This window comes from Triticum urartu, chromosome 4A (genome assembly GCF_056163025.1).
Source record: "Triticum urartu cultivar PI428250 chromosome 4A, HENAU_Tu73, whole genome shotgun sequence".
NCBI classification, from domain to species: domain Eukaryota; kingdom Viridiplantae; phylum Streptophyta; class Magnoliopsida; order Poales; family Poaceae; genus Triticum; species Triticum urartu.
The window spans coordinates 40646329-40715736 of NC_141876.1; the positions used below are offsets into that span (position 1 = coordinate 40646329).

At 44.4% G+C, this 69408-nt stretch overlaps 7 protein-coding genes and 1 pseudogene across 16 annotated transcripts; 4 read left to right on the top strand and 4 right to left on the bottom strand.

Annotated features, from left to right (window-relative positions):
* The first annotated feature begins 1503 nt into the window (after positions 1-1503).
* On the top strand, positions 1504-3218 carry LOC147974659 (uncharacterized). Its single transcript, XM_087517664.1, has one exon. The coding sequence runs from the start codon at positions 1771-1773 to the stop codon at positions 3031-3033; it is 1263 nt and encodes a 420-aa protein (XP_087373790.1). The 5' UTR covers positions 1504-1770; the 3' UTR covers positions 3034-3218.
* Positions 3219-5575: 2357 nt separating this feature from the next.
* On the bottom strand, positions 5576-13802 carry LOC125528024 (GTP-binding protein, HflX). Of its 5 annotated transcripts, XR_015600216.1 has the most exons (15): positions 13180-13802; positions 12060-12124; positions 11737-11799; positions 11546-11635; positions 11277-11389; positions 10190-10258; positions 9965-10109; positions 9682-9737; positions 9552-9602; positions 9397-9451; positions 8768-8824; positions 8442-8561; positions 7833-8336; positions 6027-6139; positions 5576-5934 (listed from the first exon to the last, which is right to left on the bottom strand). XR_015600216.1 is itself a non-coding variant. In XM_087517661.1 (14 exons), the coding sequence occupies exons 1-13, from the start codon at positions 13559-13561 to the stop codon at positions 7833-7835; spliced, it is 1770 nt and encodes a 589-aa protein (XP_087373787.1). In that variant the 5' UTR covers positions 13562-13802; the 3' UTR covers positions 5576-5890. The 5 variants fall into 5 exon arrangements, 4 of the variants coding, with proteins under 4 accessions (XP_087373787.1, XP_087373786.1, XP_087373789.1 ...); XM_087517661.1 differs by lacking the exon at positions 6027-6139 and having other exon boundaries at positions 5576-5890; XM_087517660.1 differs by lacking the exon at positions 6027-6139 and having other exon boundaries at positions 5576-6026.
* Positions 13803-18431: 4629 nt separating this feature from the next.
* On the top strand, positions 18432-23883 carry LOC125528023 (Chaperone DnaJ-domain superfamily protein). The gene is made up of 7 exons (XM_087517668.1): positions 18432-18835; positions 19452-19493; positions 20058-20192; positions 20462-20697; positions 22211-22247; positions 23091-23148; positions 23408-23883. The coding sequence occupies exons 1-7, from the start codon at positions 18710-18712 to the stop codon at positions 23485-23487; spliced, it is 714 nt and encodes a 237-aa protein (XP_087373794.1). The 5' UTR covers positions 18432-18709; the 3' UTR covers positions 23488-23883.
* Positions 23884-24523: 640 nt separating this feature from the next.
* LOC147974660 (putative pentatricopeptide repeat-containing protein At5g65820) lies at positions 24524-30879 on the top strand. 3 transcript variants are annotated; one of them, XR_015600217.1, is made up of 3 exons: positions 24524-26866; positions 27301-28392; positions 30739-30879. XR_015600217.1 is itself a non-coding variant. In XM_087517667.1 (1 exon), the coding sequence occupies exon 1, from the start codon at positions 24563-24565 to the stop codon at positions 26426-26428; it is 1866 nt and encodes a 621-aa protein (XP_087373793.1). In that variant the 5' UTR covers positions 24524-24562; the 3' UTR covers positions 26429-27085. The 3 variants fall into 3 exon arrangements, 1 of the variants encoding a protein (XP_087373793.1); XR_015600218.1 differs by having other exon boundaries at positions 28193-28392; XM_087517667.1 differs by lacking the exons at positions 27301-28392; positions 30739-30879 and having other exon boundaries at positions 24524-27085.
* LOC147974661 (uncharacterized) lies at positions 28468-30235 on the bottom strand (annotated as a pseudogene).
* Positions 30623-35213, bottom strand: LOC147974662 (DNA binding protein). The gene is made up of 5 exons (XM_087517669.1): positions 34900-35213; positions 33891-34086; positions 33705-33791; positions 31942-32820; positions 30623-31057 (listed from the first exon to the last, which is right to left on the bottom strand). Exons 1-4 carry the CDS (start codon positions 35211-35213, stop codon positions 32704-32706), a joined length of 714 nt encoding a protein of 237 aa, XP_087373795.1. The 3' UTR covers positions 30623-31057; positions 31942-32703.
* A 224-nt stretch (positions 35214-35437) lies between these two features.
* LOC125528022 (P-loop containing nucleoside triphosphate hydrolases superfamily protein) lies at positions 35438-43722 on the top strand. The gene is made up of 15 exons (XM_087517665.1): positions 35438-35782; positions 36133-36297; positions 36614-36703; positions 36819-36947; positions 37493-37593; positions 39234-39348; positions 39623-39754; positions 40247-40312; positions 41099-41278; positions 41865-41960; positions 42086-42223; positions 42383-42465; positions 42933-42970; positions 43070-43290; positions 43540-43722. Exons 1-15 carry the CDS (start codon positions 35438-35440, stop codon positions 43615-43617), a joined length of 1977 nt encoding a protein of 658 aa, XP_087373791.1. The 3' UTR covers positions 43618-43722.
* Positions 43723-56768: 13046 nt separating this feature from the next.
* LOC125528020 (transcription factor bHLH49) lies at positions 56769-60487 on the bottom strand. 4 transcript variants are annotated; one of them, XM_048692535.2, is made up of 11 exons: positions 59795-60046; positions 59640-59711; positions 58768-58989; positions 58570-58679; positions 58298-58489; positions 58142-58207; positions 57995-58063; positions 57816-57887; positions 57567-57737; positions 57399-57486; positions 56769-57308 (listed from the first exon to the last, which is right to left on the bottom strand). In XM_048692535.2, the coding sequence occupies exons 3-11, from the start codon at positions 58946-58948 to the stop codon at positions 57286-57288; spliced, it is 972 nt and encodes a 323-aa protein (XP_048548492.1). In that variant the 5' UTR covers positions 58949-58989; positions 59640-59711; positions 59795-60046; the 3' UTR covers positions 56769-57285. The 4 variants fall into 4 exon arrangements, with proteins under 4 accessions (XP_048548492.1, XP_048548490.1, XP_048548495.1 ...); XM_048692533.2 differs by lacking the exons at positions 59640-59711; positions 59795-60046 and adding an exon at positions 60125-60487; XM_048692538.2 differs by lacking the exons at positions 59640-59711; positions 59795-60046 and adding an exon at positions 60125-60484 and having other exon boundaries at positions 58789-58989.
* Positions 60488-69408: the final 8921 nt, after the last annotated feature.

A 69408-nucleotide genomic window follows, 5' to 3' on the forward strand; every position in this document is an offset into this window, starting at 1 on the left:
GCTGCTTCCCAGGTGCACGGCCTCACGCCCACGCCGTCGCCGTCGCCATCTCCATCGCCACCACCACCTCCTTGCATGACAGTGGAGGAGGAGGCCCGTCTCATGGCGCGTGTCATGGAGGACTCCATGCGCATGCACGACGAGCGCCAATGGGAGGGCCTCGAGGAGATGACGACCCTCTCCACGGCCGGCGACGTCGCCATCCCCGAGCTGGAGATGGTGGCGAAGGAGGAGGTGGTGGAGGACCCGCCGGTGGCCGCGTTCCACCCGGGCGTGGTGAGCCAGGGGTGGAGCTGGTCGCGCACGGCGAAGCAGATGGCGGCCGCCGTGGGGGTCGTGAACTGGTGCCTCACGCCGCCGTGGTCACCGAAGCGGGAAGCCTCGCCGCGGGAGGAGGTGGTGCAGGCACCTGCCACCTTCCACCACGCCGCCCCCGTGCACCAAGGACCGCTGGCCCACCTGTGGACACCGCCAGACTACGTCACCGGCGGCCACGACATGGACGGGCGCGGCAGGAGCGCACTGGCAGCTTTTTTTATTTTGTTTTTATGTTAATTATGGAACTGGGCCGTTTAAGTGGACCGTGAAACTGGACCGTTTTGTGACCGTGACCCCTAAATATGTTTTAAGTTTTTTTAACTGCGTTTATTGCATTTTATTTAAGTTTTTTTTATCGCGACCATCCCAGACATGATTTGGGGTGCGGCCGCGCGTTGGGCGCACCCACAACCCAACAAACGAAGACAGACATGGGCGAACCCATTGCCGCCCTAAAGTGACAAAATCTGGCCAAACCGGATGTTCGTTTGGGGTCATGCCGTAGAGTTGGCCTTACAGTCGACAAAAGCGTGGAGGCAAATGCGGACTAGGATCAGGTGACATGCGCTACGGTGACATGCACGGTGACATGTGGCCCAAATGCAAATTTAAACATTGCAAAAAAATCTGAAAAAATCATGCATGTTCACAGCACATATTAAGATAACCCCTAAAAATTTCAGATCAAAATTCGAATGTGTTGTGAACATATGTTTCGAATTTTGATCTGAAATTTTTAGGGGTTATCTTAATATGTGCTGTGAACATGCATGATTTTTTCAGATTTTTTCGCAATGTTTAAATTTACATTTGGGCCACGTGTCACCGTGCATGTCACCATAGCGCATGTCACCTGATCCCAGTCCGACAAATGCGTGCTGGCCTCGAGCCCAAAACTCCCTTCTTCAATACAGCATTTTTACTTTTACAATAATCAAAAGAACCCCACAAAACCACAGTCCCATACCCTGCGCCGCCGACGTATGGGGCCCACCACGTGCTATGCCATCCCGCTCACACAGCAAAACCCCAACATTTGAAAAAACAAAATACTCCCGCGTGCGCGACGCGAAAACGGGAAAGAAATCCCGCTGATTTCCCCCCAAAAAATTGCCTCCCCGCCTCCTCTTCCCCAGCGGGAGTGCGGAACCGCCGTCACCACGTCCCCAGCGGGCAGGCAGTTGCCAAAATTTGGGCGAGGGACGCGACCGCGCGCAGCGCAGGCGAGGGAAAGGAAAGGAAGCCCGGCCGAAAAGGCTCCGCGGCCGCCAGAAACTCAAACGACGCCCCTCCCCGCCCCCCAAAATTTCGCTGCCGCCTTCTCCCCTCCCTTAAATCCATCCCCCGATTTGTTCATCCCGCCGCCCCCATTGCCATTGCCAATCCGCCCACCACCACAACATCGCCCCGCAAATCGCCCGGGGAGCCCGAGACATCGGTTGCGCTCCGGCCATGTCGTCCGCGGTCGTCCGCCGCGCGCGCTCGCGGTCCTCGCCGGGGCGCTTCGACTCGACGCGGCGCACGCGGCCGCGGGTGGAGGAGGAGGAGGAGCGGCCGGCGGTCCGCGAGGAGGAGAAGGCCGACGTGGTGTCCGCGCTGCCCGACGACATGCTGCTCGAGGTCTTCAGGCGGCTGCCGCCGCCGACGGGCGCCGTCCGCTGCGGGGCGGTGTGCCGGCGCTGGCGCCGCGTCGTGTCCCGCGCGCCCGGCCTCCCCGCCCCGCCCCGCCACTTCGGCTTCTTCCGCAACCACGGCCCGTCCGCGCTGCCGCCGTTCGTCCCCACCGCGGGTGTCCCGCTCGGCCTCGGCTTCCTCCCCGTGTCGCCCGCCTGCGGCGTCATCCTCGTCGACTGCCGCGGCCACCGCCTCCTCCTGCGCGAGCTCGGCGGCCATCTCGCGACGGAACTCAACCTCCTCGTCTGCAACCCGCTGGAGAAGGCGTTCGTTCGGCTGCCGCCCCTCCCCACCGCCGGTCACACGGTGTTCTGCCACACCATCGTCCCGGGGGAAGGAGCCGAGTTCCGCGTCCTCGTCGTGCTCTTCGGTGCGACCTCCCCCAACTTCTATGTTCTCATCTACTCTTCTGCCACCTCTGCCTGGGAGGTCGCCGCCGGCGCGCTGAAGCGGCCCCTGAAGCCCCACCGAGGCCCTACCGCCGTCGTCGGGGACATGGTGTACATGCTACCGGCCGATGACAACCCCAAATACATTCTGGCTGTCAACACGGCCAAGATGACCATGTCTGGGGTGCCGCTCCCCAACGCCGAGATGCCCCTGTACACCGGCAACAACTGGATCGGCAAGGCGGAGGACGGCCGCCTCTGCTTCTTCGTGATCCGGGAGCACCTGCTTCTGGCGAAATGGGTGCTTGACGCGCCCAGGACGTGGACGCCGCAGGAGCCGGTGGCATTGCGGCCGCTGATGACCCCAGCCACGGCCGGGGACCTCCACGGCATGAAGCTCTCGGCCAGGATCGGCGACCAGATAAGCAACGGGTGCAAGCTTGTGAGCTTCGGTGGGTTCTGCGAGGGCACCGGGACATTGTTCTTCATCATGGCTGACTGGGTTGTTTCGCTTGACATCAAGACGTTGAAGATGGAGAGGCTATGGCACAACGACGACGAGCGGAGACCCCTCGGCGACCTCTACCCCTACGAGATGGTGGCGTGGCCACCGGCGCTCAAGGACCTGGTGAAGCCTCCGGTGAATGCATAGCGTGGCACTGCGTGCTGATTACTGTAGCGTGTGTTTTGGTGGTGTCAGTGAGAAGGGAATTGTTATGTTCAGTATTACTGTCGAGTTTGTACTTTTGGACTGAATTGTTGTAAAGATAATGATATTTGTGGTTGCAGTTAGAACTGCTATAATATCGATGATCCAATGAAATTGCTTTTAGATTCGTTTTGGTTCAGTTACCACTGCAGTAATGTTTCATTACCAAACGAATTGCGCAATTAGCGCTGCGGTAATTGATCATCAAATGAATTGCTTGTAAATTTCTCAGTAGCGTTATTATTGCAGTTACATAACCGAAAAAATATGCTTGTACTGTTGCACATTCAAATTTCTACACCGAACATTTATCATTTTGACCACTTACGCAGGAGCAAATTGCGCAAACCATCAAACATTGGTGTTGATCTTGAAAAGAAGAAGTATTCTACTGGCACACTTTTCAATCTGTTTTGTCTTTTTGAACAGCGATAATGAGGTGTTACTAGTATTGTCAAGCAGCAGGCAGTAACTTCTCCATCTTCGAGGTTCCTGACCTTTCTACTCTGCTGTGTAAAAAGTAGACTGGAGAAGGCAAGATCGATACTAGTGCTCCTTCCGATTCATATTAAATAATATATTGCTGTAGCATGTCTTGTTCTATATGGATTGAAGCGAGTAATATCTCTATGATTTATTGGTCTTTTTCGTATCTTGTGCCAAATATTTTATTATGAATTTAACTAACATAACATCAATGCATGTTACTAAAAATTATATCGTAGATTCGTATTTAAACCTAGTTTCTAATTTTTTATGACATGTATTAACATTTTTTATTTAAATATAAGATTAAAAGTTAGGACAAAATATAAAAGAGACCAATAAACCAAGACGGTGTTGCTTGTTGGGTCATAAACGATAAGACATCAGCCTTCTGTCAAAATTACACTGTACTTGTGTAGTCATATTGACTTCTTTCCAGTGATACAGACTAGCACAAGGAACTGCTTTAGGCTCCAGCTATCTATAAGATTTAAATAAAACTGACATGACTAAACACCTTCAGCAATGAACAACATAGCATGGGTAGGAGCAAGTGTCGCACCACTGCTGGCGAAATTGCTGTGCACACGATCTTTCATGCACGATTTGTGCACAACACTCTTTACAAGCCACACAGATTTAAAAAGAAGAAATTCAATGGTGTACATGATCAGTCGTCTGTGGATCGTGTGTTGTTTTATTGTCTGCGTGGCAATGCTCTAAGGTATTGTAAAAATCAGGAACCAACTATCACGTGTAAAGTAGTTTCGAATGTAAATTCATGACCCTATTTTTTTCCTAGTACCGCATATGAATTTAAGGCATCTTCAACGCTGACCCTAAGCAACGGGTGCAAGCTTGTTAGTATCGGTGGCTTCTGCGAGGCCACCTAGATATTGTTCTTCTTCATGGCTGACTGGGTGGTTTCGCTTGATTTCAAGACGTTCAAAGATGAGAGGCTATGGCACAACGACAATGAGAAGCGGCCCATCGGCGACCTGCACCTCTACGAGATGGTGGTGTGGCCGCCGACGCTCAAGAATCTGGTGAAGCCTCCGAGGAATGCATGGTGTGGTACAACATGGTGATTACTGTAAGGTGTGATTTGGTTGTGTCAGTGAGAAGGGAATTGCTATGTTAACTATTAGTCGAGTTTGTACTTTTGGATATGCTTGAAATGTGATAAAGTTAATGGTATTTGTGGTTGTAGTTAGGACAGCAATAATATCGATGATCCAATGAAATTGCTTTTAGATTCGTTTTGGTTTAGTTAGCACTGCAGTAATATTTCATCATTGAATGAATTGCACAATTAGCACTGCAGTAATTGACCATCAAATAAATTGCTTGTAAATTTCCAAGTAACGCCCCCGCATTCAAATTTCTAAACAGAACATTTATATTTGACCTCTTCTGCAAGCAAACTACTACCTCCGTCACGGTTTAGAAGGCGCACTTAAAAATTCTCTGAGACCTAGGTGGTTATCTATTGGTTGTGAAATGGGCTAAAAATAGCATTCACACTACGCATGCATATAGAAATAGTATATCGGAGTACTAATTAGCTACTAAAAATAAATGCAATGCGCCCTAAACCTTGTCTATTATGAAAATGCACATAAATTTAACTGTGCCTTCTAAACTGTGACGGAGGGAGTACATGAAACCTTTTTTGTGTGTTATTAATGCCGATGGTAAAGCAGCATCTCAAACCTTTTTTTGTGTTAATGCCGATGGTAAAGCAGCATCTCAAAACCCCAACGCGTGACACAGTTTAACTCTCTAAGGGCCTCTCTGATTCATAGGATTCTAAAATTGCAAGAACAGGAAAAACATAGGATTGGACTGTTATGCTCATCTCAATCCTACAATTTTTTTGTTTGATTGGTTGTATCTCCGGAAAAGCAAAGGATTCTTTCAAAGCGGATTGAGTCGATGCTAAAGTTTTTATGAAATGTACTAAGTACAAAAGAATCCTAAGGAAAAATTCTCAGTCCCATGAATCAAACAACAAAGATAATAGGAAAAATTCCTATAAACATCATTTGAATGAAAGGAACCCTAAATGTCTTTTTGAACAGTGAATATGATGTGCTACTAGTATTGTCAAGCAGCAGGCAGTGATGTTACAGGACCATAACTTCTCCATCTTCAACGTTCCTGACCTTCCTACTCTGCTGTGTAACAGACAGTAGACTGGATTCATAGGCAAAATCTTACAGTATATATGTTGCTTGTTGGACCATGAACGATAAGACAGCGGTCTTCTGTCGAAAGTACACTGTGGTACCTGTGTAGCTATATTGACTTCTTCCTGCGATACGGACAGCCAAGTGTACTACTTCAATCTCGTCAGTCCTACAGTAAGAAAGCATGAGGATGTTCACTGCTCCAGCCTCTAGCACAGGTTACAAGAGTTAAATAAAACTGACATGACTACACAGCCTTACCTGCAAAAAAAGGCTACACAGCCTCAGCAATGAACAACAAAATGTAGAGCCTATGTATGCCCTAGTACACAACGCGCACGATTTATACTCCCTGCGCTCGCGCTTTCCGAGATCTAAATTTGACCATAAATTTAACCAATGAGACCGATTGTAGTGCGCCTGCGTTTTTCAAGATCTAAATTTGCCGGTAAATTTAGCCAACAAGACCAACTACGGCGGGGGCAAAAATTTAGACACGTACGAACTCACGCTTGTGGATGTCTCTACGGATTGTGCAGTCAAATTTCTAAACAAAACATTTGGACATGGCAGTAGATGAAAACGTTTATTTCCTTTTAAAAAATGTGGATGTATCTATGTATTGTTGCAATAACATTAAAATCAAACTTGAAACTCAGAAGTTTGTTACAAGAAACATGCTAAACGTAAATGAGACCCCCCCCCCCCCCCCCCACCACCACCAAAAAAAGAGAGTAATTGGGGAAGTACATTCTTTGTGTTAACTTGGTGCGTCAACTGACTTAGGTTGCATAGGTACTTGTAATGGTGGGAGGGTTGTGCTGGAAAATGAAATGTGTACAACCACGTGGAAAAAGACACGTCTCTTGGAAGATGCATGGGTACTTTTGCACGCTTTAAGATTTCGAGGAGCAAAATTTTAAAATTAGTGGAGCACATGCTCACATGAGGCAAGACACCGCTCTCATAGATTGGCTTTATATTATGTTCAGAACACATAAATCTCATAAGAATCCAAGTTTTCAGCATGAATAGAATGATTCCTTGGATCCTGCACAGCTCTACGTTTGAAACAAACATTCTAGTAAGTTGTTTAACAATATACTATAGTTCTTAGGTTAGCCATATGAGAGTGGTATCATTAATTCATCTTTTAAAGTGTTCCCACACAATCACAATTTGAAGTTATTAGTAGCAGCACATCTTAATGTCAAATTGTTGAGACGAAGGCAAGTCAAAGTTATACTATGCGTTAGGAGAAATACAAAATATTCCTTCATTTATTTCTCTGAGCTGTATTGTGGATTCGCACAGGAACAATGAGACTAAAACCAAAAGAACAACTGAGAAAATAACCATGGTACTTGCGCTCTCAATGTCTTACAAATAAGACGGGCAAGATAAATCAGGGCAAAAGAGGGAACGATCCTTCAATTTTTATACGAAAATTGAAAAAAAGTACTGCACTGTACAGACAAAAATCTAGATGCCACTTGTCAAATTTATCCAAAACAGATTCTGCTGCATAAATGATATATCGTGTATATTTTCAGATTTCTAAATGATGTGCATATCTATGCAAACTTGGAAATTATTAACATCAACAGTACTTCAAACAAAAGGGGGGAAGACTTGTATAGGATCAGCAGTTAGGTGAGATCAATGAGATCAAATTTTTTGAAGATAGAAAACATGTTTAAAAATTCTGAAAAAGTTTGGAGACACACATTCATGTGTGATGTACAAGCTCAAAAAGTTTCAGCTCCTAATTCGAACTACACTTAGGACCAAATGAGACAAAATCAGATGTGAATAGTGTCATGTACTATTCACCACAAAGCTGGCACTATAGATACTCGAATTTGTCTTTTTAGAATCTCTAACTGTAGATCAAGTTTTGAGCTGATCTTTTTTGAACTTGTAGACATACCTCGCAGGTATGTCGTACATTTTTTTCAGAATTTTTTGGATTGTCTAAATATGAAATGTTTGGGCTGATCCCACGATCTCACCTAAAGGGCTGATCCTATACTAGTCTCCCCCAACAAAAGGCACAACACAACATACCTACTGTTCTGCAGCCTTCTCGTCATCCATAGAACTAGGTCTCCATTTTCTATCAAAAGGTCCATAGCTTCTCTGCACAACCGTTTGCTGTCCATTCAGTTTCGTATCAATTAACTGCAGCAACTCTTGCAATCCTGTCCCAGCCACAGCTGAAGTTTTCACATGACAAGTGGATACTGGCTCTGTCAAAGTGCAAGCACTTGTACTTATAGCTTCCGGGCCATTAGACTCTCTAAAATGATCTTCGGGTAACAGTTCAGAGTTCATTGCTTTCATCTCGACAGGCTCAGCAATCGATTCTTCAGATGCCATTTTATCATCATCATTTTCACAACTTTTTTCTGACAGAGACTCTGAATCCACTGTATCATCCAAGGAATCAAAAGACGACTGCTCTGATGACACATCATCTTCAGAGAACAAGTCTTCCTCCTCTTCACCTTCAGTAAGAAAGATCTCGTCTTCAATCCCATCAGTCAGAGCAATATTATCCACAAGATCAATCTGAAAATTTCCCATTAAACAATATATCACAATGCATATAAACCGAAAGTTACCAGGGATATGTAATTATCAAGAGTTAGAACCAACTCAAATCTCGATAGGCACCTTATTCCAAACTTCAATCATATTGTTGATCTTATCCTGTGAAACACCAATTTGCTGCAGTACTTGTAGAACAGTAGAACGATGCTCCTCAAGATCAGGTGCGCTGGAATCCAACACATGCTGCACCAATGCATACAAAGAAAAAAAAAAGTAATTTCGACCCTGTTCTGTTATACTCTGAAATAATTTGTATCATACAACTAAAGCAGAACTGACAGTAAACATGCACAGGGCTAAAGTAACACCTATTGATAACATGCAAATAAAATACTTCATCAGATATGTTCAATCGAGAATGGACCTGAAAACAAGCTAACTCCACCTACCACTAACATGTCTGCCTCAGCAACTTCTTCCAGGGTGGCATGAAATGCTTCCACTAGCTGCAAACAGTTAAGTAAAGAGGTTAATAACAAGCTACAAATGGTACAATCTACAGCCCTACAGGCGAGGAGAAAATAGGATCATATAATTTTCCTTTTTAGTTGGGAAGAAGACACTGATGTAGAAAGTGTCAAACAACACGGGAAGATTAAAACCAATTGTTGTTGAAAGCTGGGCCTTATAAATTAAAACCAGTTTCATGGAACTCATGGAAGGTGTAGTGATAATGTCATGTGGAGCCAGTATTATAGACACCCCGGTCAAGCCCAGAAGAAGCCAGGTGCCGAGGCTCCCCCCACCCAACCCCACCGCGCGCGAGCGCTCAGGCGGCAACCACCCACCATAGGTATGCACTTGGGAGCCTAGGCCGTGACAGAGTTATGTAGGATTAAGCGAAGGCCAAAAATAACAACTAGATGGATTTATTGCTGCTCCCTGAATCATGCTACCTGCTTAGCTACTTGGTTACTTGGTTATTCCACCACAATCTGTCGCACATAACAAATATACATTCTATATGATGTAGTCAGAACTGATTCTCCAATCAAAATCCAATCACTAACAAGATTACCTGTACAGGCAAATCTGATATGAAGCCAACGGTATCACTGAGAAGTATTTTTCTCCTGAATGGAGTTTTGACAAAAAAGAGGTTATGCGCTGAGCATGCTCAAACTGCACAATTGCATCAACATATTATAGCAGACAGAAAAATTGCTATGTTACCCTGATGGAAGAATCACACTGCGTAATCGAGGATCTACTGTTGCAAATAATCTGCATTGAATAGGGACATAATTTACCTCTGCATAAATGCTGTATAGTGAATACAGAGTAAAGTTAATTTTCAGCATACCTATCATCACTGTATAGACCAGCTCCAGAAAGTGCACTCACTAGAGTAGATTTTCCCTAACGAAATAGCATCAGCGAACTCACATCAGGGATAAGCTTAGGTTGTAGAGAACTCAAATATATTTCACATATTAAATAGGTTACGTGGTACTCCCTCCGTCCCAATAAAGTTGTACCAAATCAAAGACACTTATTTTGGGACGGAGGGAGTATTAATCTAGAGTATCAGATGATATAAATATCTAAGATGAAATAAATGAACAAACTGTCATAGATCCACATACAGCATTTGTATATCCGACGACTGCCACAGTTACAAGGTCTTGACCAAATGAGCCACCATGCCTCTTTCGACTCGAACGTTGTATCGCCCTAGTTCGGCGTACATCTTCAATTTGAGCTAACAAGCTTAGACGACGTTCTTGGATTCTGGATGAGATACCGGCAAAAATATGAGAAATTGTTGCGTGAACTGATGTGCAGATACTTGTCTATCTACTGTTAGGCACCTCCTGCGTTGTAGTTGAAGTTCCGTTTCACCAGCACCACTCATGAAACCCCGTCCGCCACTTCCTCTCCTAAGAACAGAACAGTGACATGAGCGTTAAATGCCAAGCAAAAGAAATTTTTACTGGAATAATTTCGATAAGTTTGCTAGGGAGAATTTTTCATTCTTAATCTTTTGTGGAACATATTCAGAAGTTTCGTAGAACATTTGTAGAATTTATGAATTTAGTTGAAAAGTGATCTTCATGCGCTTCTTCAAAAGCAAAACCCTTTTTTCCCAATGGCCAAACACAGAGAAGAGCAAAAGAACAATTCATGGCAGAAGGGAGTTTGCAAGAGTTTAAAGTGGCACAAGGAAAAAAAATATTACACGATGAAGGATGGACTTAACCTCTAATCAGAGCATACAACTGATTAGACCACCATTGTAATTTGAATGGAACATGAATTTGCTCACTTTATTAATACAATGATTCATACTGCCATGTCAGTTCGGAAAGATAAAAGACTTGACCTATGAAAATCTAGAGCTTCGCAAGCTTGGCCTATTTATGTCATCAAACAAGACTCACATGACCATCTTTTTGCTCTGAAAGACACATGACACAGAACAAGGGTTTCGACTATTGAGGAGTACATTCGCTAGTTGATAAGGAGGCAAAGCATCTTTTGTACTAGTGCCACAAGCAAAAAAAAAAAGCGACGAGAATTCTATCCCTTTCTATACATCATAAGGTGCTGGCATGATGCTCAATCTACTATGGTTTCAACTGTATTGCAAAAAAGTACTACTCAATAGTCAACAGTTTCTGAAAGCAAGAGCTGATCTTCAAACTGATAAAAATAAAAACTTAAAAAGGCACCAGTCTCCTGCAAGGTATTTCATGGTTTGTCCCTTCTCACAGGCAGATCACTATGAAGTGCTCAAGTACAATATAATCGACCAAAATTTGACAAGTCTCAGGCTCAAAATCAACTGGTGAACGTGCATATACAGTAGCACCACGCAGGAGAAAACTTTCACAAGATTAATTCATAAGATAAAATTAATTATTGACCACAGTAGGATGTAATTAAAAGGAAGCATACCCTCGAGCACTGACAACTTCAGCTTCCCCACTTGCACCAAAAGCTAGTTTTCCACCTGGGCCGCGGACACGGACAAGCCTAGTCTTCATGTACATGAGAGCTGCTAACTCTGACTGTACCAAGCAAGAGACAAAGTGAAATAAGTAAATAAACATCAATATTCGGTTCTTCCCATTAATATTTAATATAATACAAATAACGAGACCCTGTATAGACCCACAAATGATGTGACAGAGTAGCATGCAGTCCAATAGATAGATAAGATGCACCTGTAGCTTTGCTTCCTTTGTTTCAGCATGAGCATTGAATATCTCAATTATAAGGCCCACACGATCTAAAACTGGCTTTCCCCAGGCAACCTACCAACCAAAATATAAGACAAAAAACAAATAAAGCATCAGAAAGTCGGAAATACACATTTCTTGGTAATTTCAAATAAAATTCAACTCAGGAAACTTGCCTCCAAGTTCCTCTGTTGGACCCCAGAGAGGAGCGTATTAACAAAAACTGCATCTAATTCTTCCTGATAGGATCAATGCAAATACCAGGTATTAAGATTTGAAAAACAAAATGAAGAGTACTCCCTCTGTAAAGAAATATAAGATCGTTTAGATCACAAAAGTAGTCCAAACAATATGTTTTACCAAGATTTTTTGCATGCATTATAGAATATGCGACATTTTTGCATGCAGTATAGAAACAAGCAGAAGCATCCAAATACAAAAGCATAGAAAGGAAAAAAAATATGGGACACTATGTACAAGAGGCAAGAGAAATGTGCACCTTTTCGTCCAATGCCCTCAGGTAACACTTGATATTATCCACAGTTCCAGGTCCAAAATACGTATCTGGCATGATGAGTTGTGAGTTTAGATAAACATTTGTAGTCCTAAACAAGCCACATCAATAAGAATACCTAAGTGGGAAGACGAATTTCAAATGCTAACAAAAATGGTTCGACATGAGTTCTAAAATAACTACAAACGGGCAATGGTACAAAATTCAAGTCCATATATCGACCTTTATAACTCTTATAAGTGTATGACCCTCTTGCTTACCAATCCAACTCCAGGATATACGTAACTCTTTTTGGCTGTGTATATTAATCTAGAAGGCAAAGCTCTTAAGTTTTGTGGAGTAACCCTGCACTTTTCGAAAGGGTTGGCAAAAGCAGATCTCTGCTTAAACCCCAAAAAATAATGATAACTTGCAATTGTATCCTTGCTCTTATGATGAGAACGAGTCTATGAACCCACAGCCTCAACCATCAAAACTGTATGCTCTGCCACTGGAGTTGCCGTGTCACACTGATGTAACTTTAATACACAAATAATACACCAAAATCATAAATATGTAAGAAAGGATATATCACTATGACAAGACTTCAAAATAACAGAACCATTGCATCACAGTGAAATATGTATAGTAACTAAATTCTTGGTGCCAGATTGCAGCTCGCACGACTTCCACTTCATACCATGTCAAACAGAGATCTAGCAGCTCTGTAGAATGTGTTCCATCACAAAATACGAGCCATTGAAAGCAGCAGCATCCCAATTAGATCAAGACTGGAATGACTAGGCGAAAGCAATGCAGGCATGAGCCATGACCAGCGCCCTGCGTGTACTACCACGGTATAGCTTAAACAATCGTGGAAGAACAAGCTAAATGTGCCCCCTCCTACCAACACACAATCCCCTATCAGACAACGAGGTAAATTTAAGTAAGCCTAACTGAGCAGTCTAATTCATGCATACTCTGCAGATCTTAAGAATATGGCCACAATAGTCCCCATAAACATGGAACTGGAACGCGATTCCTATTCGCAGTTGTCAATGCAACCCCAAAGCAAAAGCACTCCCACTTGAGCCAAGCAGTAAGCACGGAGAGGTTAGTTGCGTACCAGCATGGTTGCGGCCGCGGGAGGCTGGGTTCTGGACGACGAGGTGCGGCGGCGCGCCCTTGGCGGCGGACTCGGCGTGCTCGAAGCCGTCGCGGGACTCCTCGAGGGAACTGGCGAGGTTGAGCGCCTCGGAGAGCTTGGAGTCGAGGAGGGCGCCACGGCGGAGGCGCGGCTGCACCACCAGCAGGCGCGGCGGGTGCGCGGGGTCGCGGGAGAGCACGAAGAGGCCGCGCATGAGGCCCTCGTCCTCGGGCTCGGGGGGCGGCGCGGTGGGGGACGAGCGCTTGCCGCGGCCGGTGGAGAGGGCGCGGAGGGGAGGCGTCGCCGGGGAGGGCTGGCGGTGCAGGTGGGCGCCGAGGCGCGAGATGGCGGCGCGGAGCATCGCGGGCGGCGCCGGCGGGGGTCCGGGGATGTGGGGGCGGGTCCACCGGTCGGGCGCGGGGTGACGAGAGAGTGCGCGGCTTTTGCTTGTTTTAGCAAAGTTCGGTTTGGCTGGATCGGATCCGATGGCACGTGGCGGTCGGCGAGAGGCCGAGGGAGTCGCCACGACGGTGCGCCGTCGGGTCGGCACTCGGCACGGCAAGAGCGGCAGGCGATCGTGCCCTGCTGTGAGCTGTGAAACGCGGAAGGTGTCCGTAGATCGTCGTTGTGCTGGCCTTCAACATAGTTTGCGGCTTGCCCAGCTATGGTCACCTGCTTTCCAGTTCCTTCGTCTTAAATCTCCGTCGGCCAAAGTATTCAAACCCAGTTACTATAATTAAACGACGGCTAACTATGTTGTGAAGCTTCAATTGTGCAGCCTTGACCATCGTTGGATGGTTCGTCGGATGAAGAGTATGGAAGCACGGATCTTGATGAGTTAATGCAAAAGGAGCCATTCGATTCGTCTGAGTCGAACGAAGATGTGGAGATGTTGATGATCATGAGCATCCAAGAGGAAATTGGCAGGGAGGTGGAGCACATTCTGAACTTCGAAGGTATGATCAAAGGGAGAAGAGTTTTGAATCGAGATGGGGTTGTTGGAGCACGACTAATCTTTAAGGACTACTTCCACCCGGACCAACTTTCCCCGATACATGGTTTTGTTGACACTTCCATATGTGCAAACCGTTGTCTTACGCGTGATAGAGGGAGTGGAGGCACATGTCCTACTTCAAGCTCACCGAGGTAAACAAATCTTCAAGCATGTCATTGTCCAATCAGATTCTATAAATGCCCTGGCCGCTCTTGGAGGATAAACTTTGGTCAGATCGGCCTACGGTCATTTAGACGTTGAGATTAAAACTCTTATGATCGATCGAGAGTTTGTACCACTTAAAATTACTAGAGATCAAAACATGGTAGCATATCAACTGGCTTTTTATAGTCGTACCGAGACTTGTACTGCGGTATGGTTGAATTCAAGTTCTCCGTGTTGTGAGGACTTGATGGCTCGAGATTGTATCCCTATCATTACGAAAATGAAACTCTCTTTTACCCCGCAAAAAAAACTCTTCTTTGCTAAGTAGAAATGCGCAGTTGCTATGAGGATGTTTGATTTAGGTACCGCCATCGACGAACATGCCTGAAGACCACCGTGAGATTTGCTCGCGTCATGGTGTAGGTGTTTGGAGTAGAGTATCTGAGAGAACCAAATGCGCAAGATACAAAAAAGTTGATGGCTATTGGAGCAGCAAGAGGCTTTACAGATATGCTCGGTTCAATTGATTACATGCATTGGCAACGAAAAGAACTGCCCAAAGATTTACGCGGCATGTACTAATGTCACACTAAAGAGGCCACCGTCATACCCGAAGTAGTGGCATCAAACGACTTGTGGAATTGACATGCTTTTTTTGACATGTCTGGTTCTCACAACAATATCAATGCGCTCCAGCGACCGGAAAACTTTTGCAATGGGGACGCGCCGTCGTGCAACTACACCGTCAACGAGCACAACTACGACATGTGGTGCTACCTTGCAGATGAAATCTATCCTCAATGGGCGGCGTTAACAGATCTCATGGCAACAAACAAAGCCACTTTGCATCAATATAAGAAGCAGTTAGGAAGGATGTGGATAGGGCATTCGGAGTCCTCCGAGCTCGTTGATGGAGCTGCAATTATGTGGGAATCGAAGACTTTGTGGCGGCTGGTGACATGTTGCGTCATTTTGCATAATATAATTGTCGAGGACGAGAATGAAAAGGTAGCCAAAACCCATGATTTCGAGAACCCAGAGAACAAGTCCACATCCCATATCAAGATGCAGATCAAATTATGAATTTTCTATAGATGCATTAGAATATTCGAGATGATTTCGTGGAGCATATTTGGATCCACAGTAGAACCCAAGGAGCTTAATGTTTGAATTGTGCACTTTAAAAAAAATTATGCTTGAACTACGTATTTCATGTATGAACTATGTTTGAATTGTGAAACTACTCAATGATCTAGTGATATTCACTGGTATGCCGGATGTGCATGAATTTGAGGGTTTTAGATATGAGGAGTGTGGCTGTTTGCCATGACTTTTGAGGGGCCGTTCCGCGTGGATGCGTCCGGCCATGTTTGTGGACGTTTAGGAGGTTGGATTTGCTAAGTTCGCCTATAAATGTTCTCACGCTAAGATACACAAGGCAAATGTTATCACGGTAAGACAACAAGGCAAGAGCACCACCAAATTTTCATCTCTTCGATTCAAAGTATGCTTTTCATCTTCTTTGGTTAAAAATATGCTTCCGCCTAACGCTTTCAAGGCTTGAACAAGGTTTAACATTGTGCGAGATATATTTCCCCCAAAATGAATGATTATGATATAATTAAGACTTTCATGAATTATCTTGATAAATTAGTTGTGCTATCTTCTTTTATGGAAATTCTAGTTTTAACTGTAAATTTAGTAAGTTGACAAGACCTTATTAAATTTATATATTAGTATGTTGGCATGTTGCATTTTTGGCCAAAAAAAATATCGTTTGGACCACCCTTGCCCAAAATTCTGACTATGCCAACCATTGAGAACAAAATAATATTTCATATCTCTTAAAAAAAGCAGCATACGTAAATGAGATATGATAGGGGCTCGCAGACACACCTTGAGGGATGTCAATTTTTTTTCTTGTCGTTCACAGCGAGACCACTAGCAATAAAAATGAACAAAAACAGGGAAAGGTGATCACTTTGGTTTTTAGAATGAAAACACTAGAGTAGACCGACTTTAAATTATTAAAGTCCACACAATAACAACGTAACACAAGATTCAGAGTACAAATATTGAACGTTCAACGATCAAGAGTAGCTTACATGACAAAACCCCAACAGAGCGTGCAAGCTCAAGATGAACAAAAGTCACCACTACCCTAATCAGCAACAAGAGGTTCAAGACGAACAAAAATCAGCACTACCCTAAGCAGCAACCGAAGGCACTTTGGGGATCAACTTGTTGAAGCCTCGCTTATCGATTGCATCTATTTTTTTTGCTCCATGGCTGCAACAGGGTATTACAATGTCAAATGTCACAAATCAAGATCATACTTTGTGGATAATTGACAAAACATTATGGACACCGAAGCTTGTTCAAGATGTAACCACTTGGTTGAAGAGTGTGAGCATCTTTTTTCTTTTGCCCAACAACTCGATGGATTTGGGGGGCAACAAGCACCCGCCCTATGGCCACGCCTATTGGATATCTCTTCAGCACAACTCTGCCTGCACTCCTGCCCACTTTGGTTCGCCCTTCCATGCTACTTCTCATCCTTTGAAATATTTGAGACGCAAGAAACAAGAAAGTTTTCCAAGGGCTTGACATTGATGTTTTTGTTTCTATTAGAGCTATCATCGACGGTTTGATTATTTGGTCTCATCGGCTTAAGTATGGAAATCTAAAGAGCCACGCCGGTATGTCCTGACTTTTCAAATATATTTAGGTGCCCCCCCCCCCCCCCCCCCAATTTAAAAAAAAACATGTTCTCCATAGCTCGCTTTACTTCTCAGTTCCAATTGATCTTTGTGCCAGGGCAGTAGATCATCTAGTTCGTGAAGATCGGGCCACCCTAGGGTATTCCCTATATCAAATATGATACATACTCCCTTCATTTCTAGAGCATACTACAAATATGAGAAATCTAAAACATCTTTTTTTTGCGGGAAAAACTTTCAATCTATTCATCTTCAATCATGGTAGTACAACGAACACTAAAAATAATAAAAATTACATCCAGATCCGTAGACCACCTAGCGACGACTACAAGCACTGAAGCGAGCCGAAGGCGCGCCGCTGTCATCGCCCCTCCATCGCCGGAGCCGGGCAAACCTTATTGTAGTAGATAGTCGGGAAGTCGTCGTGCTAAGGCCCCGTAGAACCAACGCACCAGAATAGCAACCACCGCGGATGAAGTGTGTAGATCAAAAGGATCCAATCTGAAAACACACGAACGAAGACGAACGACGAACAGATCCGAGCAAATCCACCAAAGGCAGATCCGCCGGAGACACAACTCCACACGCCCACCAACGATGCAAGACGCATCACCGGAACGGGGGCTAGGCGGGGAGACCTTTATTCCATCTTCAGGGAGCCGCCACCGTCTCGTCTTCCTGAGCAGGACACAAACCCTAACAAAGCTCGAAAAAAGATCTAAAAACGGAGCCCTCCCACCGGCAAGGGCCGAGATCCACTCCGCCTCCATGGCCATAGGGCCACCGTAGACGGGATGGACCGGCGCTGGCGCCGGCGCCGGTGGGAGGCAGAAAGTTAGGGTTTTTGGAGGCGGCGGCCTTAGCCACGGGTTGAGGCCGTCTTCTGATCTGATAAGTTGTAAGATGGTTTATAAATCAGACGCACAATCTAAAACATCTTTATATGTAGGAACAGAGGGAGTACCTTTTTCTACATAAAAAAACCCATATATAAAATTTCATAAAAAATACAACCGTGCATTGTGAACGAGTGTCCGTCTGAATCTGGATAAAGTTGATTGGATAAGTGGGTCAAATTGGATCAACGTGGTTATGAACCTATAACCATTTACTCGACGATCGGGGTCAGATATCCAGGTCGAAATCCATGTTAATCCACGCATAGTTTCAGGAACCAAGCCCCAGTCTATCTATCAATCCAAAGCCGCGCGCGTCCAACGGACGGACGAGAAATGCTCCACCAAAAATCCAACGGACGGAGAAATCCCGCTTTCCGTGCGGAACACAGCATCGACCGACCGACCGAACCCGTGTGCCGAAAGCCGGAAGCAACGAGATTCCACTCATCCAGCGCGTCGCCACGCCATCACTCGGCTGCGGCCCCGCGACCCGTCTCCTCCTCCCCCCCTCACCGGCCGTCTCCCCGCACCGCCCACCAATCCAACTCCGAATCGTCCTCCCCCCACCCCGCCCCGAGGTCGCCGGTCGCCGGTCGCCGCAGCACGGCAGAACCCGGCGGAGAGGCTAACCGAAGCGGCAGAGGGGTTTGATCCGGGAAAGCATGAGCCTGGCCTCCCGCGCCCCCCGGCGTCGAGCTCGAATCGGGAGATAGGAATCCGCGGAGGAGGAGATGTCCTCCTCGCAGTCGCAGGAGGGGAAATCCGAGGGCGCTGGGACGGGTCAGGAGGAGCGGCCCTCCAAGGCCTGGGGGCTGCTCGTCTTTGGCCTCGTCGGCGCCGCCACCGCAACCCTCGCGGTGAGCAACCCCGCCTTTCTCTCCGTCCTGAGTGCTTTCCCTGTTACGTTGTTCTAGCTTGGTACGTTTAGTTCTGGCTTGTAATAATCGCGGTGTGCGTGATCATCAGCCTCGCTTGCTCGTTTAGTATTACGGCTTCCACGACGATTTGCTCCATTTAGTTCTGGCTTAACTGCAATCTGCTGTACCATTCACAATTCCGCATCAACTCTGTTGCGGAAAGCACCGCTGCTATTCTGAAGGATCGAGCGTTTCTTATGCTATTTACAACCTCCTGTGGTTTGAAATACATGGCACTTGACTTGAATCCTGTTAGTAATGCTCTTGAACCACCCCACACTGCTCGCTCTGTTGATCCAAAGCGAGGCCCTCCTCTTGAGATTACACGAGCACTGCAAAAGGGTAGATGCTATGCTTAGGACTGCACTGCCACACTCCCTGTCTTGCGTGCGAGGTGTGTTGCTACGACCTGTCAGTAATACGAGGTTACTGGCAATTGCTTGGCCTCTTTGTTATCTTTGTGATATTCAACTTGCTCGAAGATAAAAGGTATTTTAGTATCTTCTGCTACATTTCATTTGATCGACATTTTTATTTGTATTTTCCTCTGTGACAGGTTGGTCATGTTCGTAAAAGTGTTGATTGGTTCTACACTCAGGTACCTTTCTAAGTCAGTGTTAATTTCTTCTTCGATTTGCCCCTTCTAAACTGTCGGAAACGGCATTTTAGATCATCATGATTGGCGGTTGTTAGCTTGTTTACCCCAAATTTATGTTTTATGTCTAGAGGCTTCAGCAATACTATGTTTTGTAGTTCGTTGTTTTTTATGGGAAATAGCAGAAGGATCATTAGGTCGATGTAATGGTCTGATGAGAATCATTATCTTGCTCTCTAAAATTTAGTACTGTTTGGTGTTTAAGATTTTGCCAAGGCTAGCCTCTCGTCATTGTCTTTGGCTTATGCTAGTACTAAGATAGACCATCTAGCGGTTTCCACAGGAAGAAAACTGCCATGCTCTCTCTAAACTCACTTTTGTATTGCCAGAATTACATTGGTTCAGTTATTAGTCCAATGTGAACTATACTTTGAAGACATAGGGAGAACCAATAGGGGATGACGAATTTATCATCCTGTACTCAGTTATACGCTCAGTTTTCGTTGCCTTTTGACTTCTAAGTGTTTATTTATATGCTCCTTTTTCCTGCTGCTCTTCCATCAAAAGCTGAATAAGGTGCAGACAACATCATCCTGGAGGAAGACAAGTAAAAGATCCACCGGTGGAACTTTTAGTGACGATGCTAGGAGACGATATTATCAACGTATGCAGCAGGAATTTGAGGATGAACAGGAAAGAGTTGTGAGTTCATTGAACTGTTTACACTATTTACCTTTTTAGAACTTAGAATTTTTGAAATTATGCTCGATATATATATATATATATATATATATATATGTTGCCTCAGAACATTGCCTGCGGTAAATGTAATGTGAATCCATGAGAAATTGCGTTGTGCTAAATTAGTAACTTCTTTCCTAACCCCAAATTTTAGTTTCTCGAACATTGCCCTAAGAGTTACTTTCTCCGTTTACTCCTTCAGTATGCTGATTTTTTGTTATTTTGGCCAGCAAAGAATAAGGCACATGCAAAGTGTTTTCAACCGAGAGAGGAACAAATTCAGGAATAGTTATGAAAGTTGGAAGGAGAATGGCCCCCCAGGTGGATATAATTACATCCCGCGGGATGACTGGTATTGGCAGACAGATACGCCTAACTCGGAAAAGAAAAATAAACGGACATATACTCCGGCAGGGCCTAGGGGTTATCCTATGTCGCATCATTACACCGTTCTTGGTCTTGATAGGTATTTCCATGCCTATTTAAACCTCTGACTGTATATTTCTGTTCATCTTTCAATCTGCTTATGGCATGGTTGCCGGTTCTTCATGGTCATACCTTTGCGAGAGACTTATTTTGTAGCCTTACACAGGATTAAAAGTGGAATGCGTGTTTATTAGTGATCAGTTGACTCGTTGTGCACTTGAATGAGAGCCTCAGACTGTAAAGGGAGATGATGCATTTGGTAGATTTGCAAGTTCTATAGAGCATTTCATATGAACATCCATTGACTTGACTTCCTTAGTTATGTGTGCTATGTTCTGGCTTATACGTCAGTTAGATGATCAATTATTTTGTTTGAGAGAAGTACATATTTCAACCCTGAACTCTTGCCCTAGTCTAATTTACAACCCCGAACTTCAATACCGTCTAAATTACAACCCCCAACTCTCAAAACCGGTCAGGATTCAACCCTTCACTACCTCTTGACCGGTTTTGACCAAGTTGACCGGTTTTGACCCGTTGACTAGGTGAATAGTAAATTAAAAAAAAATCTATTTCTTATTTTTTTTCACATGGTGAATAGTATTTTTTTTAAGTTACAATTTTTTAGCTTGTTTGGACATTTGAGTAGCTCTCAAAAAAAAGACAAATGTGGAGTCTGTGAAACAGTTAACTGTCGTGACTGTTCGGGCTGATTTTGTTTTTTTGGCTGAGAGCTACTTAGATGTCCGAACACGATGAAAATTGGCACGGACCTCACACATTGATACATCTTCCATGGAAAAAATATTCTTTTTTTTAATTTTTTTGTTTTTTGAATTTACTGTTCAGAAGGAGAAAAAATCAAAATTATTTTTTGAATTTCTAAAATTTACTGTTCACCTTGTGAAAAAAATAAATTATTTGTGATTTATATATTTTTTATTTTTTAAAATTTACTGTTGACTAGTCAACGGGTCAAAATCCGGTCAACTAGGTCAAAAACGGTCAACAGGGAGAGAAGGGTTGAATTATGACCGGTTTTAAGAGTTGGGGGTTGTAATTTAGATGGTATTTGAGTTCAGGGTTGTAAATTAGACTAGGGCAAAAGTTCGGGGTTGAAATATGCACTTCTCTCATTTTGTTTCATCAATATGATCTTTTTGGAATTGACTCCTATGATCACTTGTTTTAAGAAAATAAGCTCTCATAATTTGCTTCAGTAATGCCAATTTTTACGAGTCACGGACCGCATACCTTAATGAACCTTTGGTAGTAGCAAGTTGACAGGGTACATCACGAAGCAACTTGCAGCCGTCCGACATCAGGTGTCAGGATCATTATTGCATTGCTGTGCTGTGCTGTGTAAAATATTTATCTTGTTGCTCAAACAAAGAGGTTCCCAGTTTGTTACAATCTTAAGAAAATATTAACTGAAGTACTTTGAAAAGCATCTATAACACCAAACTTGTTATTTATTAATTATAATTATGAACATGATGATGTTATCCAGAGTTATACTTCTTTTTGTGACAAGCCATGTTATTTCTTTATAGATCACGAGGGACTCCATACACAGATGCAGAAGTAAAGGTATTGCAATCCTGTCATCCTATTGTCCCTCCAGCCCTCTGTTCAGTTTACTTTGAACTTGTCCCACCTAACATGATCGTCTTCTATATTAAGTCGGGGTTGATCTTTTTATGTTGATCATGCATCGCTGATTAAATATCTAAGCTAACCTTAAGACCCTTAAGGAAACTGTCATGCCAAATTAATTTTCATTAGACAACAAGGGGTTTCCATGGGATTCACTTTAAGAACTTTGATGTTTGTTCAAACACTTGTTTTCAAGTGTTTTATCAAGAACTCAAGATAAGCAACCTTCGATGAAAACCCAAATTATCTCTCCAATTTTTCGATTGCTATTCCTTTGGGTGAAGCAAGCAATCAGTTAATGTTTTAAGTGCTTTGCAGTCACATATTAATGTATTCAGGTGGTTTCTGAGGAGAGCTGATAGTAGGATGACTTAAAAACCATGTGGATAAGTATTTTTCACCATTTTTCTGAATGAGGATAAGCATTTGTGTGCCAATTCTGTTTTCTCCTCGCATTTCTTTGTATCCTACTAGAAATTCTTAAGAAGTGGTATATCCTTAAGTATTTTGTTGGGTTGAGAAGTATTTGGAAATATTGGTGGTTACATTGGCGAATGTTTTGATAAAAAATGGTTCTTTCACAAAATCAAGAATTGAAAGCATCTTGTATTACTAGTTAGTAGGCTGGAAAAATCGGAAGGACACATTCGTTGCTCTAGACCTCCACACATCAAAATGTTAGGATTGTTGTCAGTGTGAAATGTTAGTATTTTTTGGTATGTGTGTCAGGCCTGACCAAGGTTGTTTTGTTTTCTGACTTTGGGGCATCATATGCAGAGTGCTTTTAGAACAAAAGCAATGGAGGTCCACCCTGATCAAAATCAAGATAATAGAGGTTTGTGGTCTTCACGGACAGCATGTTTCTTCATACGCAATTGTTTGTGGTTTTAGTAGTTACTAATACCATTTACATTTTCAGTTTGACTAATTCACATCTAAGCTCCCACAAATACATAATGCAGCAACAAGAAACAAAAAAAAAACAAAGACAAAAAAAATAGACCACAAACAAAGTGAATATCAGCTTAGATGTGACATAACTATGTCACATCTAGATGTGTCCTAGACAGACCCTTACATTTTATTATGTGCAGAGACTGCTGAAGAAGAGTTCAAGGAGGTTGTCAAATCATACGAGGCAATAAAACTGGAGAGGAAAAATAATTCAAGTTGATGCGTTTGTCTATTGGAGCTTCCAGTGAAGACTTGCGCCAGTTGTTACAGCCCTGCACGCAATCAGCAGGCCATGCCATCAGGTGGATGACAAACAAAAAATTTCTCTGGCTCTTGCGGACTTGCGGTCCTGTAGCGCAATTTTATACGTGAGTTTGTTGGTGGGAGCACACGTCCCTGATGTAGAAGTAGGATATTGTCGACAAAGATACAAAAGATATGTTTCTATAGCTAGTGACTTGACCATAAACTGGTTAAGGAGCCAACATTTTTTGTTGCCACCTGAGGAATATGCATCCCAGTGCCGTACACCTGATGGTTGGTGTCTAATTGGGTGGAAACTGAACAACTGATTGAAAAAAAATTGTTGGTACATAGCAGGGTGTTTATTATTTCATCGAGCGGTTCAGCACGTTGTAAAATTGTACTCCCTCTGAGTTCTAAATATAAGATGTTTTGAATATTTCAATATGAACGACATATAAACTGAAATGAGCGAACAAACACATTAACATATGTCCATATGCATTCAATTCAGAAAAAAGTTATAGAACATCTTGGCCTCCTTTGGTTTGTAGGAATCTCATAGGATTTTTATAGGATAGGATTTGCATAGGAAATTTTCCTTTGAAGCCCTTTGGTTTGTAGGAATGGTTTCCTATTCATATGTAGGATAGGAATCAATCCTTTACATTTTGGAGAAAAAAAAACATTAGCTAAGACTCAATGAAAAAATTCCTATCCTATGCATCAAATGATATCTCTTTCTCTACAGGAATTGAGATACATGTCATCTCACTTCCTATAATTTTCCTATTCCTATAACATTCCTATCCTATGAATCAAAGGAGGCCTTACAGTATTTGTGAACCGAAGGAGTATATACTGAGTAAGGAGAATTTGTATATACCACAACTGAGTTGCTATGCAGCAACGAAACATCTTTTAGAGAACTGTAATGCAGAAAATACTATTGGTTCAGTCTGGAAGGCGACCCACTGATCATCACTCATCAGTTCATGACGAAATGCAATCGTTGTGGTGTCCGTCACAAGTATCTTGAGTTCTTGACTGACATGCAATTGTTCGTATGGCACACAGAACAGATCAGCAGAACCCCCGCTAGTCGTCCCACCACCGCGAGGATGCAGCGCCTCCTCCCGGCCACCCTCCTCCGCCGCCGCCTCTCCACCGACGCCGCCCCGGACCACAGCCTCGCCTCCTCCGCGGAGCTCGCGCACCGCCTGCTCCGCCGCCACGGCGCCGACCCGCAGAGGCTGGCCTCCGCGCTCTCCGCGTCGGGGCTCGACCCGTCCTCCCCGCGCCTCCTCGACGCCGTCCTCCGCCGCTGCGGCGCCGCCTCCTCCCTCGCGCTCGGCTACTTCCACTGGTGCTCCCCGTCGCTGCCCTCCGCGCCGCTCCCCTCCTCCCTCGCGCTCCTCGCCAAGTGCTTCTCCCGCGCCTCCGCCGCGCCCTGCCCCTCCCTCCTCGCGCCGCTCCCCTCCCACCTCCTCTCGGCCTCCATCCTATCGCCCGTCCTCCGCCGCCTCCCGCCGCCGCGCGTCCTCCCCTTCGCGCTCTCGCTCCTCTACTCCCGCCCCGCCCACGACCACCCCTCCCTCTTCCTCTCCCTCCTCGAGTCGCTCTCCAAGGCCGGCCACGTCGCCGCCGCCGAGCGGCTCGTCGAGGAGCTCCAGCCCCGGCTCCCGCTCGAGCTCCGCCACTACACCGCCCTGCTCTACGGCTGGTGCCGCCTGGGCAAGCTCGACGAGGCCAAGCACGTGCTCGCCCGCATGAAGGCCGCCGGGGTCGCCCCGGACGTCGTTGTCTTCAACACCCTGCTCGCGGGATTCGTCGCGGACGGCAGGTTCGAGGACGCGTTCGAGCTCACAAGGGAGATGGAGCGGCGGGATTGCCCTCCCAATGCGGTGTCCTACACCACCCTCATGCAGGGGCTTGGGTCCAAGGGGAGGGTCGATGAGGTAATGCGGGTGTTTGTTGAAATGCGGAGGAAGGGATGCACGCCGGATTCTGTCACCTACGGCGCTCTGGTTAGTGCGTTTTGCAAGGCCGGCAGGTTATCCCAGGGGTATGAGTTCTTGGACTCCATGTCGAGGGACGGGCTGCGGGTGGATCCCGGAGTGTACCTTGGGTTCTTTGTGGCGCATGAGAAGAAGGAGCAGCTGGAGGAGTGCTTGGAGCTGATGGAGAGGATGAGGGAGTGCAGGTGCCCCCCAGACCTCAGTATCTACAATGTGGTGATTCGGTTGTCCTGTAAGCTCGGAGAGACGAAACAAGCCATGGCATTGTGGAACGAGATGGAGAATAGCGGCCTTAGTCCTGGGGTCGACACCTTCGCAATCATGGTGAATGGGCTTGTTGGCCAGGGATCGCTGGTCGACGCGTGCAATTATTTCAAGGACATGGTCGGGAGGGGGCTATTTGTTGCACCACAGTACGGAGTGCTGAAGGACCTCCTCAATGCGTTAGTCAGAGATGAGAAACTTGAGCTCGCAAAGGATGTTTGGGGTTGCATTGCCAGCAGAGGCTGTGAACTAAATGTGAGTGCATGGACAATCTGGATCCATGCACTGTATGCGAAGAAACATGTCAAGGAGGCCTGCTCGTATTGCTTGGACATGCTCGAGGCTGGGCTGATGCCGCAGCCAGACACGTTTGCAAAGCTAATGAAGGGACTGAAAAAACTGTACAACAGACAGATTGCTGCTGAAATCACTGAGAAGGTGAGGTTGATGGCGGAGGAGAGGCATGTAAGCTTTAAAATGTATAAGAGGCGTGGGGTGAAGGATCTCGAAGAGAAGCCTAAGTCAAAGAGAAGGAAAGGGCAAAAGCGGAGTCGGGGGAGGCAGACTGTTCAGGGTCAGTCTAGAGAACATGCTGACCTTTCGGATTCTGTCGATGATGAAGAATTCCCGAGTTGAGTTAAACTAGGATCATAAGTGGGCAATGAACCAGTGCACCTTCACTTGATTGAATTGTTTGTGGGAGCGATTGGTTTATGAAGCAACCAATAAGGAAATATTGGTCTTGCTGAAAATGGAGCAGGTTTGCAGTATTTCTACTCACACCTGATATTGATACTTGAGCCAAGTGACACTCCGTTCCTATCTGAAGTCCATCTGCCAGTATGTACTTCAGTTTTGAAAAGCTTTCAGGGGCTAATGATATTGGGGCCTTTCAGTGCCAGTGCAAAAGAAAATAACACCAATATACAATACTACTATGGCTGGAAGTGAGTCCAGCCTGTCTGAGCTAGGTCATGCCTGACCTAGCTTGTTGCAACTGGAAGATTGATCCAAACAAGCTTGAGCTGAGATTGAAGATGCCAGGGATAAATGCAACAGTTGCCAACTACGCAAGTAACAAAACTCATCACTCCATCAGTTATGTAGTAGAGAGTTAGTAGTGTAACGTTACATTTTGAACTTTCTGTTTCACTCTTCATGCTTATCTCTGAGATACTAAGAGTAGTTACTGATTTATTGTACTAATATATCTAAACCCACTTAAAAGTCTGATCTTGGTAGTTGGTACAGAATGTGTATGTTCACTGTGATTGAAGAGTTGATGCCTTCTTATATCCTAACTATTATTTGACGATATATTACTTGTGATATGATTTTTTTATTGAAATGTGTAAACCATGTAAACTCACAATTTTTTTTACTCAGCAGTTGCTTTTGTGGAAGTAAATATGTCTATTACATGTTGGTGCTGGTATTAACATTTAATCAAGTTGAGCCCCCTCATTTCCGTAACATTTTAATTTAGTACTGCTGTATTGATCTTTAAGAGAGACCTGAAGGATTGGAGTATCACCAAAGAACTAGCTATGGACAGGGGTGCGTGGAAGCTTGCTATCCATGTGCCAGAGCCATGAGTTGGTCGCGAGATCTTATGGGTTTCACCTCTAGCCTACCCCAATTTGTTTGGGACTAAAGGCTTTGTTGTTGTTGTATTGATCTTTAATCAGGTGCACACTAAACCTTTTGAGCTTATCTAGTTAAATGCATGCCATGCTCTGCAATATGCAGCTATGCTTATGTGCACTTTCATGAACCGGTGCTTGTGCTTTATCCTGTATGGTCTCAACTCTCATGCATGGAGATGGATGGAATATGGAGTGCCAGAATATTTGGTGTGAGGCAATATATTCTCCATTCTAATAAGCATATAATAACTTAAAATTGAGAAATGTGATGCTTGTATATGCTGTGTATTTCCTAATAGAAGTATAAACGGGTTGTTTCTTGATATGCTTAAAATTGAACATTGTTGCTGAGACTTAGGTACCAATATATATACAGGCATCTCAACAAAATTAAACACTTAGCTGTTCCAGATTTTAATTTCTGAATCGATCTTATGCTTCTAACGCAGAGCTTTGTCCTTGCATCTGAAGTAAATTAAATATAAAAACTAATAATTGGAATCACTCATAATGCCTGGGATTTAATTGTAACATCATGGATTAAATACTAATAGCAATTTGGAACAAGATAAGTGAACATAGTCATAATCTATATAGATTGGATTGTTGACTACATAGAGATTTTTAGATTGCCAACGATTTGTGCTGGTTGTATCAAGCTAGAGCTATCTTTTCACCACTATGATGTACAAATTTGAACTATTGTTTCCAATATGCAAAAATTACACATACGCTTGAAATCTTATTTGTGCAGAATGGAGTGCAAAAAGATAGGGCATTTCAGCTGATTAAGAGTCGTCGTTGGTGGGCACGAAGCCATTGTCAAGGACACTGTCATCTTAATATTATGCTGAGTGATTGAATTGCAATGCCAAATCAAGAAGTGGAAGCAGATTTGAACCAACATATTTCATTGCTAATAAGTGGGAGTTAGGGAAGAACACACGGACGCAGGTACCAGAAAGCATTACAAGCATTAGATATTCTGTTACTAGACTTAACTTTGCTTCTTGCCTGAACATGGGATAGGGAAATTAACCTAACTGCAGAGGAAACATTGCGAAGAATTCCTTATCCTCAGTTGAGAAGAACTCCTCCACTAACTGATCAATATCTACTCGACACGTTTCCGGAATCACAAGTTCAGAACCCCGGACGTTGATGGTGTAGCTGGAGAGGAGCTGAACGGCTGTGAAAGGAGAGTCAGCATCCCTCCGTGTGATGGGATCTGACCAACTTATGGCTTCAGAGACCATCTCTTCTGTCCCGTCCTTGAGGTCAAACTTGTAGACGTCATGGAAGTAGAAATCACCGTATGGATTCATACCTACTAGGTGGTAGATGCAATTGGCCTCAACAGATGGGAACTTATCGGCATCAACAGCCAGGCACCTGCAGCAGCCGACGAAGATGGCGTGGTGACCGATGCTCTTCACAGGCTCGAGTACACCCCGGTTAGAGTCGTCCATCCTGAAAACCTGCATGCCATGCTGCAGCTTGAAGACGATGAACACTTCTCCCAGGGATTGTACCAGGTAGCAGCGGTTGTTGTTTGCATGCCCAATCTCAAGAGCATGAGCATCGTCGGCAACATGCTCAATAACATCAGACCAGAACATCTCGGATGGATCAACGGAGAACAGCCTCATCAGATCAAAAGATCTTGTCGGCCACGGCAGCTGGCAGCGGAGGCACCGGTCTCTGCTCGCCGTCGGCATACATGCCACCGGCGACAGCCAGCCGGATCAGCGGGTAGGCGTCCTCCTCTTGGTACACAGCAAAACTTCTACTGTCGGGGCTAGCCATGTACCACTTACGATCCGAGCCGCAGAGCAAGATGATGGTGGGGGGCGACCCGATGACAGCAGCAGCATCCACCATGTCGGAGGGCACGGTTGCCCTGAAATGGATCATGTGGCCTGTGAAAGGGTTGAGGACGCGAGCGGCGTAATAGTCATCGTAGTCCGCCAGCACGAAGAATCCACCGGGAGTGGTGGCGACGTAGCGGTGGCCGGCGAGCAGAGGGAGCTCCTTGCGGAGGAAGCGGCCGGTGTGGGTGTTCACCAGGAGGCGCGTGTCCTCTCTCCGGAAGACGTCGTCGTCGAGCACGACCCACTGCCGGGGCCGGAAGCGAGGGTCGTCCGGGCTGTCATTGGGGTCGTCGGTGGCGGAGCGCCAGCTGCCGCAGACGGCGCGGAGGTCCATGTAGTAGTCCACGTCGTTGGCGGCGAGGAAGCAGTCGGCGACGCGGCGGACGAGGTCGCTCGGGAGCGAGGACCAGTCCACGGCTGCCATGGCCAAGACTCCAGAGATGAACCTGGAGTAGTTCAGGTTGGGAGGATTGAGATTCTAGAGCTGCTTTGGTTACCTGGGTGGCTAGATGAGTTAACGCTTGGTGCATTTATCTATGCGTCGCTTGCGATGGCAGCGTCATAACTGAAATGCTTTGGGACCTGAACGGGCGCCACTGACACTACAGGGTGTTTGTTTACAGCGATTTTTTTGTGTAGAGACTAGAAGAAGTCCTTAAGCTGGTCATAGTGGGAAGTAGTGTCATATGCATGACACTAGTCTAAGTTACTATCTTCATAGTGCAAAGTAACATAGTACTAGTGTCATATGTGGCCTTATTTAATAGCTTGTAGACTCATGTTGTCTTGGAAAGCGCTATGTTACAGTAACATATTATGTTACTACTTTTCATTAACTACTTGCCACATAAGCAAAAAATTCTCGAGGTGCGCTATGTTACTATCTAAGTTACTCCCACTATGACTAGCCTTAGAGACTTTTTACCAAACGGGGGGGGGGGGGGACTTTTTAGGGACTAAACTAGTCATTTGGGACTAAATGAGACTTTCAAGGAGAGTCTTTTTGAGACATTTTGTGACTTTTCCAACAATGCCCCTCCATGCACCCATTGGCCCGCCACCCCATGGTGTTGTTTGATTGTTATTTTTTTATATACTAGAGGCAACATGATCATTTAATAACCTCTAGGAAGGGACTAGGGACTTTTTAGTTGGTACTAGAAAAAGTCCTAGAACTAGAGAACCAAACACCACCTACAGCTCGAGTTCATGGGGAATGATCACGACGCTTCGTTTTACTCCAGTTTTCAAGGACAGGGTTTTGTAGAACCCGATGTGTACCCTCAGTGTAGAAAAGAAAAAGAAAAAAAGGCTAGGCCATACCGCATATTTTACATCATAGACGGAGGTTTTTTACATTTCAGTTCAAAGTTCCAAGTAGTAGAGGGCTAACTGGAATTGGTCTATGAATTTCATGACAATTTTACAGGCGGTCAGTCCTTTGACGGAAACACCAGGTCATCATCTGATAGCCAAATGCCAAGCTCAGGAGGTGCGCCATTCCCCATTCACAAATATGTTTGCTGATCCAAAGACATCAAGTACATGACATACATTCTACAAAGATCGATCTAAGGCCTATCACCAGCAGACCATTCTAGCTCTAGCGCAACCGTGCGGCGGCACACACGTCATCGTTTTCTCTTCCCACCTGCTGGTGCCTTCGGTGGCTTGGAGGCGATTGCCGAGCTCCACAAAGCTCTCTCAACATCCGAAGGTGTCAAGCTTTCTCCTCCTACGCTCAACTCCTTGAAGAGGAACACAAGTTGTCAGCCAAAGGATTTTCAAGTTCTACAAGTAATATTTTGAAATCACAAGGTATAATGTTGAAATTAGCACAAGGTAACAAATTAGGAACTATGTCGAGGAAATTAGCAAAACATAACGAATCTACAACCTGCGAGTATAACATGCTTTGTATCATCTTAGTAATTACTCCCTCTTGTACTAAAATGTAAGACATTTTTTGGTTTTGCATAGGGCATAAAAAACATCTTATATTTTGTTGCGGAGGGAGTATTAATTAACCTATTGCCCTATTGTGTCATATGGAGCCTAGTTCTGGACAGATATATATGCAACTAAAAATTTGAGATGTGATCTGGATATGCATCTCATGGAAAAGAAATAATAAGCCCAATTTTTTTTAATGCATTTTGTGTTACTATTTGGGAAAGGGTCGTCGAATTACAAACTAGTGCTCTTTTACATTGCTAAAATGGAACTTCTCCTAAAGCAGTATAATAACACAAATATACATTTGTATGTTCAACTCCAAACTGCTACTAGCTAAGATTAACTCATAAAACAGAGCACATTGTGACAATCAGCTATTTTTAATGTAGTTTTAGCTTGTCTAGATGGAGAGAAAGATCAAACATATTTGGCAGCATAGATTAACTGCATTTACTGAAAGTTTTCATTTTGGACTGGTGAATTAGAACTTTTAACCTATGGCCGAAATCAATTGATGATTGCTTGCAACACACAACAATAATACATCATACGCTTGCAGCTACCTGATTCAACTCAAGGCCACATTCTGCAGAACAGTTCAACCAACACAATCAAGCAAATGATGCTATCGTTGCAACATTTTTGCAGATATATCAAATGCAAGGCAACATTATACCTCTGCTTTAGCCTGCAACTTCTCCGCAAACGCAAGGTACTGCTTCAGAGTGTATTCCTCAACATTCAACTCAAGACTTTTTAGGGACTAAACTAGTCATTTGGGACTAAATGAGACTTTCAAGGAGAGTCTTTTTGAGACATTTTGTGACTTTTCCAACAATGCCCCTCCATGCACCCATTGGCCCGCCACCCCATGGTGTTGTTTGATTGTTATTTTTTTATATACTAGAGGCAACATGATCATTTAATAACCTCTAGGAAGGGACTAGGGACTTTTTAGTTGGTACTAGAAAAAGTCCTAGAACTAGAGAACCAAACACCACCTACAGCTCGAGTTCATGGGGAATGATCACGACGCTTCGTTTTACTCCAGTTTTCAAGGACAGGGTTTTGTAGAACCCGATGTGTACCCTCAGTGTAGAAAAGAAAAAGAAAAAAAGGCTAGGCCATACCGCATATTTTACATCATAGACGGAGGTTTTTTACATTTCAGTTCAAAGTTCCAAGTAGTAGAGGGCTAACTGGAATTGGTCTATGAATTTCATGACAATTTTACAGGCGGTCAGTCCTTTGACGGAAACACCAGGTCATCATCTGATAGCCAAATGCCAAGCTCAGGAGGTGCGCCATTCCCCATTCACAAATATGTTTGCTGATCCAAAGACATCAAGTACATGACATACATTCTACAAAGATCGATCTAAGGCCTATCACCAGCAGACCATTCTAGCTCTAGCGCAACCGTGCGGCGGCACACACGTCATCGTTTTCTCTTCCCACCTGCTGGTGCCTTCGGTGGCTTGGAGGCGATTGCCGAGCTCCACAAAGCTCTCTCAACATCCGAAGGTGTCAAGCTTTCTCCTCCTACGCTCAACTCCTTGAAGAGGAACACAAGTTGTCAGCCAAAGGATTTTCAAGTTCTACAAGTAATATTTTGAAATCACAAGGTATAATGTTGAAATTAGCACAAGGTAACAAATTAGGAACTATGTCGAGGAAATTAGCAAAACATAACGAATCTACAACCTGCGAGTATAACATGCTTTGTATCATCTTAGTAATTACTCCCTCTTGTACTAAAATGTAAGACATTTTTTGGTTTTGCATAGGGCATAAAAAACATCTTATATTTTGTTGCGGAGGGAGTATTAATTAACCTATTGCCCTATTGTGTCATATGGAGCCTAGTTCTGGACAGATATATATGCAACTAAAAATTTGAGATGTGATCTGGATATGCATCTCATGGAAAAGAAATAATAAGCCCAATTTTTTTTAATGCATTTTGTGTTACTATTTGGGAAAGGGTCGTCGAATTACAAACTAGTGCTCTTTTACATTGCTAAAATGGAACTTCTCCTAAAGCAGTATAATAACACAAATATACATTTGTATGTTCAACTCCAAACTGCTACTAGCTAAGATTAACTCATAAAACAGAGCACATTGTGACAATCAGCTATTTTTAATGTAGTTTTAGCTTGTCTAGATGGAGAGAAAGATCAAACATATTTGGCAGCATAGATTAACTGCATTTACTGAAAGTTTTCATTTTGGACTGGTGAATTAGAACTTTTAACCTATGGCCGAAATCAATTGATGATCGCTTGCAACACACAACAATAATACATCATACGCTTGCAGCTACCTGATTCAACTCAAGGCCACATTCTGCAGAACAGTTCAACCAACACAATCAAGCAAATGATGCTATCGTTGCAACATTTTTGCAGATATATCAAATGCAAGGCAACATTATACCTCTGCTTTAGCCTGCAACTTCTCCGCAAACGCAAGGTACTGCTTCAGAGTGTATTCCTTTACATTGCCCAAGGCTGCGACCATTGCCTGAACACATATCACTAAAGCTTAAAACACAAAAGGTGCAACCATATCGCCTAGAAAGGCAGATACATTGAGGAAAAAAGAACATTTGAACAAGCTCACTTCGTCTGACATGAAGGGCGCAACATCGGGTGCATGGGCAGCGAGCACCGCGGATGCAGTGGCAGGGCCGACACCCTTGAGCACAGTGAGCTCGGTGATGGCCTTGCTGAGGTCGGGCAGCGCTGCAAATGCCTTGCGTGACGCTGACTCTACAACTTTGTCATCCAAGCTTTTGACGAAATCCATCAGCCTCGGCCTAGCAACAAATGCAGAGTGAAGATTGGATATTGTTGGCCAGCAAGCACGATACTAGCACACTGCCTACATGGATCAAAATAATAAACCAAACAATTAAGATATTACTAGCAATCTAGCATCATGGTAATAATACTCCAACCAATCACATTCCTAGCATCTGTGAGCTTTATTAAGTACATTATCTTGTGCAGAAAATATGTGCTGTTGCTTCAGGCTTGTCCTTGTTGTCAATTTTGAAGACATCAACAAACCACAGTTGCGTGCAGATATACACAGTCCTTTCATGTACTAGTTTTGAATTTGTCATTCTTGTTAAAATGCACGTTTACCATAGCCCAGCATTACTTTTCTGTTTCTGCACATGATACATTAGGGACTTCAGATATCAAACTATCTCCCATCCCCTTTTACCTTGTCAGGTTGAATCAGAATAAAATGCTGTATTCAAACTGTCAAAATCCTGTTCTAAAGTCTTTCTAAACTGAGAAACAGAGAAAGAAACACCTTTAACGTAATTCGTAGGACAACTGACTTGTTACTAGCTCTGGTTGTTTGTGGGGCTTAGCTGGAACCAGGAAGAACCCAATGAACTGTGCTTTCTTATCAGCTGAGCGCATATTTCTTTAAACCTGAACTGTTTATTTCTATGCCCACATTTCACTTTGGATGCTAAACCAATACTCAATATTGTCATCTGAGAGACTTTCAGCAGGAGGCACCACGCCCTCCCTAGCAAGGGGAAAACTTGAAATGCAGCTGTGCTATGCAACCGACAGGGAAAAATGGACTAGGAGCAGGAAGAGGCCCTGACCTCCACTTGCCGCGCGAGAGCTTCCACTGCATGAGCTGCACCAGCTCGGGCTTGGCGAGGTAGGGGTCCGGGTCGCGGCCGTGCAGCAGGAGGGGGAGGTCGTGGCGGTAGAAGGAGTCGGCGTCCAGGAGGTCGGGCTTGTCCAGCGCCGCGAGCCGGCGGTCGTACGCGCCCAGCGCCGCACGCCAGGCCTCCCCGTCGCCGCTCGCGAAGTCCACCGTCTCGGCCATCGCGACGGCGGCTGGAAGGGGAGAGGGGAGTGGAGTTGCCTGCAACTGCACAACAGTGAGCGGTCTCTTTTTTTTCGGGTCCATCTTTCTCTTTTGCGAAGAGCAATTTCGGCCGTCGATCTATATCGGACGGCTTAGATAGCGCCAGTTCGCAAACTTGAGGGCCACGGTCCGCAGGTCACATTCGTTGCCGGCGGCCCATGCGGCCCAATATTTTCGCGGGCCATCCATTTTCCTCATAGCTTCCAACAAAAAGAAAGCCTCCCTTAAACCCTAGCGGCAGCCGTTCGTTCCCCCGGAAGAAACCCATGGCGAAGAAGCAGAAGCAGCGCGGCTCGCTCCGGGGGGAGGAGCATGTAGAGGCGGCGGCGGCGGCGCCGCACGAGGACGCACCGGCCCCGAACGCGGAGGAGGAGGCGGCTGCGCAGGGAGCGGGGGGCGCCGGAAGCGAGGTGGAGGACGGGCGGAGCGCGGACGCTGCGAGTGGCGGCGTGGAGGAGGGGAAGGAGGAGGAGGCGGCGGCGGCAGAGGAGGAGGAGAGGGAGGTGACGTTTGATGAGCTGGGGCTGGACGAGCAGCTCAAGAGGGCCCTGAGGAAGAAGGGCTTGACCAAGACCACCCCGATCCAGCGAGAGGCCATCCCGCTCATCCTGGTGCGCTATTTCTGCCTTTCTAGCTTTCAGTCTCGCTCGTTCTGGTGGCGTTTAGTCAACAACTGATTAAAATTTAGTAAGCTCTCATTGGAACAAGTTTTAGCCTGTTTAGCCTGATAAATCAGCCAATTACAGTACTATTATGATAGCCAGCCTGCTTGCTTTCTCCGGTGAATCTTTTGGGTTAGGCGCAGCAGCCTTCTGACACTTGTCAATGCAAGCCGGACTGAATTAGAGTTGGGTTTAGTGAAGCTCTACTCATGATTGTGGTAGCCATTTAGTTCAAAATGCAACTGTTTGATTTCCCGTAGTTCGTGGTACTGAATGACGGCCTAATGTTGCGATTCCAGGAAGGGAAGGATGTGGTCGCTAAGGCCAAGACTGGTTCTGGAAAGACCTTTGCCTACCTTCTCCCGCTGCTGCAAGAGCTGTTGAAGTTGTGCAAAGATGGGCGTATTCGGAAATCTGCACCAAATGCCTTAATCCTGGTGCCAACTCGCGAGTTATGCCAGCAGGTATCTGACTTCTGTTTCTTCGCAGGATATTTTGTATGTGTATAGGCAGCTGCTGTAGAGTCGCTTATTGATTTATCTCTAGTTAATATTACGTCCTGATTCATGCACGATAATATGAATTGTTCTTCTATTTGATGCTGCATGTAGTGAGATTTTTTTGCGAGTTGAATGTTAGACCTGCTAATTACTTCAGTGATTCATATTACAATCTACTAGTGCATTGCGAATAAACTTTTACTTATGTTAAATATTATGATATGACTAGTCATTGCCAAATACCTCACTGTTGCTTTTTTTTCTTTTCTTCTTGCTGTAGGTTTATAATGAAGCATCATCTCTCCTTGAGTTGTGTACATCCAAGTTGAAGATTGTTCAAGTGACCGCGAGCATGTCAGATAAGGATATTGTGAGACATTTTTGCCTTGTTTGAGTTCGACTGTTATTTTCTCCAAATAGTATCAATTTTGTAGGGTTATATTTATTAGCCCAGCTAACTTGCTTGTGCTTCTTGTTACTTGCAGAAACTTGCATTGTCTGGGCCCCCTAATATTCTTGTGACAACCCCAGCTTGTGTTGCAGCATGCATATCAAAGGGCATTGTCCAGGGATCATCTATTAAAGAGTCACTTTCAATGATGATTCTTGATGAGGTGCAATTTGTTTGCCTGTTGCAGTATTTATGCTTAGTCTTGGAAAGATTTTATCCCAACAAGGAACGAACAAGTTCCTTATGGGTTTGAAATATCAAATTATGTTGTCTCTTCCCATATACAAAAACATAACATAGCTGTCGAAGTTGTGGATCTATATTATTTTACAAAATAGTATTCAGGGGTTTTGAATTTTCAGCTTCAAGTTAAAAACTGTTTAATTGAGTCGTTTACAGTATTAGTGCCTATGCTGCCTGAATGATACTGTCATGTGCCACTGCAAATATGGGGATTTGATTTATGGTAATGGAGAATTGAGAACATTTTCTATGCCAGTACCCAGTGTTGCCGTTTAAACTATACCATGTTTTAGAGTGGCGTGTTTCAAATATCTACTGTCATGATTTTTAACATACTTATATTGGCAAATATATGTTACATTACAGTTTTGTGTATAAAATTTCATACAATTGTCGTGATGTATCAGAATGCCTGAGAAATGTCCTTTTGAAGAAGTTACTAATCTCTTAATGGTTAGCTCCCAGGCTGACCTTCTCCTATCCTATCGCTGCGAAGATGACTTGAAGGCACTTGTCCCACATATCCCAAGAAGTTGCCAATCCATCCTGATGTCTGCAACTTCAAGGTGAAATTTGGTTCTTCTTGCTTCGTTTTTCTGCAGTTATTCAAAACATCTTAATTCCGCAGTCTGCACCGGTAACAGCTCTAAGCATCTCACTAGCATTTGAATCGAGTGAATGGAGCTGGCACTTCAGTTTGTGGATATTTAGCTGTTCCCTGAGTTACCTTGCTGATTCTCTTAGGGTGTGTTTGGTTGCGGAACGAAGTGGAATGGAATGTAACGGTTCCATGACATTCCATTCCACTAGAATGGGTACTCGCTCCCGTTCTTATGTTTGGCTGAGACAATAGATGGAATGGAATGGTTACATTTTAGCGTTTGGTTGGTGAGACAGAATAAAACGAATTTAGTTCATTTTGATAATATGCACATACAAGCATGGTAGATACACGATATCAAACATATCTTATGACTATTCCTCTTGCATCAATACATTTCTACAAACCAAAAGAAGCATTTACATAGAAGAACCAAGAATATATGAAAGCTACGATCTGCTACCGCTCCTCTGCCTCCAGCAAGAAAAATCATCGCTAACTCAAGAAGAAGCAATTCACATAGAAGATGCGCCGCCCAGCAGACCAGGCAGCAGCGTACCAGCAGATCAGCCCCCCCCCCCCCCCCCCCCCCCCCACACACACACACCACCAGATCAGGCCGCCGGTGACGCCCTCCCGCAGATCAGGCCGCGGCTGCCGCAGGAACGGGTCCTTGAACGCCCCCGCAGGTCAGGCATCGCCCTCCAATCGCCCGCCCGCCGCACCAGCTCCTCTTCAGATCGAGAGAGAAGCGGCGCAAGATGGAGAGGCGATAGGATTTCTCGGGAGTGAGGGGTTAGAGCGAGACCCAAACCGGTTCCGCGTGATTCCTCCGATTTGGAGGTATCGGCGCATTCCGGATATGGGCCGAATATTCCCTCGGTGGGAACGAGTTGGTTCCTGTTCCAGCTACATACCAAACACAAGAACTAGGCCTTGGAACGGGTCCGACCCATGCCATTCCAGTTGATGACTGAAACCAAACACACCCTTACTGGATGGTTGCTGCTTAACATGGTTTTCGGTGTTCCATTTCTTGATGTGATTTTGCTAGTAGCTTAATATATCTTTCCTTTCCTACTTATAAAGGTTGGAGTTGGTGGTGAGTTCACATGTGGGACCAACATGACAAATAAACAAGTACATTTCTAGTCACATGTGGGGCTAGCAACCTTCCAAGGGGTATAAATAAACAAATATACTTTTACTCACATGTCAGATCCAACACAAATAAACACACTTGTGAGCACAACACTCTTGTAAAACACAACAAATGTATCTCAAAATCATGCTCTTGGTTTTAGTTTCTATTCTGAACCAATTCTTCCATTCCCATTCTCTTATGTTCCAAAATTGGAAATGTTGTCTCATTTTAAATCTTAAAAAGGACCTACTATGAATGCTTAATATTCTCCAACAACTGCAGCACGATCTTTCGTTATATTTTTGCTCCTCTTTTTAACCGTCAACCACGCAACAGCCGAGTTGGTGGTCCCCTGCGGGTGACATAGAACATTGCAAACTAAAGTAGTTTTGATATAGTTAACCTTTACTTCTGTTTGGGTTTTGTATGATTTGTCTAATATCAAAATTTATTTGTTGCAGCCCTGATATCGACAAACTAACAAAGCTACTTCTGCACAACCCTTTTGTTTTAACTCTTACCGAGGTTGGTCATGCAAAGGATGACGTGGTCCCTAGAAATGTGCAACAATTTTGGGTAAGTATCTTCTGCTTCCCTTTTACATTACATCATAGGCTTGTTGATCTCACTGTTTGTACAATATTACTTGAAAATTCTAACTGTAAATCCATAGTTGACTCCAGCAGGTATTGTATACAAGTTAGTATGGTTCCCTGTCCATAGCCCTTTTTTTGGGACCATTCTTAAATAATGACTGTGTCTATTTACAGTTCTTGTGCTGATTTTCTGTAGCTTTAGTGTTTTTATTTCAATACCACAGATTAAGTTACCCCCAATCTTTTGCCCACAGATTTCATGCAGTGCTAAGGATAAGATGCTTTATATCCTTTCCCTTCTGAAGTTAGAGCTTATTCAAAAGAAAGTTCTAATATTTGTGAACTCAATTGACAATGCATTCAGATTAAGATTGTTCCTGGAAAAGGTAAATTGGTACTGCTATTTGCTTCCCGTAGTGATATGATTTGGATCTGTAACTTGTTATCTGCGCTGCTCTTTTCTTGCATAGTTTCATTTGATAGAGTTACTGATTATCATCTGGCATTTGAACAGAAATGAAATTTGAAAATTTAGATCAATTCTAGTCCAAAAATATTTAATGGAACAATAATTGAACTACCACCATTTGGACATTGAGTATGTGAGCACCAACAGATGAATATGAATCTATCACTAAGGAGAAGTTCTGTCAAATCTGCAGCATGAAGTTTTGTCAAATCTTTTTTATTGCCATTTGAGAGATGTTATGGCATTCTTCTTAACAACTGTTCCTTCCAGGAGCATGTTCCCCACTTCATTCCTTTCGTAATAGAATACTTTGGTCATTGCTAGTTTCTCTATTCCTGTTTCTTATTTTAGATATATATGGTTGTTTATAAATTAACTAACATTTGAGGAATATGCTGTACTTTTACAGTTTGCGATAAGATCTGCAGTGTTGAATGCTGAGTTGCCACAAAATTCTCGCCTACATATTATTGAGGTAGTGCTTCTCCAGAGCCTGCCTTTTGTGTGTGTGTGTGTGTGTGTAGATAATTGATCTTAAATTGTATTATCTTGTGTTCCCATGGTTTATCTTGTAATGAATGATACTCCCTCCGTTCCAAAATAGATGACCCACCTTTGTACTAACTTTAGTACAAAGTTAGTACAAAGGTGGGTCATCTATTTTGGAACGGAGGGAGTATTAGTTTTCTTCCCTCCAATTGTTTACCAGTTAAGCTAATTAACTTTCTTGGGTTTCAGTAGATTGCTAATCAACATTTTTTACGAGGCAGGCTTCATTTTATCCATACGCGTCAGAGGATTTCTAACAGTGTCGACTATTGGGAAAATTATAAAGGGTGCTTACTGCCTTGTAAATGTTTTATATAAAAAATATATATACCCTTTGAATTTGGTATTGTGTCTACTTAGCATCCGCAACTAGAAAACTAGATATGCACCCCTTAAAACTTGTAAAACCGGGCCACTTAACCCCCTAGGCTAGTTTTAGTGTTGGTGTTTGTCCATGATGAGGATGATGTAACCTGATTATACCTTTAGGTGCTGGTACATGGCGTGCAAACAGATCATTGCTGTTTATATCTGTTTCTATGTATTGCTAAGCCTTTTATGTTGCCCGAAGTAAAATGATACAGAAGGCTGTCAGTAAAACTTTGATACGTGACTTGTGTGACTTTCCTGATAAGCTTAGATTGCTAGCTTGCAGTTACAAGGTGATTCTGAAATATGGGAAGTCATTTAAGTATCTTTTTCTTTCTTTTAGGCTTTCAATGCTAGGCTATTCGATTACCTGATAGCAACAGATGACAATAAAACAAAGGAGGCGAAGCAAACCAATAAGGAAAGCAAAAAAGATTCAAAGGGGCCACGCAAGCATTTGCAACAAACTTTAGATGCTGAATTCGGAGTCGTCAGAGGAATTGACTTCAAAAACGTTTTTACAGTAAGTATATCTTGGTCTACTCAACCATATTGCCCAATTTAACCATGATGATTAGCGCTACCTAATTGGTTTTTATATGCTGTAAATACAACTAAGGCTAGTTGAACATATATGTAAATAACTGGTGGGCAGACTATTATTTTGTTTTAAGTGCACCAATATTTACTTTGGACCTGGTGGCAGCATCAGTGTAAACTTTGAATTCACCAAGCAACTAGTGCTCATTTTTTTTCTTCCGGGGAACTAGTGCCCAGTTTGATGTAGCGAGGGGCAACCAACAAATGTTCTCTCTTTAAAATAAAAGGAAATAAGGATTTTTTAAGCTTTTTGTGGTCAGCTTCACCAATGATTCTTTTTGCGAAGCTATATTTCACCTTTCTCTGGCTTATCTGCTAAACAAAAATAGAATATGTTTTAAGAAATCAATTTCTCAGTATTCATTCGATTACGTGAGGAAGTTGAGTATAGTTGACATCTTCTGTCTGTTCTTACAAGTTCGTGGTAAAGTCGTTGCTGTTATATAGTTCAATCTTGTAATTTCTGTAATAGGTTGCAGGACTGATCTTTTTCTCTAACCCTTCTTTAGGTAGTTAATTTTGACATGCCTCCGAATCCTGCTGGGTATATTCACAGAATAGGACGAACAGGGAGGGCAAATAAAACCGGTGCATCTATATCACTTGTAAGTTCCGTTTTTACATGGTTCAGTTCAGTCACATATATTATTGTCAGAAATTGCTAACATGCTTAGTAGACCCTGTGTCTTTGGTTATTTATTTCCTCTTTCTTTTCATACTCTATTTTCAGGTTTCACCAGAGGAGGAGGATGTTTTCGAAGAGATTGAACACATGTTGCAAGATGTTGAAAAAAAGGATACCAACTGCATTTTACCTTTCCCGTTACTCACAAAAAACGCTGTCGAGTCCCTACGATATAGGACTCAGGTACGGAGTGTATTTATCTTGAATGATCTGTACTTGATTTCTCCCAAATATATTCTTAATTGCTATACCTTGTAGTGCTAGAGTAATGTTACTGAAATGTGTTCTATGTGAAATAACCCTGATTTTGGTAGCTAATGTCAATTGATATTCCTTTTGCAGGATGTTGCTAGGAGTGTGACAAGCCGTGATATACAGGAAGCACGTCGTCAAGACGTAAAGAATGAAATCCTCAATTCTGAGAAGTAAGAAAGTCCTTGTCCATCAAGGAAATAGTCAAGTGTTAGCAAAATCACATTACATGATAATGAAATCACGTAGGGAAAGGGAAATGCAGAATTGCAGTCTCCAGTCTTCCTTACAGAGTGTTTGAAAACGACATCCTAATATAATTATTAGTTGCTCCAAATAATTATCACTAGATTCGACGTGGATATATTTTTATATTTTAGTATTGTAGTTCTTGACATATTTTGTTATAAACTTGTCAAACATAGACAAGGTTTGACTTTTTGGAAAAACTAACACCTTGTATTTAGGAATGGAAGGAGTATCATTCACCAGCTATGTTCATGATGTAGCATTTAATTGATATAAGGCATCAATATATAGTATTCACAATTCTTAATATTTCATAACAAGAAACACCTTCATCCCGTAGTCATTCTGCCTTTATTCCCTTCTAACAGCAATGCCCTTTGCTTCCTTGTAGGTTGAAAGCTCATTTTGAAGAGAATCCAACAGACCTCGGTTAGATATATCAATCTTCCCCAATCTTTTTCAGAAGAGCTGTGTTGGTATTTAAATCTTACAAATGAATGATATGCTTAATCTTTCTACTCGTTTCAGATTTGCTCAAACATGATAAGTTGCTTACCAACAAATCCATTCCTGCTCACCTGCGTGATGTCCCCGAATACCTAATTGACCCCACAACGAAAGAAGCCAGCAATGCAGTCAAACTTTCGAGGGCTGCTATGGGTCTTGATAATCCCCGAAGGAAGAAAAGAATGGGATTCAGGAGTGGTTCAGGCAAAAGTAGCGATCCCCTCAGAACGTTCTCTGCCGAGGTACATTTATCCGTTCAATGTCCAAACCATTTTAGATTGAAAGACCACTGCAACTTGCAAGGTCTTTTGATACATTACGGTTCCGATCGTACATGCATTCCTTACTGCTGAACTAGTCTCATTTTATGCTACATTTGTTGATTGATAGCGAGATATCTCAACTGCATGGTTTACGAGATCCTATCTTAAATATTGGTATGCTCCTGCGCTATCCTTTGATGTATTCATATTTTTCTTGGTTCCTTGCAGGGCAAATCACGAGGACGAAGGGGAAAGGAAAGAGAAGGAGACGATAGAAGAAAGAGGAGGAAGAAGGCAGAAATCTAATGTATTAACTTGTATTATCTCGGTTTTATAGACTTATTGCCTTGTATTAACTTGTATTATCTCTAGAACAAAGTCAAAGCTTAATGTGCATCATTGTACGTCGAAGTATTTTGGGTCTGTCTAGGTGCTTTCTTTGGAAGATTGTAGTATCACACACTTCCTCTTGAATCCTCGTACGAACCGCTGCCTGGAATATTTCAAGAACAAAACCGAACAAGGAGGAAGTATAATCCATCATTCTCTCTATCACAGGTTCCATAACCGGTTCTGAACGGTAGGATATCACCTTCCAGTGGGAGGGCGGTCAGTAGCATATACTCACTTCCTTTGTTTCTACATGTAAGCCTTTTTAGAGATTTTAATATGGACTACATATGGATGTATATAGACATGTTTTAGAGTATAGATTCACTTAGCTTGTTCTGTATGTAGTTAATATTGAAATGTTTAAAAAGAGATTTTAATATGAACTACATATGGATGTATATAGACATGTTTTAAAGTATAGATTCACCTTCCAACCACTCCATAAATTAGAACTAGATCCTGTTCCGCTCCGGCGTGAAGTTGGAGAGTGGAGAGAATCCGAGCAGCCCCTTGATTTCAGTGAAAATCTGGAAACATGGATCCCACCCCATTGGATCTGTAGCGAACGGCATCTGCTCAAGGCAGAGCTCCCACCAGCAACTTAAACACACATTAGCACAAAGCCCCCTCCTTCCTAGTAAATTTGTCAGGTTTTTGAGTATTGGCTTATCCCCTCCAGTTCCTATCCCGCAGCGAAATAGCCATGGCGGCGACGCCGGCGCGCCCCACGGCGGATGGCTGCCGAGGCGAGGCGCCACAGCCGGCGCTGCCAAAAGCGACGGCGTGTCCATCCACCACGCCGATGGCGAGGCGGCCACAACCTCGCGCGGGGGTCCCAACGCTCTTGCTGCAGCATCTCCGAAGATGAAGTTGAGCTGCACCCGTATCCTGTATGTGTATGTAGGGAGCCCGTCCAGCAAAAGTGTGCTGCAATTTTCATGTAAATTCCGTGTAGGCAGTGTCTGATTCAGTGTGAAGTTGTAGGTCCTCCTAATTCTTGATGTACAGAAATTTCTCTCTGACTTTGTGTTGACACCTAATTTTGGCAAGATACAGATTGCAATGAAGATGGTCTCGAGTGAATAAGTTTTCAGCATAAAAATATTCACGTCACCGAGTGAAACCACTTTGATGTTTTGGTTATATTCATTCGACTTTATCTTATGAACCGAAACTATACTCCGAGTGGCATAGTTCAATGTTCCGAGTGGTTTTTGGCCAATCACGTCTTCAAGATGACCTCGGATGAAGGAGCACTCTTAAGGAATTGTCTTCGTCTCGTCGAGGCAATCGATTTTGATATATAAATCATCTCAATCCGAGTTCATATGCAAAAGTTAGAGGCAATATACTGCAGACTGAACCTCAACGGAAATATGGCGCGAGGTGCCAGACACTTGTCTGATAGGTTGCGCGAGTAATTCGGCCATCAATACGGCCTTGAATCAAAAAACCTTCAACATGGAAAAGTTTCGTCTCGTCGACCCGATCGATTTTCATATATAATTCGTCTCAATCCGAGATCATATGAGGCCTGGAGAGACAAATCAAGATCGGGCTATGTTTTCAGTCGGAAATCCAAGTGAAAAGTTTACCATCCGAGTGAAAGTTTACGGTCGAGTGAAAGTTTACGGTCGAGTGAAAGTTTGCTGACCGGATGAACTTATTATTATCCAAGTGGAAATGTAGTCATCCGAGTGAAAATATGATCATCCGAGTGAAATTGTCGTCCAGGTGAAAATATTCCGAGTGAAAAGATTACCATCGGGACGAAAACTTGCCGATCAAATAAGATAGTGCCTTCCGAGTGGAAATATAGTCATCCGAGTGAATAAGATAGTGCCTTCCGAGTGGAAATATAGTCATCCGAGTGGAAATATAGTCATCCGAGTGAAAGATTGTCTTCCGAGTGAAAAAGTCCAATTGTACAATCCGAGTGAAAGTATCTAATATCCGAGTGGATGAGCTCAAGTCCGAGTGAAATTGAACATGTGCTCGAAAGTTTATCAAAATGACCTTGGATGAAGAAGTGTTCAATACAGAAGTTGTGCGTATCATCAAGATAGTAAATTTTGATTTTGGAGTCATCATCATCAGAGATAATATATAGCCTATAAATTCACTACGAGACTCGGATAATCCAGTCTACCGCAAAACCGAGTCCGACTGGAAGATAAAGATGACCTCGAAAAGTATTCAAGATGGCCTTATTTGAAAAAATGATCAACATGCGAGTTGTTCGTATTGTCGAGGCGCACAAGTTTGATATTTGGGCCGTCTCGATCGGAGATCATATGCAAGCCCGGCGGCCCGCACAAGAAGGAAGACAGAGTTTGGGCCAGATTCAGACTGAATCCGAGTTGGAATAGAATTAGGACTCTAGGACGTGAATTGATGTAATTTTTCTTGTAAGGAAAGCCTAGATGAATCCTTTACTTGTACGGGAAGTCCAGCCGCCTCTTATATATGTTGGGGGTGACGGCCGATTGAACAACACACAATCGAACAAATCAATATACTACTTTTTCATCTACGTTTTATCTCTCCACCGTTTTCTATCTCGTTCTTCGTTGTTCTTCGTGTTTGAGAGCTGCGAATTCCGAGGCTCTAGGGGCGAGCGAATCGACCTAGGGCAGCCCATAGCCGCCGCACTCCCTGACCGGGTCCCTCCCGGGGGTGTGGGGTTTTCGGGTCTGCAAAAGCGCCTGTCGACTGTCTTGCGTATCGCGCTGCCGGTCGGGTCTCCTTCGACGTGAGCTGCGGTGCATCACCCCCGGCGTCGAGGGTACACGTGACGTGTTCGTGTGTCAAGCCATCTGAGGTAGACGCCGATAACATCATTAAGCCCAGTCTTGATGAGATATCGGCCGATCATCGCCAAGTTTATGAGGAGTACAAGAAGGCGCGCGAGAAGAAGGACTTGCAGGAGTTCCTTGCAAAGTTCAAGAAGGATCGCCAAGGCAACATCACTCCGATTGAAGAAATCAAGTTCCCTCCTCTTCAAGCCGAGCAGGTTAAACCCTCTGTAAGTACTGCCTTTTCTCCTGAGCAGTGGGCTGAGATTAAAAGTCGTATTGCTGATGGTAACAATCTAGTCTATCAAACTTTTATAGAAAATACTAATGCTCAGAAGAATATATCTCAATCGTCTAGTGGTAATAATGGTGTAGCTGCTAGTGTGCAAAACCCTAATCTGGCTTTACCTATTGCATCGGCGCCTCCCGTGCCGATGACTTATTATCCTACCCAAACAAATCAGATTGTGGCTACACCCATTAATCCTATTATGAGCATGACAGGTTCGGTGGCAACGCCGAACCAAACTCTACCTACAGCTACAACCACTCGACCACTACCAAATTATGGGTTGACATACATGCCACAATTCCTACCCACAACTAGCAACCCTACTCCTTCTATGCCACTGCCACAAGCTGCATCGTCCACTATGGATGATGGTCTAGCTAATCTTAGAGAGGAGATGGCTAAGATGCTTCGAGAAAATTTTAGAGTTGAGTTACCTCGGAATCGGATTTATCAAAAGCCATACCCCGAGTACTTTGATGCCATCCAATGCCCTCCGGGATATAAGATTCCAGATTTTGTTAAGTTCAATGGAGAGGGCACAAAAACCACATGGGAGCATGTTAGTCAATACTTAGCACAACTAGGTGAAGCAGGCTCACTAAATGAGTTGAAAGTGCGTTTGTTTACTTTATCTTTAACTGGTACTGCATTTTCATGGTTTTCTTCTTTACCACATGGTTCCATTCGGGTTTGGTCGCAGCTAGAGCAGAAATTTCATGATCACTTTTATAGCGGCGACAATGAACTCAAGTTATCACATCTAACATCGGTTAAACAGAAGCATGATGAATCGGTCTCCGATTACGTCAAGAGATTCAGAGAAACAAAAAACCGGTGTTTTAGTTTGGTGATAACCGAGAGAGACTTGGCAGACCTAGTGCTAAGTGGTTTGAGAACTCCCATTAGAGAAAAGCTGGAAGGTTATGAGTTCTTAAATATCAACCAAGTCTTACAAAGGGCTTTGGCTCAGGAAAGCCGAAGCAAAGATCTCAAAGAAGTGCATAGATACAAAGCCGATCGTCCAAAGATGAATATGGTGGAATATGATAGTGATCACTCGGACGATGAGGGTGATGTTTTTGCTACTGAATTTGTTTGGACATCTAAGGCCAAACCCTTTACTTGCAATGATCTGAAACCGATTCATAAGAATCGTGATGAAGAGATGAAGTTTACTTTTAACATTGCTAAGTGTGATAGAATATTTGATGCTTTGCTGCAGGCTAAGATTATTAGAATATCTCATACTTTACCGCCGTTTGAAGAGCTAAAATGGCGTGCTTATTGCAAGTATCATAATTCTTTTTCTCATGCTACTAATGATTGCAATGTTTTTCGACGACAGATACAATCGGCCATTAATGATGGACGATTGAACTTTTCTGAGATGCAAGTTGATAAACAACCTTTTCCAATGAATACCATGGATTTGGAGGGCAAGAAGCTACTCATTCGGCCGGAGGTAGCCGAATCTGCTAATAAAGCTAATGTCATTGTTGGTGAGCCCAGGAAAGACAAGGAGGACAACAAGGTCTTGGGGAGACAGGTTGTGCTTGGTAAGCAACCCGATGGCAAGGAAGTAATCAAAATCACCATCAAGAATCCTACACTTGAGAGGAAACCGCAAGTGCAAGAAAATACGCGAGTTAAATTTGTCAAACCCAAGAGTCCAGAAGTTGGCAAGTGGAAGAGGAATGAAGCTAAAGTGCAACGCAAGCGGATCAAGCCAACTTTTGATATGTTGCTATCCAAATATGCTAATCAGTCGGCTGGTCCCAGCTCTAACCGGCCATCATACCTGAAGCGACCAAGGTCACCATCAGCTGATATGTTCAGTCAGTATATAAAACTGAGTGGACCAAGGGTGTCGTTTCCAGAAAAGCATACGCAATCTGTTTGGGATCGACTTGACTATTCATATAGAGGCCGACTGAACATCGGTAACTATCGGTCGGCTGGTCAAAACATGCGACCGGATGGAAATTATCCGAGTGTAAGAATGCACCCAGGTGGAAGCTATCCGAGTGAAAAAATGTGGCCAAGTAGATTCCATCCGACTGAATTCCATCCGAGTGATATTCATCCGAGTGGATTTCATCAGAGTAAAAAGGTGAGCCCGAGTGGAAATTTCATGCATCTGGAAAGTCGAAAAGAATGGCGTGTTAAATCACCAAGTGTTGCAGCAGTTGAGTCGGGAAAAGGCAAGGAGAAAATGGATGTCGACTCACTTATCTTGGGCACCGAAACATTCGCCATACAGCAGCCGATTGTGCATAGCAATCCGACTGAGCCGATACTTGCTATCGCGCCAAAGCACTCGGCTAATGACCATGAAGCAAGCACCAGCCGAGTAAAAACGAGAGATCCTAAATACACTCAGCCGAAGTGGTGTCCTCCAGGGCTAAAAAAGACACAAAAAAGGAAACTACAGAGGTTAAGGAGTCGAGAGATGGCAGAACAGGAGGCCGAGAAACAAAGGGACAAGTTGTTCAATGACACCTGACCCATGGTTCCACCAAAACAAGTGTGGAGGCCTAAACAAATACAAGATACAACAGCTTCTACATCTATCACAGCAATACCTACATCACCAAAGGAGGACGATGCAACAGATATGACATCGTCTGCGACACTTCTTACTTATCCTTCACTCGGACAAATTTCAGAATCGGTGGATGCACTCGAGGAGGAGGCTGATATGTTGGACTATGAGTCTACGCCGGTTCATGAAGGTATGGATATCAATATGGTGTACTACTTACCTGCTGAGTTTCGTGCTGTAGATGAAGAAGGGGAGGTGGCTCAGCTGGATTTTGGCCCTAAAAACGCAATATTCGAGAAGCCAAAAGAACCAGTAACGCATCTTAAACCATTATATCTCAGAGGTCACATCAATGGGTCGCCACTCACTCGGATGCTTGTTGATGGTGGTGCTGTGGTAAATCTTATGCCCTATTCGGTCTTCAAGAGATTGGGTTTGCCTGATGAAGAATTGATCAAGACCAATATGGTGCTCAATGGATTTGAAGGCAAAGAGAAAACTGAAGCCAAAGGTGTGATGTATGTGGAGCTTACAGTCGGAAGCAAAACTTTGGCTACTGCATTCTTTGTCGCTGAGGTGCAAGATAACTACAACGTCATACTAGGCCGCGATTGGGTTCATGCAAACCAGTGCGTGCCATCCACTATGCACCAGTTTTTGATTCAGTGGGTTGATGATGAAGTGGAAGTTATTCACGCGGATAACTCGGCCTGTGTTGCTTTGGCCGATGCATCGGTGGATTGGCAACATCCCAATGCTACTTGCTTGACGGGACGTGACTTATCATAATTTGATTTTCTCAGCGCAACCAAGAATGGTTTTGTGCCCGTCTCTTTAAAGCCGAGTGAATGCAATCGACTCCAAGGTATGATATGTTTAAATGGATCCTAATTCCGAGTGGTTACAAAAACGTCTTGTAAAGTATCGGTCCAATGAGAACGATATGTATGAGTCTATAGAGGAGTTGGATGACATGGATAAACTTGGACAAGGTTTTACATCAGCCGATCCGTTAGAAGAGGTAGATATTGGGGATGGTTCAGTCACTCAACCGACATTTATAAACAAAAATTTGGAAGCCGATTGTAAGGCTAAGTTAATCGAGCTATTGAAAGAATATGTTTGTTTCTTTGCATGGGAATATCATGAGATGCTAGGATTAAGCCGAGAGCTAGTGGAACATCGGTTGCCTATAAAGGTCGGTTTTAGACCTTATAAACAGTCGGCCAGAAAATTTAATCCGAACACATATGACCGGATCAAGGAAGAGATCGGTCGACTGCTTGATGCTAATTTCATTCGACCTTGCAGGTATGCCGAGTGGATTTCTAACATTGTCCCAGTGGAGAAGAAAGGGTCTGGTAAGTTGAGGGTGTGCATTGACTTCAGAGATTTGAATAGGGCTACACCCAAAGATGAGTATCCTATGCCAATAGCCGATATGCTTATTAATGATGCTTCTGGACATAAGGTTATTAGCTTTCTAGATGGTAATGCCGGATACAACCAAATTTTTATGGCCGAAGAGGACATGTACAAGACAGCTTTTCGATGCCCTGGTTTCCTTGGTTTATTCGAGTGGACAGTGATGACATTCGGATTAAAAAATGCTGGCGCCACATATCAAAGGGCTATGAATTTGATTTTTCATGATTTACTCGGTGTCATACTTGAAGTTTATATTGATGATATTGTTGTCAAATCGGATGCTTTTGAATCTCACTTGGCCGATTTGCGTTTAGCTTTTGAAAGAATGAAAAAGTATGGACTGAAAATGAATCCTTTGAAGTGTGCTTTCGGCGTGTCAGCTGGCAAGTTTTTGGGTTTCATTATTCATGAAGATGGTATAGAGATTGATCCCAAAAAGATAGAGGCTATACAGAAAGTGGAGGCTCCAACATGCAAGAGAGATATGCAAAAGTTCCTTGGCAAGGTCAATTATTTGAGAAGGTTCATAGCTAATCTATCAGGGAAAGTTGATGCATTTACTCCTATCCTTCGGTTAAAGAATGATGCTGATTTCACTTGGGGGGCAAAACAGCAAGAAGCATTTGATATGATCAAGAATTATTTGTGCACTCCTCCGGTGATGAGAGCACCCAAGCATAGGGAACCCTTCAGACTTTACATTGCAGAAGAGGAAGGAGTTATTGGTGCTGTTCTAACTCAAGAGACCGAAGGAAAAGAGCATGCCATCACTTATTTGAGCCGCCGCTTATTGGACGCAGAGACAAGGTATACATTTATTGAGAAATTATGTCTATGCTTATATTATGCTTGCACAAAACTGAGACATTATTTAGTGCCAAGTGTTTGTGTAGTAGCTTGTCAAACCGATGTCATTAAATACATGCTGCATAGGCCAATTCTTAGTGGTAGAATTGGCAAGTGGGCTTATACTTTGATTGAATATGATTTGGCTTATGAATCTCTAAAATCCATGAAAGGCCAAATTGTTGCTAATTTCATTGTTGAACATCGGGTTAATAACAAGCATGATGTTGATATGAACCTCGTTTCATTAGTACCATGGAGATTATACTTTGATGGTTCAGTTTGTAGCAATGGCCAAGGTGTTGGTATTGTTTATATATCTCCTCGTGGTGCTGTTTCTGAAGCCTCATGCCGCTTAGAATATTTTTGCACAAACAATCAAGCCGAATATGAAGCATTGTTATTCGGCCTAGAGATGTTACTTGCTATAGGTGCTACACATATTGAGGCTTATGGTGATTCGTTACTAGTGGTGCAGCAAATATCCAAAGTCTTTCAGTGTTTGGACGAATCACTTAATGTTTATCTTGATAGATGTCTAGATATAATTTCTACTTTGGATTGCTTTAGCATTGCTCATATATCTAGACATGACAATTGGAAAGCAAATGAATTGGCACAACAAGCATCCGGATATCATGTTGATCATGGCATGTTTCATATCTCTCAAAGACCGATGTCTTGTCTTGCCAATATGGGAGAGGCCGAACCTGAACCCACTGATTCGGCCATTAACAAAAAGTCTAGTGCAGGTGACAATCCCGACTGGAGGAATCCCATTGTTGATTACTTGTGCAATCCGAGTGAAAGGGTGGACAGGGTTGTTCGGCGTATGGCTTTCAAGTATACAATAAGAGATGATGGTCTTTATCGCCGAACCGTCGATGATGTTCTTCTAAAGTGTTTGGACGAGGACCAGGCAAGAGTTGCTATGGGAGAAGTACATGAAGGTATTTGTGGCACTCACCAGTCGGCTCCCAAGATGAAATGGTTATTGCGACGTGCTGGGTTTTATTGGCCAACTATGATTAATGATTGCTTCAGATATTATAAGGGGTGTGAAGCTTGTCAAAAGTTTGGTGATATTCAATTGGCTCCTGCTGCTATGTTACATCCTATTATCAAACCGTGGCCTTTCAGAGGTTGGGGTTGAGATTTCATTGGACAAATCCATCCGTCTTCCTCAAAAGGGCATCGGTTTGTATTGGTGGCAACTGATTATTTCACTAAATGGTCTGAAGCAGTACCTCTCAAGAACATGACGCATACAGAGGTAATTCAATTCATAGCCGAGCACATTATTCATAGATTCGGTATTCCTCAAACGTTAACTACAGATCAAGGTTCATCTTTCATGTCACACCAAGTCAGAGAGTTTGCCGAATCTTATAACATAAAGTTGCTCAATTCCTCTCCATATTATGCCCAAGCTAATGGACAAGCTGAGTCTAGCAATAAAATTTTAATCAAGCTCATCAAGAAGAAGATTGAGGATAATCCAAGGAGATGGCATGACTTGTTGTCTGAGGCATTATGGGCACATAGAATCTCAAGGCATGGTGCTACGAAAGTGACTCCATATGAGCTAGTATATGGTCAGGAGGCTGTTTTACCGGTGGAAGTAAATTTGAATGCTTTGAGAATAGCCAAACAAAATGATTTATCGGCAATAGACTTCTACAACTTGATGATGGACAACATTGATGAGGTTGCTGATAAACGTTTGGCTGCTTTGAATGCCATAGAGATAGATAAGTTGAGGGTGGCAAGGGCTTACAATAAGAAAGTCAAGTTGAAGAATTTTCAAGTTGGTGATCTCGTTTGGAAAGTGATTCTGCCGATTGGTTCAAGAGATAGAAAATTCGGGAAGTGGTCTCCAAGTTGGGAAGGTCCTTTTAGAATTACAAGAGTTGTTCCCGGAAATTCATATTTGGTGGAATCAATACAAGGGGCATTGTTACCTCGAGCTCTCAATGGCAAATATTTGAAGAAGTACCACCCGAGTGTGTGGCGGGAAGCCTAAGTGGGCAATGGCCGATATACGATTATCCCCCTTAGCACAAACATGGCCGATACATAATTATCGCCCTGAGAAAAATAAATGGCCGATGGAGTGTTGATATCGTCCTTAGAACAAACACTATGCATATTATTTTTCGGCGTGCAAGCTTTGCCGAAAAACAGGGGGGCATGTGTTGACACCTGATTTTGGCAAGATACAGATTACAATGAAGATGGTCTCGAGTGAATGAGTTTTCAGCATAAAAATATTCACGTCACCGAGTGGAACCAATTTGATGTTTCGGTTATATTCATTCGACTTTATCTTACGGACCGAAACTATACTCCGAGTGGCATAGTTCAATGTTCCGAGTGGTTTTTGGTCAATCACGTCTTCAAGATGACCTCAGATGAAGGAGCACTCTTAAAGAATTGTCTTCGTCTCATCGAGGCAATCGATTTTGATATATAAATCATCTCAATCCGAGTTCATATGCAAAAGTTAGAGGCAATATACTGCAGAGTGAACCTCAACGGAAATATGGCGCGAGGTGCCAGACACTTGTCTGATAGGTTGCGCGAGTAATTCAGCCATCAATATGGCCTTGAATCGAAAAACCTTCAACATGGAAAAGTTTCATCTCGTCGAGCCGATCGATTTTCATATATAATTCGTCTCAATCCGAGATCATATGAGGCCTGGAGAGACAAATCAAGATTGGGCTATGTTTTCAGTCAGAAATCCGAGTGAAAAATTTACCATCCGAGTGAAAGTTTACGGTCGAGTGAAAGTTTACGGTCGAGTGAAATTTTACGGTCGAGTGAAAGTTTGCTGACCGGATGAACTTATTATTATCCAAGTGGAAATGTAGTCATCCGAGTGAAAATATGATCATCCAAGTGAAATTGTCGTCCAGGTGAAAATATTCCGAGTGAAAAGATTACCATCGGGACGAAAACTTGCCGATCGAATAAGATAGTGCCTTCCGAGTGGAAATATAGTCATCCGAGTGAATAAGATAGTGCCTTCCGAGTGGAAATATAGTCATCCGAGTGAAAATATAGTCATCCGAGTGAAAGATTGTCTTCCGAGTGAAAAAGTCCAATCGGACGATCCGAGTGAAAGTATCTAATATCCGAGTGGATGAGCTCAAGTCCGAGTAAAGTTCAACATGTGCTCGAAAGTTTATCAAAATGACCTTGGATGAAGAAGTGTTCAATACAGAAGTTGTGCGTAGCATCAAGACAGTAAATTTTGATTTTGGAGTCATCATCATCAGAGATAATATATAGCCTACAAATTCACTACGAGACTCGGATAATCCAGTCTACTGCAAAACCGAGTCTGACTGGAAGATAAAGATGATCTCAAAAAGTATTCAAGATGGCGTTATTTGAAAAAATGATCAACATGAGAGTTGTTCGTATCATCGAGGCGCACAAGTTTGATATTTGGGCCGTCTCGATCGGAGATCATATGCAAGCCCGACGGCCCGCGCAAGAAGGAAGACAGAGTTTGGGCCAGATTCAGACTGAATCCGAGTTGGAATGACTCTAGGATGTGAATTGATGTAATTTTTCTTGTAAGGAAAGCCTAGATGAATCCTTTACTTGTACGGGAAGTCCAGCCATCTCTTATATATGTTGGGGGTGACGGCCGATTGAACAACACACAATCGAACAAATCAATATACTACTTTTTCATCTACGTTTTATCTCTCCACCGTTTTCTATCTCGTTCTTCGTTGTTCTTCGTGTTTGAGAGCTGCGAATTCCGAGGCTCTAGGGGCGAGCGAATCGACCTAGGGCAGCCCATAGCCGCCGCACTCCCTGACTGGGTCCCTCCCGGGGGTGTGGGGTTTTCGGGTCTGCGAAAGCGCCTGTCGACTGTCTTGCGTATCGCGCTGTCGGTCGGGTCTCCTTCGACGTGAGCTGCGGTGCATCACCCCCGGCGTCGAGGGTACACGTGACGTGTTCGTGTGTCAACACTTTGTAGCTCCTCCTTTGCAAACTTGCAGCTGAATTTTGATGTATTACCACTCAAGATTCAACGGGATTTTTTTCCTTTAATTTATATGACTAATAATGGAGTGACTTGTTTGTACAGATCTAAAATAATGACGGAAACACCATTGTAACTAGCTACATGATTACACTTTCTAGTAATAAGTATAGAAGAGAGTAAGAACTGAAAATGCAGTAAGCACCAGAAGGTTGCATGCTTGCAGCAAAGAGCAGTTCATATTCCTGAAATGCAGTAAGCATCAAAAGCTTGCAGGCTTGCAGAGTTTCAGCCAATTGCAGTTTCTATTCCTAAAAGATCACAAGCATACTCTGCATAATGGGTTGTTTTATTTCTGCAGGAGAAACGAACCTACAAAATGGCTCAAATCATCTCCCAGTTAAATAGTGAATGCGAGAGTTTAATGGCCAGTTCTTTGCATAAGTTGTAAGTTTGCTGATTGTTACCAATTCTCTTCAGACGACACATTTGCTACGATTTAGATTGACAATAAAAAGACTAGAAAATTCTCAAACTTAAACATTCAGAGATACAGAAATCTCAAAAGGGAACAGTGAAACTCTGAATTTCATCTTGTTCTACACAAAAGTTAAAAGCACCGGCTCGCCTCAAATCAAATAGAAGGGGAGGTCAGGGGACCCAATAGAAGCATGGCCATCAAGATCGAAGGGCAGTGGTGAGGAGTACTCCGAAGAGTCGGTCACGGCCGGATCCTCTAACATTGAGAAGGAATATCACGGTGCTACAGTGTTAGCCTAGTGTAAAATGAAGAAGGAAAGTTAGGGACTGTTAGTAAATAGTTAATAGGTTGTTTAGTGTTGGTATTTAATGTAGATAAAAATAATTTAAATCTAATTTTATTTCACCATCAGTTTGTTTGCATGTAATTACTATAAATGTACACGGTAGATCATCCATTTGTAAATTAATTTAAATCATTTTAGCCATAATGATATGAATAGAAAGAAGAAAAGTTAGGGTGATGTAGCTTCTCTAACATTCCTTCTCAATGTTGGAGAATCCGGTCCCCGCAGAGGGCGAGCCACAGCTGACGGCAGCCCCATCACGATCAGCAAAATGTGTCATGGTGAAAACTTGATTTCAGTGAAAATCTGAAAATAATGCATGATTTCATGATTTCACAAGAAAAGTCTGCTCTTCAACATCTCGTTGCAAATAATGCATGATTTCATGAAACTCTCGACAAAAGTCACTTCACTACTTAGGGCAATGCTAATAAGCACGTCTACTTAGTACGCTTAGTCTGCTCTAGAATATCTCGTTGATAATGCATGATTGCATGAACCTCTGAAACTCTTGACAAAAGTCACTTCACTACTTAGGGCAATACTAATAAGCCAGTCTACTTAGTACGCTTAGGGCATCCACAATTGATCCCAAGCTTGGAATTCATGAATAACACAGGGTTCCTGCTTTCGACGAGCTAACGCAACAGAAATTTACGGTGGAATCAGCAGTTCTTGAGCCCAGCTGTACACGAGATCCTTCGATGCCATACCATAAACCATACGCTACGGGGTCGGGCAGCAAAAGGAGGAGATCGGTAACTAATGGTTAGGCATCCAGCTATACAAAACTTGATTCTGCAAGCGCTTTACGGTTCACAGAACAACTCCAGAATCATACCAGCAACTCACTGTTCAATCTTCATGGGACCTGCAGAGTACAAGAGGAACATTTCTGTAAGTTTGATGCAATCACTATGATTATGATGCATAACATTTTGAAAGAGAGCATCGCATATACCAGCATTGTTGGTGCTGCTATCTGCAGCCACAGCAGGGTTGAAGTTCATATGAGGAATGTTCTGAAGAGTCTCCCACATCTCAGGCATCTGGATTCAGGGTTCACGTTAGTCCATTGCTATGGCTTCAGATGCTACATGCGTTTGCCATGAAAATGGACTGAATTTACCTGGTTCATCATGGAGATGTCATGAATTGTTCCGTGCAGAGCACCCGCTGGATTGGAAGCATTGCACATCATATCTGGATGCATCATTCCTTGGTTGAAATGAGCAATAAGGGCGCTTGATCCTGGGTCAGCTCCATAGAAACCAAGGCGCCTGTCTTGAGGAAGCATCATCTACAAACAAGAATTGAGTTGAGCAGGTGGATCTAGAAATCTTTGAAAATATTTAGGATGGTTGTACAGTGAATTTACTTGTTTGGATAGAATCTGCTCAATATCAAAGCCAAGCTCAGGGTTCACAGTTGCAAGTTTCATTGACAAAAACTGCAAGTTTGAAGTGGCATTAGAGCACAGGATGATATTCCAACAAATGACATACTCAGAAACAACCCAATAACATCTGCACTAATAGATAACCAGCATTATGTCACCTCTACTTGTCGTTGTAATGACTGCACGTAATTGATTATCTCATCAAGCATGACTGCCTTGCCAGTAATCTGTAAGAGGGAGCATGGTAAGGTGCAGAGTACAATTTGGTCATAGAGAAGTTCTTGCTCCACAAAGAAAAAAGTTACCTTATTACACCCTGGAACAAGATCCTGAAGAAGCTTCATTCTCTCACTTATCTTTTTCCTCCTCAGCTGCAAAGAGTTTCATCCAACTTCAAGCATGAGAACAGGAAGAGCATAAATCAAACTGAAATGGGAACTTAGTGCTAATCAGAAGCTTACTCTTTCCGCAAGGCTGTGGCTGTTAGTGGCTTGGCCTCGCTTTGCCCGGAAATGAACATAATTTTCTTTAGTGCCATCACCGTCCGAAGAATCTTCCTTGCTTTGCGTTTTGGGCGAGATCTTTCTGTTGTCCCTCTCCACCGAGTTCCTTTCCGGCTGAGACGAAACCTCTGTTTGTTGATCACCCACATTCTAAACCCACAGTTACAACACAGTCAGTCATTACATCTAGACCAGAAGAAGATACGAGCATAATGAAAGCTTATTTGCACCTTGCTACTGGCTGATGGGTTTAGCAACGCAATGCAGTCATCTGTTCCCTTCCTTTTCTTCACACCACCACTATGCTCATCACTCATCTGGATGTTTTGGGAGAATGCACCTGCAAGAATTATCGCCATTTCCATCAACTACAGAATTGTCACCTTCAAAAGTATCGCGACAACTGCATGATAAGAACTACTACTAACCAGCAGAAGATCTGTACAGACCTGGTCTCTCTTCTAACTCCATGCCATAAGCTTGAAACCCATATGCCGCGCTGTCATACCCCATCTTTTGATGCATTGCTACAGAACCCCAGTTGCCCTCCAAGAATTCTTTGCCACTGTTTGCAGCAGGACCTTGATCAGACTGCTGGCCTGAATACATGTCCAATAGTCTAAAAACAGCAAGAGCTCCTCCTTAGTTCCCTGTTCAGGATCGAAAGACAAGGGGGAGAAGGCACATTAGCACTACCACTAGAGTGTCCCAACAGAGCACAGACTGACAAATGCAGCTTGAACAAAGAGTGAAATTTCATAAAGTCTGCAAAACCCTTTTGCACCACATGAACAACTCAGCTGGTAATCCTTAATACAGAGGTGAAAAGCAACCAGTCCCTACTATCCGTATCAACAGACAAAAGAAAGCCAGAAGACGGGATCCACCGTCCAGGCAAAGGCCTGCTACAGAACAAGCTTGGGGAACAAACCAAATCTGCTGCACGCAGCCCAGGTTCCAGAAAAGTGGAGCTTTAAACCCAGAGCAGAGCACAAAGGGAGAGGAGGAGGAGACACAGAGGATATAACCCCATCATTAGCCAAACAACATTCGCTAACTTGGGTCCTTTGGAGCAAAGCCATGAGGATGTGGGAGGGGAGCCTGCCTGCTCCTCCTAAAAGACCCCAAAACATCAAAGATAATTGGGAACAGCAAAAGCCTAACAAATCTTGAAGAACCGGGCATGGAGAAACATTATCAAGCATATGAAACTTTAAAAGAACAGATACTAGTTTAGATAGAAAGATAAAAGGAAGATGTTTCACTGATGAAGAACTTCCCACACAAGTTAGGAACTGACCAACAGTACTTTTTGGCCGGGTGTGGCTTGGCAGTGGCATCCAGGAAAGCTCAAAATAGCAGCACCTTACATCTGATTAAAACCACCAACTTGGATGAACAAAAAATAAAAAATCACAGCATTCCCTGGAGGAGGACACCACAAGACGAACCAACCTTCTCAAAGGATTTGATCGCCCCACAAAGTTTTCATCGTCTAGGAAAGCGCAAGTACGAAGCTCGAGAGGAAGCGAGTGGCTCCCAACTCCCAAGTCGAAAACCCGAAGAGAAGAGGCGAGGCTATTTGAATGCAATAGATGGATGGATAGCTAGAGTAGGATCTGCGGGGAAATAACTAGGGCGGCGTTGAAGCCCTCCGAGAGGGGGAGGAAGGAAAGCAACAAGCTTTGACCGCTCCGCCATGCCGTGTATGGGGCGGTGTAAAGATCTTGAAAGGAACACATACTAAGATGTCGCAGACGGTAAAAAAAACTGCCTGGAAATTACCTGGACCCGGCGCCACCACACGAGCCCTCCTGGAGGCCATCAATCAATTCGCCCTGCCAACGGGAAATGCTGGAACGATTCAAGAACTCGAGAGCGGCCTCATGATCTCTCTGCCTCTCTCTGTTCTTGAAAAAATTCGCGGTTTCTTCTCCTTGGCGCCGCGCCGGAGCTATGGATCGCAATTTGACCGCAGGGTAAGAGGGAGGGGGCGGTGAAAGATTTGGGAGGAAGAAGAGGGAGGGTGTCTCGGACGCTTAATAATAATAGGCGGTGTTTGTTACCCCTGCCTGCCGCCGAGGTGAAATGATTCCTTCTTGCTCTGGCAAAGGGCTGGGTTGTTAACCACTTCAACTGCCCCCTCCCCATTCCCTCCTCCCTCCTTCCAACGCTTCTGAAACCTTGGCGTATGCAAACAGCTAATGAAAAAGTAACCGCAGAGAGCAGACTGGGGGTCGTACCAGGAGGAGGAGTAGTTTATTACTGCTGGCCCTGCTTTGGTGTGCAGGAAGATTAGCTAGCTGTAGAAAATAAAGCTGGGAGGGGAGTAAAAAAATGGGATGCTGTTCTTCTCTTCTCACCTGCCCGGCCTTGGGTGGCCTCAATGCCATGTGGGCCCCAGCTCCTAACTACTGTGGGAGTGAGTTTTGAGAGGAGGAGAAAAAAACAAGGGGTGCACCTACTGGCCACTGTACAGTTATTCCTCATTGATGGTTTTTGTGACAGCCAGCCAGGTTTGAAATGCAACAAGGTTCCTCTTTGACCAAACAGCAAGGGCAAAATGCCTATTACAGAACATGTTTACATGTGCAGCGGTAATATTTTCTGTCTAGACATGAGCTGGTTTTGTTCTTACACACTCAGTGATACAGCATGTTTTTAAAAATGGCTCAGGGAGTAGTAAATTATGAATGCTTTGGTTGCAAGGGTGGGGGAGGGAGGGGAAGGTACATCTCTTGCACACCAAGCTTTGAATGAGGGCAGGGAGATCTCTTTCCAACTGACATGCAGCACTGCCACATATTTGTACACTTGGCCTTTTTTCTCCCCTGCCAGCCCACCTACAGCCACCCTACCACCACTGTACTCCTACTACTCTCTCCCTCTCTCTCTCTGCAAAGAAAAAGAAGTGTGGAATATGTAAGCAAAAAACACAAGGAATCTTGTAATCTTTTCACCTTCTTGTCCTCTACAGTCTGAACTGCATGCAGTACTACCAGCTGGGTTGTGGGGATATGGTCAAAGCCAGCACTGTGAGCCATCATCCTGCTGCCATCCCTTGCTTAGGTGTCATATCCCATACTACTATCTATCTTCTTTTTTCATTCGTACTAGAACCAGCAGAAAACAAAGCAAAAAAGTATACTGACTTGTTCTTGGAGTATACTGTACTATCCTAACCTAGACGCCTACCAAATTTGCAGGTCCCAATAAGAGAATCCGGCCGGGGCTTGTATCACATGTCGGTGTGATTGGCCGCTTGCATTACATGCTGTTAGTGATAATGGTTCGGTCCCAGTTGCCTGTTTTAATATGGGAACATTAGCTGTTCCTGTTCCTCGGCTGCTCTTGCGCAGAGAGAGAGAGAGAGAGATGTGTATAGTGTTCGTTGGATTTTGAGTGGTGGTGTGTCCTTGACGTGACCCCAGGAAGTGATCATTCAACTGAAATAGTGTGTCTAATCCAACCCTTTTTTATGATGAAGATCTGGGAGCAGGAGGAGTAGTCATAGTCTAGTTCACGCGCACCAAGTGTGCTAGTGTGCTAGGTCTAGTGACATCACGCTTGTGTACTAGGTGGTGCCCACACCGTTTGTTCTTGAACCATTTTATGTCGATGGTGGATGATATTACTTGTATACCACACATTTTGTATCATCAAGCATCTCCAGCACCGACACTCAAACCGTCCGCCTACGTCTCAACTACGCGGTACGGACGTGTTGTGATATTCAACACAGGTCATTGAGAGCAACTTCAACGCGCCAACCCATTTCGTCTGCGTGTGTCCGTTGGGATCAAAAGGGACATAAAAATCGGTCCAACGCGCCGACACAAACGGACGCACATCCGCTTTTCATCCGCCGGACGACTCATTCCTGACCCAAATTTGGACCTCATTTGCGCCGGCGCACACACGAGGCGGACCGGGCGATGCCTGCCTACTCCTCCCCTTGGCTCGCCAGTCGGTAGCACAACCACCCCATTCCCCCCTCTTTCCCAAAAAACTCACGCCTGGCCGCGCTCCTTGCCGCTCCCTATGGGTGACAAGCCAACCCTCGACGCCGCCGCTGGCCTCGCCTCCGTAGCCTCCGCCAAAGGCAAGCCCTGCGCCACCGGCAAGACGGCGGTGGCGCCCAAGAAGCCGTTGACGGTCGAGTAGCGGGTGGTGCGGTCGACCAAGAGGAAGGACCGGAGGGATGCGAAGGACCGCAAGCTCGAAGCTGTGCCCGCCGCCGCCCTGGCTGCCGCCGCACATGAAGAGGAAAACAATGCCATAATCACCGCAGCAACGAGGTAGGCCCTGCTCTTCCTAGGGTTAAACCCCGGCCATCACGGGCTCGTCAGCGTGGCCGTGGCCAACACGGGCTCATCGCCTTTCCTTGTGTGCCACTGCCAGAGTCACCGTACACGTCTGCCACGCCGCCAATTCCTGGCTTCCATCCCTACCCACAAGCCTGCCGTTTCTCCGGGGAATGCTCGCCGGAGGTGAGTGTGGTGGCGTCGTCCACACCCGCGGCCATGGCCAGAGGAAACGCCCGCGGGAGATCCGAGTCGACATGCATCCCGAGGCCCGCAACTTGTTTGGTAAAATGCCGACCGCCACGAATGACGAGGCGGCAAACCGTTTCATCATCGAGAACATCATATTCAAAGGTGGTGCGGCTACCACTGTTGTTGCCTTTGCAGGCAGTGCAGGCGCGGCTCCTTTCGATCCCGACAAGACCCAAAGCTAAGACAATCGAGCCCCCTTCATGGCCGACACCTTTAATCATGTTGGCATGGACGACCAGTCCATGCAAGACCAAGTTGGCATGGGAAACACCTTCCCTCTCGGCCATGAATTCCCGAAGGACTACGACCTTGAGGAAGAAGATGAGATGGACATTGACGGGGAGCCGTTGTTCGAAGACGAGCTCTCCTCCCAAGCCGGGGCAAACAAGAAGCTTAAGAGCAAGCAAACAAAGGCATACACGCAGCCAATGGACAAGCTCCTTTGTGAGTGTTGGAGGGACATTGGACAAGACCCCAAGGTGGGCGCCGAGCAAAAGGCATCCACCTTTTGGCTGCGTGTTCATCTCGAATTTCATGAATGCAAGAAGTTCGCGTCATACCAAATGGAGAGCAAGCGCAGGTGGGTGTCCCTCTCGAAATGATGGAGGGTGATACAACAAGAGTGCAACAAGTTTTGTGCCACTCTTGAGGGCATCAAGGGACGTCATGTGAGTGGTCTCGGCATCAAAGATATGGTATACATGCGTCCCTCCTTGTTGCCTTTGTGCTTGCATGTCCACTTGCCAATATACTTCCATGTCCATTTGCCCATAAGCATGCATGCTATTCATTTGTAGGCATTCCAAGCTTTGGAGGCATTCAAGGCGCAACATCAAGACAAGTCCTTTAACCTCACCCATTTGTTGGATGGTCATCAACGGGGAGGAGATGTTCAAGGCGCAATATGTCGTCGCCAAGCACGTTGGGGGAGGGAGGAAGCCGTCGAGGAGCATGTGGAGGGCGAGAAGCCACGACCGCAGGGAAGACCAACTCCAGGAAGGAGGACAAGCGCGATGCGGCATCGATTACCTTGCATACCACTTTGGAGGGCATGATGACCAAGAAGGACACAAGGGAGGAGAAGCGTCGGAAAGATAAGGAAGAGCAAATGAACGCCTTCATGGAGATCCAAAGGTGGAGGCTTGAGCTCGATGCAAGAAGCAAGCCAAGATGCTCGAGATGGAGGCGGAGAAGCAAGTGAAGATGCTCGAGATCGAGGCCGCCAATGCCAAGACCAAGGCAAAAGAAGTGGCGCTCCCTAGCATGATGACGGGGGTGGAGATCATGAAGGTGGACTTGAGCACGGCGTCACCGAGGAAGAGGCCTTGGTTCGAGAAGATGCAGGCCGACATGCTCAAGTTCGATGACAAGTGATCTAAGGCGGAGGGTGCCATCCTTTTTTTGTATGCCGGCAAATGTGTTGGCATGACCACGGCCAAGATGGCTTGGTTGAACTCCCACCCCTTTTTTGTGTGCTGACATGTGTGCCGATCGCTGGCAAGTGCGCCAACATGAACTGTGTGGTGGTTTTTTTTGGAGGCTGCCATGTATGTCGGCCGCCGGCATGGCACCGATATGAACTCTGGGTGATAGCATGGCCGCTGGCATGATCTTTGGCCGTGGGCCTTTTTAAAATTCTATGCGGACATGAAATAGGTCTGCGCGTTGGGTGCACAGCCGACCCAAATGCAAAAGGGGACGGACGACGAGCGGGCGGCCGACCCAAACGGACAAAAAGCGGACAAAGTGCAGGTCTGTTTGGGTCGGCGCATTGGAGTTTCTCTAACGATTCGTAGAGCGGTTCGAACGTACTTTTTTTCGCAAACCAGAGATAAACTAGAGGGCTTCGCGGGCGTCCGGAGCGCTGCCATACCCGCATCTGACCGCCCTGGCTCACCCAAACCCCCTCCCTCGCCTGCGTGCGCTTCCCGCCCAAAACGGCCAGCGCCGCTCCAGAGCGTCAGTGTCGCATTCATGCCTGGCCGGAGCGGATGCGACCTCTCACTAGCACCGGCATTGAAGCGGCGCGACTGCCGTGAGAGCTGAAGGAAATATGCCCTAGAGGCAATAATAAAGTTGTTATTTATATTTCCTTATATCATGATAAATGTTTATTATTCATGCTAGAATTGTATTAACTGGAAACTTGATACATGTGTGGATACATAGACAAAACAAAGTGTCCCTAGTATGCCTTTACTTGACTAGCTCGTTAATCAAAGATGGTTAAGTTTCCTGACCATAGACATGTGTTGTCATTTGATGAACGAGATCACATCATTAGAGAATGATGTGATGGACAAGACCTATCTGTTAGCTTAGCATAATGATTGTTTAGTTTTATTGCTATTGCTTTCTTCATGACTTATACATGTTCCTCTAACTATGAGATTATGCAACTCCCGAATACCGGAGGAACACCTTGTGTGCTATCAAACGTCACAACATAACTGGGTGATTATAAAGATGCTCTACAGGTGTCTCCGATGGTGTTTGTTGAGTTGGCATAGATCGAGATTAAAATTTATCACTCCGAATGTTGGAGAGGTGTCTCTGGGCCCTCTCGGTAATGCTCATCACTATAAGCCTTGCAAGCAATGTGACTAATGATTTAGTTACGGGATGATGCATTATGGAACGAGTAAAGAGACTTGCCGGTAACGAGATTGAACTAGGTATGATGATACCGACGATCGAATCTCGGGCAAGTAACATATCGATGACAAAGGGAACAACATATGTTGTTATGCAGTTTGACCGATAAAGATCTTCGTAGAATATGTAGGAGACAATATGAGCATCTAGGTTTCGCTATTGTTTATTGACCGAAAATGTGTCTCGGTCATGTCTACATGGTTCTCGAACCCGTAGGGTCCGCACACTTAATGTTCGATGACGATTTGTATTATGAGTTTATGTGATTTGATGACTGAAGGTTGTTCAGAGTCCCGGATGATATCATGTACATGACGAGGAGTCTTGAAATGGTCGAGACATAAAGATTGATATACTGGGCCATGTTATTCGGACACCGGAAGTGTTCCGGATAGTTTCGGGTAAAAACGGAGTGCCGGAGGGGTTACCGGACCGCCCCCCCGGTGGGGCTAATGGGCCACCATGGGCCTTGTTGGAGAGAGAGGAGGGCAGCCCGGGCAGGCCGTGCCCCCTCCCCCCTTGCAGTCCAAATTGGACAAGGGAAGGGGGGGCGCGCCCCCCTTTCCTACTCCCTCTCCCTCTCCTTCCCTCCCCCTTTCCTCCTTGTGGAGGAATCCTACTAGGATTGGTAATCCTAGTAGGACTCCCTCTCCTTGGGCGCGCCCCTAGGTCCGGCCGGCCTCCCCCTCCCTCCTTTATATACGGGGTCAGGGGGCCACCCTAGAACACACAAGTTGATCTTTTAGCCGTGTGCGGTGCCCCCTGCACAGTTACACACCTCAGTCATATCGTCGTAGTGCTTAGGCGAAGCCCTGCGCCGGTAACTTCATCATCACTGTCGACACGCCTCATGCCGACGGAACTATCCCTCGGCCTCAGATGGATCAAGAGTACGAGGGACATCACCAACCTGAACGTGTGCTGATCGCGGAGGTGCCGTACGTTCAGTACTTGGATCGGTTGGATTGAGAAGACGTTCTACTACATCAACCGCGTTACTAAACGCTTCCGCTTTCGGTCTACGAGGGTACGTGGACACACTCTCCCCGCTCGTTGATATGCTTCTCCTAGATAGATCTTGCATGATCGTAGGCAAATTTTTTTGAAATACTACGTTCCCCAACAGTGGCATCCGAGCCAAGTCTATGCGTAGATGTTATATGCATGAGTAGAACACAATGAGTTGTGGGTGATAATAGTGATACTGCTTACCAGCATGTCTTACTTTGATTAGGCAGTATTGTTGGATGAAGCGGCCCAGACCGACATTACATGACCGCGTTCATGAGACTGGTTCTACCGACGTGCTTCGCACACAGGTGGCTAGTGGGTGTCTGTTTCTCCAACTTTAGTTGAATCGAGTTTGACTACGCCCGGTCCTTGTTGAAGGTTAAAACAACACACTTGACGAAAAATCATTGGGGTTTTGATGCGTAGGTAAGAACGGTTCTTGCTAGAAGCCCGTAGCAGTCACGTAAAACTTGCAACAACAAAGTAGAGGACGTCCAACTTGTTTTTGCAGGCCTTGTTGTGATGTGACATGGTCAAGACGTGATGATATATAAATTGTTGTATGAGATGATCATGTTTTGTAACAGTTATCGGCAACTGACAGGAGCCATATGGTTGTCGCTTTACTGTATGAAATGCAATCACCATGTAATTGCTTTACTTTATCACTAAGCGATAGCGATAGTCATACAAGCAATAGTTGGCGAGACGACAACGATGCTTCGATGGAGATCAAGGTGTCAAGCCGGTGACGATGGTGATCATGACAGTGCTTTGGAGATGGAGATCAAAGGCACAAGATGATGATGGCCGCATCATATCACTTATATTGATTGCATGTGATGTTTATCCTTTATGCATCTTATTTTGCTTAGTTCGGCGGTAGCATTATACGATGATCTCTCACTAAATTTCAAGGTACAAGTGTTCTCCCTGAGTATACACCGTTGCTACAGTTCGTCGTGCCGAGACACCACGTGATGATCGGGTGTGATAAGCTCTATGTTCACATACAATAGGTGCAAGCCAGTTTTGCACATGCAGAATACTCGGGTTAAACTTGACGAGCCTAGCATATGCAGATATGGCCTCAAAACACTGAGACCAAAAAGGTCGAGCGTGAATCATATAGTAGATATGATCAACATAGTGATGTTCACCATTGAAAGCTACTCCATCTCACATGATGATCGGACATGGTTTAGTTGATATGGAAAACATGATCATTTAGATGACTAGAGGGATGTCTATCTAAGTGGGAGTTCTTAAGTAATATGATTAATTGAACTTTAATTTATCATGAACCTAGTACCTAATAGTATTTTGCATGTCTATGTTGTTGTAGATCAATGGCCTGTGCTACTGTTCCTTTGAATTTTAATGTGTTCATAGAGAAAGATAAGTTGAAAGATGATGGTAGCAACTACACGGACTGGGTCCGTAACTTGAGGATTATCCTCATTGCTGCACAAAAGAATTACGTCCTGGAAGCACAGCTAGGTGTTAGGCCTGCTGCAGACGCTACTGATGACGTTAAGAACGTCTGGCAGAGCAAATCTGATGACTACTCCATAGTTCAGTGTGCCATGCTTTATGGCTTAGATCCGGGACTTCAACGACGTTTTAAACGACATGGAGCATATTGTTGGAAATATGCCCTAGAGGCAATAATAAAAGCATTATTATTATATTTCCTTGTTCATGATAATTGTCTTTATTCATGCTATAATTGTATTATCCGGAAATCGTAATACATGTGTGAATAATAGACACCAACATGTCCCTAGTAAGCCTCTAGTTGACTAGCTCGTTGATCAACAGATAGTCATGGTTTCCTGACTATGGACATTGGATGTCATTGATAACGAGATCACATCATTAGGAGAATGATGTGATGGACAAGACCCAATCCTAAACATAGCATAAGATCGTATAGTTCGTTTGCTAGAGTTTTCCAATGTCAAGTATCTTTTCCTTAGACCATGAGATCGTGTAACTCCCGGATACCGTAGGAGTGCTTTGGGTGTGCCAAACATCACAACGTAACTGGGTGGCTATAAAGGTATACTACGGGTATCTCCGAAAGTGTCTGTTGGGTTGACACGGATCAAGACTGGGATTTGTCACTCCGTATGACGGAGAGGTATCACTGGGCCCACTCGGTAATGCATCATCATAATGAGCTCAAAGTGACCAAGTGTCTGGTCACGGGATCATGCATTACGGTACGAGTAAAGTGACTTGCCGGTAACGAGATTGAATGAGGTATTGGGATACCGACGATCGAATCTCGGGCAAGTAACATACCGATTGACAAAGGGAATTGTATACGGGGTTGCTTGAATCCTCGACATCGTGGTTCATCCGATGAGATCATCGAGGAGCATGTGGGAGCCAACATGGGTATCCAGATCCCGCTGTTGGTTATTGACCGGAGAGCGATCTCGATCATGTCTACATGTCTCCCGAACCCGCAGGGTCTACACACTTAAGGTTCGGTGACGCTAGGGTTGTAGGGATATGTATATGCAGTAACCCGAATGTTGTTCGGAGTCCCGGATGAGATCCCGGACGTCATGAGGAGTTCCGAAATGGTCCGGAGGTAAAGATTTATATATGGGAAGTCCTGTTTCGGCCATCGGGATAAGTTTTGGGGTCATCGGTATTGTACCGGGACCACCGGAAGGGTCCCGGGGGTCCACCGGGTGGGGCCACCTGTCCCGGGGGGCCACATGGGCTGTAGGGGGTGCGCCTTGGCCTACATGGGCCAAGGGCACCAGCCCCAAGAGGCCCATGCGCCTAGGGTTTCAAAGGGGAAGAGTCCTAGGAGGGGAAGGCACCTCCTAG

Coding starts and splice junctions, on each gene's coding strand:
- LOC147974659 (XM_087517664.1), top strand. CDS start 1,771: ATGTCGTCCGCGGTCGTCCGCCGCGCGCGCTCGCGGTCCTCGCCGGGG.
- LOC125528024 (XM_087517661.1), bottom strand. CDS start 13,561: ATGCTCCGCGCCGCCATCTCGCGCCTCGGCGCCCACCTGCACCGCCAG. Junction 12,125..13,179: donor CCGCGGCCGCAACCATGCTG/GTACGCAACTAA, acceptor TCATCATGCCAG/ATACGTATTTTGGACCTGGA. Junction 11,800..12,059: donor TGAGGGCATTGGACGAAAAG/GTGCACATTTCT, acceptor TGATCCTATCAG/GAAGAATTAGATGCAGTTTT.
- LOC125528023 (XM_087517668.1), top strand. CDS start 18,710: ATGTCCTCCTCGCAGTCGCAGGAGGGGAAATCCGAGGGCGCTGGGACG. Junction 22,248..23,090: donor ACACAGATGCAGAAGTAAAG/GTATTGCAATCC, acceptor CATCATATGCAG/AGTGCTTTTAGAACAAAAGC. Junction 23,149..23,407: donor TCAAAATCAAGATAATAGAG/GTTTGTGGTCTT, acceptor TATTATGTGCAG/AGACTGCTGAAGAAGAGTTC.
- LOC147974660 (XM_087517667.1), top strand. CDS start 24,563: ATGCAATTGTTCGTATGGCACACAGAACAGATCAGCAGAACCCCCGCT.
- LOC147974662 (XM_087517669.1), bottom strand. CDS start 35,213: ATGGACCCGAAAAAAAAGAGACCGCTCACTGTTGTGCAGTTGCAGGCA. Junction 34,087..34,899: donor CTCTCGCGCGGCAAGTGGAG/GTCAGGGCCTCT, acceptor ATTTGTTGCTAG/GCCGAGGCTGATGGATTTCG. Junction 33,792..33,890: donor CGCCCTTCATGTCAGACGAA/GTGAGCTTGTTC, acceptor ATATGTGTTCAG/GCAATGGTCGCAGCCTTGGG.
- LOC125528022 (XM_087517665.1), top strand. CDS start 35,438: ATGGCGAAGAAGCAGAAGCAGCGCGGCTCGCTCCGGGGGGAGGAGCAT. Junction 39,755..40,246: donor TAAGATTGTTCCTGGAAAAG/GTAAATTGGTAC, acceptor GTACTTTTACAG/TTTGCGATAAGATCTGCAGT. Junction 40,313..41,098: donor CTCGCCTACATATTATTGAG/GTAGTGCTTCTC, acceptor TCTTTCTTTTAG/GCTTTCAATGCTAGGCTATT.
- LOC125528020 (XM_048692533.2), bottom strand. CDS start 58,948: ATGTATTCAGGCCAGCAGTCTGATCAAGGTCCTGCTGCAAACAGTGGC. Junction 58,490..58,569: donor ACCCATCAGCCAGTAGCAAG/GTGCAAATAAGC, acceptor CTGTGGGTTTAG/AATGTGGGTGATCAACAAAC. Junction 57,487..57,566: donor ACATCTCCATGATGAACCAG/GTAAATTCAGTC, acceptor CCCTGAATCCAG/ATGCCTGAGATGTGGGAGAC.